The 72,089-nt window shown below is 40.4% G+C and overlaps 1 protein-coding gene across 1 annotated transcript; it reads right to left on the reverse strand.

Moving 5' to 3' along the window:
* Window positions 1–1,628: 1,628 nt before the first annotated feature.
* TRIM8 (tripartite motif containing 8) lies at window positions 1,629–58,965 on the reverse strand. Its single transcript, XM_072130714.1, has 8 exons — window positions 58,555–58,965; window positions 58,006–58,078; window positions 56,530–57,170; window positions 15,690–15,785; window positions 9,405–9,638; window positions 6,217–6,248; window positions 5,024–5,139; window positions 1,629–3,796 (listed from the first exon to the last, which is right to left on the reverse strand). Exons 3-8 carry the CDS (start codon window positions 57,097–57,099, stop codon window positions 3,189–3,191), a joined length of 1,656 nt encoding a protein of 551 aa, XP_071986815.1. The 5' UTR covers window positions 57,100–57,170; window positions 58,006–58,078; window positions 58,555–58,965; the 3' UTR covers window positions 1,629–3,188.
* Window positions 58,966–72,089: the final 13,124 nt, after the last annotated feature.

Raw genomic sequence — 72,089 nt, forward strand, 5'->3', positions numbered from 1 at the left:
TTCTGTTTCGCATAAGATGTAGGCTTTGTCAAGGTATCGAGTATAAAATCAGCACAGAGTCTTTCTCCTGAAATAGCAATGACGTAAAGCACACCCACCACATGTGCAGAGAAAAAACAAGTAAATGGACACACACAACTCTACTTCAAATACACTTATTGGAGACATAAGCTGCAGGGTTTGGATTTTTTATTTAATTTAATTTCTAAACTGTATTCCAAAAAGCACTTGGGTTTAAATAAGAAACAACTGGGGTGGATGAACCCACTTCAAAGAAGCCTACATATAGCGGAAAGGGATAAAGGGAACAAAAAGGTGTTTAAACCCTAATCAAACTCGCAGTTAAAAGCAAGTCTTTCTATCATGAGACTAAAGTCTGTGCTTAAAAGGAAATCTACCATCAGGATGAAGGATTGTAAATCAAGCACACTGACATACTGGTGTTTGCCCCCTCTGGCACGATCTGCCCTTGTTTTTAAGAAAAAAGGCTTTAAAAATTATACAAATGAGCCTAAGGGGCCCCATTAACACCTAAACCCCTCAGGCTAATATGTAGAATTGTAAAAGCATTTTTTTAAAAAAATCAGCGTATAAAAAGAAAGAGGAAGTGCAGACCCTGCCGGGTAGGCACAAATCAGTATGTCAGTGTGCTTGGTTTACAATCCGTCATCCAGGTGGTAATGTTCTTTAATAACAGATCAGACATAAAACATACATTTAGTCCTTTGTTTCGTGTCGCAGAAACGTTTAGAGATGTCAAAGACCGTATTACCCACACCACAGTATTTGATTGTGAATATGATAATTGAGCCCTGTTGGGGTGTGGAGTGGTTACAGTTTGTTCTAGGGGTTGTCCTAATTGCTATGGTGGACACATGCTTATTTGAACCCATGGGGTTGGCTTTATCCTTAGATCTGATGAAGGATTTACTAACTCTACCTTAAGTAATATCAGATCTACTGAAGTTTAAATTGCCCCTCGCCTATAACTTGCTACTCCATTTAGATCCCAGGTAGTGGTTGCCACTTGGGAACCTGAACATGCAATGTTACTTCTTGTACAAAGACCTGGCTATAACCACTTACCAACACAACACAGCAGTGACCTCAGATTGGAGTGCTTCTGGTAAAAGTTCTTGGGTTGTGATGGGTCCTCTTGGGTTGTGATGGGTCCTCAATGAATCTTTGTCTAGCCACAAGTACATAAGAGGAACATTGATGGTCTATGTGGCGGAAATAAATCGGTAACTACAGAAAGGTTTGAAGGACACCACCGGTAGGATGCAACTTTTACTTGTAAACTGAACAACACGGTCCTAGTATATATGGTAACACCATTGAGCAGATTTTCCTAAAGTAGGAAAATTATAGAGGAAGTAACAGATGAAGTCAACCTTGGATGATGGACTCTAGGGCCAGGGCAAGGCTTTGGTCAAAAAGTTTTCCGATTTAGGAGATACACACAGTTTCATAGTGAGACAGAATTGTCTTACCCCAATCCACACATGGCCCATGCACCAATGTGGCACTTTTTTGGCACAATCACATCAGCCAATAGAGGTTAAATCAATCCTCGTGAAGAGTGTAATTATTTTTTTTTTTTAACGGGATGACAAAAATACAACATATAGTTTATAAAAAGAATTTTTTATTTAATTTTTGTTTTACCAAGTAAGCGGGACTGCTGCTTTAAGAGGAGTGTGGTAGACGTTTACCACCAGATCCAACACTGACATAGAAAAAAAAGGCAAGAAAACACAGGAGCATACCGCACATCAGTTGGTTGTCATGCAGTACTTGTTATATCCATTGCTCTGATGTCCAATTGGTGCCCATTTTTTTTTCAAGTGCCTTCCCAAACAAACCTTTTGCCATTAAAGTCCCTTAGCAACATACAGTACAAAGTCTTATTGCTGTAATATTACAATATGGCATTAAATGATTCAGTAATTAATGCTGCAGAAACAAAAAAAAGAGGAAAAAAGTGCTTGGACCTTATACTGTACATACATACATTTAGTATTTTTTTGTTCTTTTTTTTTCTATAGATTTTGATTGTGGCACTCCAGATATTATTTTGTCTGTAAAGCAAAAAAAAATGCCCCATTTCCTTTTGAAGTGAAAGATGTTGAATTGCACTTTTTAATGTGTTTTTGGAATGTTAACCCAAAAAAAAATATATAAAAAAATGTAAGAAATGACTTTTTAAGCTAAAAGACCAGTTACCATGTTGGGCCTTACATATGCATGTATGTATTTATATACTGTCTATAACTATAACCTTGGTCCATGGAGACTGAATAGAGGAAGAATTAGGTTTTTTTAATTTTTTTTCCAATTTTGTTTGAATTACATAGGATCAAAGATTTAAAAACAAAAAAATTACCCTGTATTTCTTCTTACCAGTACTTTATATACAAAATTTAACATTTTTTTTCCCTGTCCCTGCATTTTTTATTTTTATTTCCAACATAAAAAAAATATAGAAATAATTCTTATCTGATAGGTTAAAGTTCAAGTAATGGTGCAGAAGAGAGATTAGAATGTTCTAGATTAGAATGCGGTGTTCATAGCTCCACTCTAGTAGAATGTCCGTCTCTTTACTGCCTGATAGAAGACCTTCGTAGGAGCTGGCAGATTCCCTCCCTGCAAACATAACTTTATCGTTCCCTTTTTTGTGTACTTTGCACTTTTCAGATAATTGTGTATTTACAGGTTTCTAAAAACATACAATAAAAAACAGTGTCTATGATAAGTGGCCTTTTAACTTAAAACTCCTATCACAAGAACTGGTCATTTCTAAAGCAACGTAGTCAACTAAACTGATACGAAACGAAGGGGAAGAAAAACACACACGCACACAAAAGAAAACCTTAACAATGTTTTGTATCAAACAATGAAACGTCAGCGGAAGCTTTAAAGCGCTGAAAAACGAAACAAAAAAATTATATCTAAAATTTAAAAAAAAAACGGAAATAACTAATTGATTGATATTCTAAATAGGGGGTGGCATATACCGTTGTCCAGAATTGTAAGAAGTAAAGCAAAAGTATAAAACAATCCGGTATTAACCGTATTCAGAAGTGAAGAGGTGATCCACCACTAAACAAGGTTAAGGTTGTTCTGTTCCGAGTGTTGGGGGTTATTTTAACATATGCATATTTAACAAGGCTAGCTTGCTGTAAAAGTTAACTGGTGACGTAGTGCTTTGTGGCGGGCTGCCCATAGACCCTATAGAAATCTTGACGCCCATGTTGCTGGGTAGCATCAATCCATTCTCTGACAGCGAGTCCTGGAAGAGACTGTGTTACTGAGGGGGTGGGTGGAAGAGGATGAGAGTATTCTTGGGAAGAGACTGTCCATGGAAAGTGGCCAGACCTAGGATATGGTTGGTGCCCACTATGGTTGGACACTGAGGAGCAATAACAGTTGTCCACAGAGCACACCAGGATCTTGCGCCCTCCATACTGGGAGAGGACAGATTGCTGAGATGACGAACTGTTGGGGTAGTGGGAGGGGTTGAAGACAGAATTGGAGTGGACCGGCTGTGGGCCACTAGGAAGTCCTACAATATGCTGGGTAGAGCTACAAGGCACCATAGGTTGTGCCGACTGACCCTCACCAGTGGAAGATCCCTGGCTTATGTACTGGCCACTAACAGTCCCGGGGGCTGAATCAAGAAAACTACTTTCAGGAAATGCAGCTGAATGTTTACGCTTCTCTCCCCCTGAACTGCTTACATTGCAAGAATACATAGGAATGCTCTGCAGGAATGGCACAGGTGTGCTGAACGGGCCTAGAGGAAGAGAGAGACGAGAAATCGATTTTACTACAAATAAAACACACTGCTAAATTTACAATTTTACAATAATATGATTTAGAATTGGGCAAGGAAATGCTATAATTTGACACGGCAATATCTTGATTTGTAAAGCACTACTTACTGTATAAAAATGTAAATGAAAGCTAAGTTCACTGTAGCGATGGCAGACTTTTTCCATCAGTATAAACCATGGACACTTACTTATCCAGGTGCTGTAACTGTAGTAATTTTTTTATATTTGTTATTCATTGCCTCCTACCTTCTAAAACCAACTTTTAAAATTATGCTAATGAGCCAAAAAGGCTACTGGACCGTTCCAAGAGCCCCTCTGAAGCAATTTCCTCTCCCACTGTATGTTGGAACTTCTTGTGCTGCAGTGAGATTACATCAGGCAGGGGAGAGGGGAGTGCAGAGCAGGTGCAGAAGGGGACGGTGAGGCACTGTAACAGCCTGTGAATGTGCAGCAAGGAGGCACTCTGGGAACCACTCCAGTAGCCATTCAGGCTGATTAGCATCATTTTAAAGGTTTATTTTAGAAGGAAGGAGGCCATGGATGAAAAATACAAAAATATAAAAAGTCATAAAAAAGTGTCCTTAATTTATCATGCTTGATTTTGATGAAAGATTTCCTTTAAAGGTGTCCATTGTCTTATTCTGTAATGTAAAAAGTCAAGCACCACTAGTGGTGCTGTGAACTTAGGGTTGAAACCGAAGGCTTAAACTGAAATATCTAATCTGGGGCTCTGTGTGTACTCTATGCTAAAGAGAATGGGGCAGTGATGCCCTGGAATAGGTGATCACATGATCACCCCATGTCCTGAGCAATGGCGAGCTTTTGGTCTAGATCAGCAGACACCAATCGCCCCTGTAAGTATTTTTTTAACTAATTGTTACTTAATGGAATATTATACATAGGATAAAAACATGCTAAAAATATGAATACAATTGGGGTGGGTGGAACCCCATTGCAAAGCAAAGCTAAAAATAGCAGGCTTGTTGACCCAAGGCTATATGCAAACACTGCCTTAATATAAAATGAAACTGCTTTTGGTACATTATTTTGGTGTCAATATGCAAATTAAAAAAAAAAGTCCTAAAACTTTGTCTTTAATGAAAAATGAAAAGTTTGGGGGAACAAATCTTTACAAAATTTGTTTTTATTTGATGGGCCCGAAAAAATCAAGTATTCTGGGAATTTACCTTCTAGCATTTTTCTTAGTTGTTTCTCCTTCTTTGAAATTTCTGTCAGGAAGAGCTTAGAGTTCAGATGTCCGATTTTGGGGGGTGGAAGGCTTCCTCCAGTACAGGTCTGAGTCCTGTAATCACAGAAAATGAAGTGTCCGTTTTATCAATGTTTGGTTATGTCCAAGCTATTGACATGCGGCTCCAGGCCTCCCCTGCCTCCGAGCCTTAGTCCATAGCACAGATTACTACACGATAACGCAATGTTTCACCCTGCGGAATATATTTATGGAGAACCGTAATAATAACTCATGGCTGGATGGCTGGATGCTATGGGCAACATTATTGAATTTCTTTGGATTTCTGTCCCCATTTTACAAAACTAGGACCAGACTAATCGTATTATAGAGAGAAAAATAAAGTAACTTAGGTGTTATAATAGATAAGAATTCACAGTAAAAAAAAGCAAGCTCCTTGTACAGTCCCCTGGCCACAATATGTAAATGAAATGCTAAACATTGTTCTCTTGTCAAAGGACCAGGTTGATCCGTGTATGATTCTTCTAAATTCCATTTTAAAGGGGATGTCCAGCAACATTCAAAGTTGTTAGCAAGATTAATAAAACACAGAGATGGTGAGGAAGCTTTCCACAGCAATAGCTTCACTTTCAAGATGAAGAGAGGGGCTGAAATTTGTGTCTATGTCCACAGACTGGCAGAACTAATAAAGGGGTTGTACAGGATTATGTTTTTATTTTCATAATAGGCTCCGCCTGACAATGAAATCTAGAAGTTTTTTATGATCCATGTGGGTCTGCCTGTTGAAACGTTGGTTGCTGGTTACTCTTTAAAACCAAAAGATATTACAATACTTGCTCCCGTTTACTTTTTCTAGTAATACCTAATAATACTCTATTCTCCCCCTCGCAAAACAGAATAAGTAGGATGCAGAAATTAAATTTTTTTTTCATTTTGTAGATTTTTCCAACCCATGATCTACAATCCACTAAACAATCATTCAGACTGCAACTATGCGACACACAAGTCATTATCTAAGATTACATAAACCCAGACATCGCCAATGAAAGTCACTCTCCAAACCCTCCCTTGATGTTCCTAATCTCCCAGACTAAACAAACCTCTTTACCTAGGAGACTACCAGTAAACAACATATGTAGTGTAAAGCGGCAATGCCTGAAATTTTAATCTTACCTGTCCATCAAGATTTTCACGGACTTTGTATTCTAGGAAAAACAAAATCAGGTTAGTAAGTAAGTATGTACGGTCTAATTCGTGAGACAACTGTCTCTTCGGATGTCTTATGAACAATGGTATGATATGTTTTTTTCAGTTCCTCCTCATCTCTCTCATCAATAGAAACAAACACTTCAGCAATTTTAATCTAATCTATTGACATGATTGGGTCTTATGTATTACCAGACTTTGTAAGGTAGACTGATAGGGCGCTGGACGGATTTCATGGACCAAGCACAGTTTCGGGACGGCCCAAACTTTAGGTTTGGGTCCATGGTTCAGGTGCAACCTCACGTGACCTGGACATGTTGCCATATTGGCGGCAGAGCAACCAATCCGGCAGATTGATACCTCTAGTTACTAGCCATGGTTGTGATTGGCCAAGGGGGACAGATTGCATGAACCTAAATGCAGGCCCTAAATTTGGTGATTTGATTTTATAATGGAAACCTTTTAAATGTCTACTGCATGCTTTAGGGTCTGCATGGGATTAAAAAACATGGCTGTTTTTTTTTTTCTAAAAACTGCGCCCAGGTCCATAGGTTGATTGCGGTATTGAAAAGCATCTTTAGTCACTTTAATACGATTGTCCACTTTTAGTAAATAATTGATATGGTTTTTATATTGAAAAGTTACACAAAGTAATATTGGAAAATTGTATATCAATTCTTTTTTGGTTTTATAGATCTCTGCTTGCTTTTATTAAAAGGGGAGCTTCATTGTTTACTTCCTGTGGATAGAAATCTGTCCTGGTCATGTGATGTCACACCGGTGCGCCGCTTGTTATATCATACAGCTATATAATGCGCTCTGTGATATAACGAGTAGTGCACCTGTGTGACATCACATGACCAGGCACCGGTTGAGGAATTGATACACAAAGTATATGGGAAAATTGTATAACTTTTCATCACAAAAACAATATCAATTACTAGCTTAAAGTGAACCACCCCTTTAGGATGCCACTGAGGGAAAGGTGAGACTACTTTTATTTTGCTATAAAAATAACAAGCCACTATTTAAGGTAATTACATCAGATTGGTGGCCAAATCCATGAAAATTGTCGATGAGACTATTGCTTATCTAATAAAGATTCGGGGGTGGGGGATAACCTCTACAGTTTTGTAGTAGTTTCTAGAGACAAATTGTCTCTGATATCCATTTAACCTCTTGATGCATAGGAGTTATACAATTTTTTTTTCTTCCAATACAATTTTCATAAAGAAAAAAAAAACTATGGGAAAATGAACTTTAAATAGCTCATTGTTCCTTAGGGGCCCATTAACTGTAGTTGAAATGATTGCTTGTCATAGCAATTTTACTAATGCTGAATGATAATAAATTGTAATAACTATTTTATATTATTGCTCTCATTTCAAAAAAAGTAAAATATAATAAAATTATTTTCTTCTTCATAAAAATTTGTGGATTACAGCCAAAATTAATAAAACTTTTAATCATCTTGGTTAAATGACTGCTAATAAAAGGTGCTTCTAACTTTTTTCCTGAGAATTTAATAACAATATCTGATCTGTTCTTACATTAAGAAGTGGTTTTTCCAAGTAATTAGTGGGCATTAAGGAGCCTGTTGGCATGTACAATGTGTTCTTGTAATACTGCTTCCGAACAACAAATAATGTAGCGTTTGCCAATGCTGGGATAGTAAATACTTCAACCAAGGGCACACAGGAGTCAGACTGCCCCACCAAAACGTTTAAAGGGGTTTAATAATCTAGTAAATATATTTTACAAATCGCATAATGGTTCTCAGCAATACAGAGGGTGAAATTGCATACAGAAGCACAGTTGTAAGGTGATATATCAGGACCAGAACAAGAGAAAGTGATATACAAGAATACAACTAATATAGATGGATCCAATAAATATCTATACAAAATACTAAATTTCAATGACCGCAAGCAGAGTTCAGGAAAATAATTGGTAAAAGAAATGCTATAACTTTTCCTTACATCATCATAATGATAATAATAATAAAAATAATAATTCATTCAGTATGTTTTGGAGTGTGGGAGGAAACTTACGCAAACACGGAGAGAACATACAAACTCTTTGCAGATGTTGACCTGGGTGGGATTCAAATCCAGGACCCCAACGCTGCAAGGCAGAAGTGCTACTCACTCAGCCACCGTGCATCATGGTTAATCGTAATTAACACTAAGACTAGAGATGAGTAAATCTATTGGTAAGTTCGTAGATTTAGTCTTAATCTTCCATTTATCAGGTATCAAAGCAAATCTGATTTTTTTTTTCTGATTCACGATGGACAAATCGATTAAAATGGGGGGCTGGCTAATATGGTCATTCATCCCAAAGCTTAGTGAAGGAAAAATGAAAACAGCCGTAAAAATTTTATAAAATGAAATGTGAACTTTTTATTTAAAAAAAAAAAAAGGTGTTTTAGTGGACTAGAGTGGGTAATATCAAAGTTCCAGGACAGTTGGAGCAACATCTATTTGGACCGAATAGATACGGAAAAAAATTCAATCTTTTGAAAAATTTGGAGAAGCTCCAGGAAAGCCAGCCCCCTTCCCAACCCCCCCTGAGAAGGAAAAGCCATGATAAAATGCCCCCCTATATTTTCAAAAGTTTGTTTCATTCACTTGTACTATTGACATCAACATTTGTTGAAAGGTTAGTGACCATTTAAAAAGGACCGGACAGCAATTATGACACATCAATTATATGTGTATACTTGAATTATTGACGTTTATTGACAATTCTGACACTTTATTTTTTCCAACAATGCATTGTGTTACTTTTTGGATTAATTGACAACTGGGTACTCCCATTCCCCTTCATAGCTGGTTACTGGCAGCACTGTTTGGACAATATAAGAGGACAGGGACGCAGAATTAATGATGTGTCCTTACATTCGCATCTGCCCTAGGTTCTAGGTCCTGAGAATAGGCCATAGATCATTACTTGTCTAGTTGTTTGCAATGTTCTGTGCTAGTCATTTGCCTTACAATCTCCACATACAAATCTAGGCTAGGCCACTGAAGCAATTGACCAACATCTTACAAGATCTTCTGGAAAATCTGCTGCTACAGGGTACATAGCAAAAATGGGATCCTCCATTGTGGGGAATGACACTCAACGGCCTCTAAATTAGAGGTGAAACTCACCTTCATAAAATTAATGTCCTCGGTCTTGTCGAACATGACCTGCACGGAGCTCAGGAGCTTTTTGGCTTCTTGCATCCGTTCGTTCAGCTGCAGAACCTGGGCTGCATTCTCATTACAGAACTTGGCTTGAGCCTTATCCAAAATATCCATTGTTTTTCTCATGTCTTCATCCAGAATCTGGTGCAATCTCTCGTACTGCTGCCGAACCTCATCCTTCAGCTGGTTCACCTTTTCCTTGGGGGAAGAAAGACCAAAACCAACAGATTCATTATGAGAACAGAGTACCCACTAGTATAAGTCTGTTTTGTTATATGAGGTTATGACTTAGACTGCAGCTGCACATTATTGAAGTCTACAGAACTCAATGGGATGTGTCATTTTGGACTTGGCTGTAACACTAGTGCCAGGCCTAGGGGTTATCGGACCATGAGGTCCGATAACTTCACATAGCTGTAAGTGCAACAGCCGATTCTTACTCTGTGTGTTTGCTTAAATTACCTAATCCTTACCTAAAATCTACTGTATTTGTGTTAGGAAAATTCAGTAGTATGTTTCTTTTAAAATTACCATAGAAAAACCATCCACCATCGGAAAGATTTTACTTTGGGACAAAACATTTGAAAAGTTAAAACCCACGGTTGCCTTAGACCTCAATTAAGCCTACAGTAGCCTTAGGCTTTAATACATAGAGTTGGGTTTATGAAGCCTATATACTAAGTATTAAACAAAAATTGATAATGGATACTAACGTTTATGTCCACATGAATAATGTAATTAACTGCCTGTAGATAAGGACATTTAAAACAAAATAACTTTATTGGTATTCTATTAAAAATAACCACACAACGGGAGTGACAGGGCTATCTGTAAAAAGAATAGTCCGACTGCAATACAGGCTGGGTAAGGAAATTCCTGGGGGCCACAGGAGATGCCCAAGGGTGCCGTGTACACAGGACGTGTTATCGCATTATTTGAGTACAGTGTATTGTTCTCCAGCACTCTTATAATATGTGTCAGAAATTTCCATTAAACCCAATAGAAGTGCACACCAGTGATCTCTCCATATAAGGTTCATTAGAGAGTTTATTCACTAGTACATGTCATTTGTCAAATATCTGCCTAACGCGTTTCCCCACTGATGTACATACAGCGGTTCATCAGAGGTTAATTTTAGACAATGGATGAAAGAGATGAAGCATCAGAATTGCAGGAATCTACAATCTGATCGGAATTCACCTCCTTTCAATTGGTGTACACTGAATGATGTAGGAGGTCTCCCCTCTATCAGCTGGCAATCAATCAACTGACCGCTGTCCAAATTTCGCTGTAAATCGGACTAGCGTTACCTCAGATTGACTAATGTCTACAGCCAGCTATTATAGAGGATCACCCTCTAGTGTCACAGAGCTTTCGCCCCTCACTATTCTTATGAAGTTTCAATTCCTAGCTATTAGACAGCAAAGGACGTGCCTCCTATCTTACTGCACACACACACGCCGGCATTGGTAACAGCCGCGTGTGTCGCTAGCATTCAAGACTCTTTAAAGCTTAAGCACCGCCCCTAAGGTGTGTGCAAAGAGGGGGCGGAGTCCCCGAGCTGTATGGGCAAATACATGACGCGCCGGAACCATCAGCTTACAGAGAGACTCTATTGGCCCATACAGCTCGGGGACTCCGCCCCCTCTTTGCACACACCTTAGGGGCGGTGCTTAAGCTTTAAAGAGTCTTGAATGCTAGCGACACACGCGGCTGTTACCAATGCCGGCGTGTGTGTGTGCAGTAAGATAGGAGGCACGTCCTTTGCTGTCTAATAGCTAGGAATTGAAACTTCATAAGAATAGTGAGGGGCGAAAGCTCTGTGACACTAGAGGGTGATCCTCTATAATAGCTGGCTGTAGACATTAGTCAATCTGAGGTAACGCTAGTTCGATTTACAGCGAAATTTGGACAGCGGTCAGTTGATTGATTGCCAGCTGATAGAGGGGAGACCTCCTACATCATTCAGTGTACACCAATTGAAAGGAGGTGAATTCCGATCAGATTGTAGATTCCTGCAATTCTGATGCTTCATCTCTTTCATCCATTGTCTAAAATTAACCTCTGATGAACCGCTGTATGTACATCAGTGGGGAAACGCGTTAGGCAGATATTTGACAAATGACATGTACTAGTGAATAAACTCTCTAATGAACCTTATATGGAGAGATCACTGGTGTTCATTTCTATTGGGTTTAATGGAAATTTCTGACATATATTATAAGAGTGCTGGAGAACAATACACTGTACTCAAATAATGCGATAACACGTCCTGTGTACACGGCACCCTTGGGCATCTCCTGTGGCCCCCAGGAATTTCCTTACCCAGCCTGTATTGCAGTCGGACTATTCTTTTTACAGATAGCCCTGTCACTCCCGTTGTGTGGTTATTTTTAATAGAATACCAATAAAGTTATTTTGTTTTAAATGTCCTTATCTACAGGCAGCTATATACTAAGTATATAAATAGCCTACAGTCTATGAATTCCGACTTTTAAGAGTCATGAAAAGTTAAGGTCCGTTTATAATTTCCATTTATAAGGTCTTTTGATAATAAACCAAATAAGTATTGATAAGGACACTACACTCGTACAATTGTTCACCCTTGGAAAAGAAGAAAGAAACCCATTTTATGAAAAATAATCTCCCGTGTAAAAACACAATCTACTAGAAAAGACATGTATGGGGTCCAAACAATCTCATGAACGATCTTTCATCTCGATGCAGTTCATAAAGACTTCAGTGAAAGCAAATCAAGTTGAAAAATTGACCCATAGTTCTGAACTACTAAGATCCCTTTCACACTTGAGTTTTTCACGCGTGTTTTCTGCGTGTGCTTTCGACACGCAGAACTTGCATTGCTCTTTGACCCATTGTAATCAATGGGTCTTTTCACACTTGCATTTTTCACACGCACGTTTTTTTTAACGCCCCATACAAGTCTATGGAGATGCATGAAAAACGCATTGCACTCTGAGACACACGCAAGTGCAATGCAAGTGCAATGCGACACTCTCCACCTCCTATCCTATTTCCGAATTCACACTAAATCTTACACCACATAACCCAATTTCCATATTACGATACTATTGTCTGACTTTTTATGGATTTTTATGGTAACCCTAATGTTATGTTTTGCAGGATATAACTTCACCTTCACAGCAAATACTTTCTGGTCTCCCCGCCAGCCCTTCCAGTCACCTCATTGAGCCTGTGACAGCTTAAATTAATTGCCTTTCCAAAATTCGCATTCATTTAAATAGTAAAATTGCTGATGCCCCTTTTCTGTTCCTAGAGATAATAGTCTGCTGCTCTAAACTGCTGTCAAATTACAGATGATAATGAAGGATGATGATCTAAACAATGAAAATAATAAGGGTATTGCTCAAATAAAAGGATAAGAAATGGAGGGTTTGACTCTGAATTGTGGACTTTTATGTTGTTCCGCAGTCTGGTCATTGCGGGCAAGAGCCAAAAGCAATCACTTAAATGCACTGTGTCACATCTGGATTTATGGTGGCAAATGTTCTGCAATATGTATAAAATCAGAAATATAAGTTACAGCAACAAAAAATTCTTTATTAGAGATTCACTATAAAATAGACTGATTTTATCCATAAAATATTAGATTTTTTCATCTGGTCGCAATCAATAATCTTACTGGAGATTTTGTATATTTTAAAATGGAATCCAAGCAATAAAATTAATCATATATCTTTGTCTCTGAAACTGGAAGTTTTTTATCTACAAGATGGATGAGATTGATTTAAAAAATACCGATTATTTGGAGTTTTATCGATGACAAATCTTATTTTCATAGTCCTGGTCCACGGGGATTTATTTTGCAGTCTTGTTTGAATTAGGGGTTGGGCAATCAGTGGGAGAGTCCAGTGGGTGGGGCTTAAGGTTCCCCAGTTAAACAGCTATAATTTAGAAACTGAAAATGTAGCATAACTTTCAAAACTACATTCACCGGCCACTTTATTAGGTACACCTGTCCAACTGTTCGTTAACACTTAATTTCTAATCAGCCAATCACATGGCGGCAACTCAGTGCATTTAGGCATGTAGACATGGTCAAGACAATCTCCTGCAGTTCAAACCGAGCATCAGTATGGGGAAGAAAGGTGATTTGAGTGCCTTTTAACGTGGCATGGTTGTTGGTGCCAGAAGGGCTGGTCTGAATATTTCAGAAACTGCTGATCTACTGGGATTTTCACGCACAACCATCTCTAGGGTTTACAGAGAATGGTCCGAAAAAGAAAAAACATCCAGTGAGCGGCAGTTCTGTGGGCGGAAATGCCTTGTTGATGCCAGAGGTCAGAGGAGAATGGGCAGACTGGTTCGAGCTGATAGAAAGGCAACAGTGACTTAAATCGCCACCCGTTACAACCAAGGTAGGCAGAAGAGCATCTCTGAACGCACAGTACGTCGAACTTTGAGGCAGATGGGCTACAGCAGCAGAAGACCACACCGGGTGCCACTCCTTTCAGCTAAGAACAGGAAACTGAGGCTACAATTTGCACAAGCTCATCGAAATTGAACAGTAGAAGATTGGAAAAACGTTGCCTGGTCTGATGAGTCTCGATTTCTGCTGCGACATTCGGATGGTAGGGTCAGAATTTGGCGTCAACAACATGAAAGCATGGATCCATCCTGCCTTGTATCAACGGTTCATGCTAGTGGTGGTGGTGTCATGGTGTGGGGAATATTTTCTTGGCACTCTTTGGGCCCCTTGGTACCAATTGAGCATCGTTGCAAAGCCACAGCCTACCTGAGTATTGTTGCTGACAATGTCCATCCCTTTATGACCACAATGTACACAACATCTGATGACTACTTTCAGCAGGATAATGCGCCATATCATAAAGCTGGATTCATCTCAGACTGGTTTCTTGAACATGACAATGAGTTCACTGTACTCAAATGGCCTCCACAGTCACCAGATCTCAATCCAATAGAGCATCTTTGGGATGTGGTGGAACGGGAGATTCGCATCATGGATGTGCAGCTGACAAATCTGCGGCAACTGTGTGATGCCATCATGTCAATATGGACCAAAATCTCTGAGGAATGCTTCCAGCACCTTGTTGAATCTATGCCATGAAGAATTGAGGCAGTTCTGAAGGCAAAAGGGGGTCCAACCCGTTACTAGCATGGTGTACCTAATAAAGTGGCCGGTGAGTGTATATGTGTAACGTCTGTGCCAAGACGTTCCTCTGTTTGCGGATGGCAGATTAGGAGGCGCTAATTTCTGTTTTGTATTTTCTGTGTGTGAACTGTAGCTTGGGAGTCTGCTGTTTTGGGTTGACTGAGCCATACCCTACTTTCTGCAGTTCAGCACTGTCCAGCAAAAGGTTACTAGTCTGATGCTGGAGGCGTATCCAGGATCTGCCTTATATAGCTTTGTTTCTCGCTTGTGCTATTATTATTCTATTGCTTTATCTGGTTATTTGATCTCAGCTTTTGTACTACAAACTTAACCTCTTGGAGCTAAATTCTGTACTGTACCTGCTGTCTTGTTGTGACCCGGACCTCTGACCTTGCTTTCTTTGTTGTTTGTCAGTCTTGTTTCTTGTCTGCACTGTGGCCTAGGGAGGGACCAGCGCCCAGTTACTGCCCACTCCTTAGGATGGCAACCAGTAAGTAGGCAGATGACAGTTTGGGGGACTATGATTGCGGCTCACCATCTTGTCTGTCTTTCCCTGTGCTCCAAGCCACCTCCTCCTTAGAATATGATTATCATGAAATCTTAAATTACTAGTTTCCATTGCCAAATACCCAATTTTCACCTCTCCTGACCATTTCCCAGCACCACTCATCTCATCACAGCCAATAATAACTTTGTCTGATCCATTTTTATGGACCCCTTCAAGTCAATGGGTGATTCGAGTCTCCAACTTTTTCATGGCTCTCACATATCGCACAGCTAACACTGTAAATTGTAAGAATAAGCCCTGAGGCTATGCCCGCACCACCTTCTGAGGATCCCGAGCCGTTATCTGCAGTTCTATCACAGGAAGAATGTGGTGCGTAGCACCAGCAATTTTGCTTTAAAAATTATCAAAACCCCAAGAGACCTTTACAATTCCCTATTAGATTTGTCATATGAAGTACCCAACTAGCATAATAGTTCCTAATGCATAAGCCGATCACTGAGCTTTCGCACTACCAACAAAATTTTAATAACCTTTTCCAATCGTACTGTATAAATGTGCATTTATAGAGAACCTTCAAAATTGCACTCACCTCCACTAATCTCTTGTCGGACTCCAGTTTGTACAACTGATCCTCTATATCCTGTTCTCGCTCCTCCAGGCGATCTTGCTGTTTCATTAGCATTTTCTATAAATCAAAAGATGACAAATATTAATTAATTAAAAATAAAAAGTAGAGGCTGTTATGAGATTTTAAATGCAGAGCAAAAAAAAATTTCAATCATTCGCATGCAACAGTTTTACCGCATAACAACAGTTAAGCTCCTGCTTTCTATAGATGTGGCTTACATGAAACCAATGCCCAAGAGGGTGAGTCAAAAGACTTAAAATGTCGTTATGCCACAAGCTGAGTAGCCAAAAACAAAGCCCCCACTATGGAAAGGTTCAATGCACGAGAAAAGTGTTGTAAAATAGAGGATGATTTGTTCAAATTTACCAGAAAGGACCCTATGACTGGCTGCCCAACATACTGAGAAACTGGTAAAGAAAAACCAAACAATTGTATTATTCTTATCCCAGAAAATAGCTCACATAAAGCAGTAAGCATAAAGACTTCATCTTGTCACATGACCATACATCTTTTTCTCTATGGCTGTCCATGGGTGGTACCATTAAAAATCTTCTATGATATCAGTTGATATCAGTGATATCAGTCGAAAGCTGCTATAAAATGTAATTCTTACTATGGCAAAGTTGGCAAAGATATTGATATAGCAAAAGGATGGGCGTATAAATAGAGATGAGCGAACCTGAACTTCCCATTTAGGATTGGGGTTCGGATGCGCACCGTCCGGCCTGGACATATTGCCAGATCGGCTGCTTAACAGCCAATTCAGCATATTAACACCTCTAGCAACTAGCCATGGCTTTGATTGGCCAGTGGTGTGTCTCCCTGGCCAATCACAACCATGGCTGGTAGCTAGAAGCGTTAATTTTTCGGACTGGCTGTTCGGCAGACAATCCAGGAATATGTCCGGGTCGTGCATGGTGCACCGGAACGGGAAGTTCTGGTCCGCTCTTCTCTATATATAGCCAAAACATTGTTATAAAGAAGCCGAATAGACATAAGTCAAAGTGAGGACGCCAAATAGACATAACATAGTCAGTCAGGGCTTCTGAAACTGATGGGGTTGCTCAACTTTTCTCTTATATGAATTGGGGATTGATTATTTCTAAAAATCAAATTTACTTGCCTAAACTTTCAAACATTAGCTCTTTGCCAAGATGGCATCAGTTGAAGGAGTAGCTAAATTATGGAAGTGCTATACACTTCCAGATTCCTAGACTCCATTTTCCTGAAGATACCAGAACAGCGACCCCTGATACAGCTACTGTAATGATAATGTGTACTGTGCTTCTTATAGTGTTTGCACTTTCATTAACTAAAAAAAGAAGAGACTACTTTAAGAAGAGATTTTTTTTTAATTTTAGGCTGTCATCGGGCTGTCATCGGGCCAGAAATAGTCTTCAAGACATCCTTAAAAAGTATTCTTTCAGTGGCAATCCATTTAAGGCCTACCTACACAACGTATCAAAGAACCCTCTATGACTCAGTAATCTTCTTTAATAACAAAATAAACATCTTGTTTCCAAACGCCGACCACAGCCAGGCAAGAAAGACTAACAAAGCCTCAATAGAGGAATATGGATATCTTATTGTAAAGTTCTTCATTCAAATTTTGTTGTAGGACATGGATACTGCTATTGATATAATGATCCCGCTTTCATTTTTACGTGTTTTAAGTCATGGATGGTCTCAGTCCTGGCTCAGGTACAGCTTCTGCCAAAGCCTAAGTCTAAGTCAGGGTACAGCTCTCACAACTGATTCTGCAATAACATTCCTAAGGTTAACATTTCATGGCCCTCCAACCTACACGGGATGTCACTCCCGCAGAGTCTCCGAGATTCCGTATTAATGTGAATCTTGTCTGGGATTTGGGGGCTACAGTATGAAAAAAACTGCAACCACTTTTCTAAGGTGACCTCCTACATTTGGTTCCTAATGCTTAAGTTGGGTAACAGTAGTGTTTCATTGCTTAAAGTTTTCTTCCAAAAACTGAGCCACATGTTGGGATTAGCCTCATGTTGCAACTAAAGAAGAGGAAGATGAGCTGAAGTAGCATGTAGGACATGAAAATTACTGCAGAGCTGCTGGAAGAGAGTAGGAATTTTTTTGTATTCCTGTCAATACTTCTAAAGACTGATTCATATGAATGCATTGAACTTTAGGGATGGCCTAAGTCCTGGGAAGTGAAGACCTTCATTTCCCACCAACAACAATGTTGTAAACCGCTTTTCCAACCAGGCAATGTGACCACTGGACAGAGGTGTTCAGGGGTGGACCCTACCATTCTATGGTAAATCTAAAAAAGCTAAGGCTCCTCCCTTGTCACTTCCAAAATCTCATCTAAAAATGCATTGGACTTTAGGGATGACCCAAGTTCTGGGAAGTGAAGACCTTGTTCGTTTCCCACCAACAACACTGTTGTACATCGCTTTTACAACCAGGCCATGTGACAGAAGTGTAAAGGGTTGGACCCTACCATTCTATGGTAAATCTAAAAAAGCTAAGGCTCTTCCCTTCTTACTTTCAAGATTTAATCTGAGATCATCTCCCAAAAACAAAATTTCCTTCAATGTTAAAAACTTTTTAGGTATTTTTTGTAGGAACTCAAAGCAGTACTGTAAATGCAAAATGTGAAAGTTTCCTTTTAAACCTAAATGAGAACCAGACAAACAAAGAAATACTCCAGGAGCCATGTTGCCCTGTCTCCGGATTCTAGGGAAGATGTGATCCAATTAACAGAAAATTATGCAGAATAATTAAAGGCCAGCAATAAGTTTTCAGGACACAGGCCACCTGGATTCTATGGTTTCACTCAGCCCCAAGTAACCTAATATTTCCTCAAACTGAATTATTCTTCAGTATATTAGGAAAGAGCTCAGAATAAGCAAATGAGAAACGTCTTAGCAAGGGCACTGATAGGGTTATTGGAAAAATAAAGTAACCTCAAGGCATTGGAGTAACTATATTATTCTGCACATAACTGACTAATAATAAAACAGTGAATACATCCACCCACTGAATGCCCAGCATAGCACAATGTAAGTATTGTATGTAGGAGGGGGAAATCGACAGAAATCAAACGATATACCCAGTACTAAATAAGTAATATAATTAGTAGGTGGGTGCGTCATGACATTTAAAATATGCCTGAAATAACACGGTCAATACATAAGTACCCTGAGAACTAGTGAGCACTGTATGTTCTCCTACTAAATCTATAGATATATTTATCTCTACACAGTACAGTTATATCATTATCCAATAAAATTTGTGTATCAATTCCTCACGGTTTTCTAGATCTTGGCTTGCTGTCATTAAACATGAAGCTTCACTGTTTACTTCCTGCGTATAAACACTGGTTCCTGGTCATGTGATGTCACACAGGTGCACCGCTCCTTATATCCCTGGTCATGTGATGTCACACAGGTGCACGGCTTCTTATATCCCTGGTCATGTGATGTCACACAGGTGCATGGCTTCTTATATCCCTGGTCATGTGATGTCACACAAGTGCACGGCTCGTTATATACCTGGTCATGTGTTGTCACACAGGTGCACGGCTCGTTATATATCCCTGGTCATGTGATGTCTCACAGGTACACGGCCCGTTATATCCCCGGTCATGTGATGTCACAGAGCTGCATAGCTCGCTATCTCACAGAAAGTAGAGCTGTGAATTATAACGAGCCGTGCACCTCTGTGACATCACATGTCCAGGGACAAGTTTTTATCCACAGGAGGTAAATAATGATCTTACCAAACATGTGTTGATGGTGATCCACTTTCTCCCCAATTGCAAATGTTACGGATATTATAAATTTTATATGTTGGATTTTTTAAATACCCAATCTTTTTTATCATACGGGAGACATATGACACACAGGTATCAGGCAGCAGCTTACTTGTCTCTTCCTATTCCAAACACATGCATTCCTGGCTGAGTGTGCATGTGTCTGCAGCAAAGTTAGCATTCGCTGATGACCATATAGCGTGTATCACCTCACTCATTGCTATATATTGTATATCAAGACTACCACCCACAACAGGGGCTAATACCTTGATCCTCTACTGGGGCCAGTGAATAACCCCAGCCTCACAGCAAAAATACAGGCCAAGCCCGTGGGCGACCCTGAGGAACATGTGGAGGTATAGATTAAGACAAATGGGACAAAACAGATTTCTTCTTTTCTGATAATATTTATGGTCTAGAAGTTGTAATAAAGAAAGAAAATCTGTATTTTCTGTAATATTTTTGATACGGTATGCTGGGATTATGTTATCCTACTAAACTTGGGGTATTCTATGTTATAAATGACACTTTGCATTGAAACTATATTACAGCTGGAAATCTCGTACTACCTTTCCAATTAAAAAAATAAAAATGATATTCACAGAGGAACCCCCACATTATTTTATTAAATGAGTCGACTGGAAGGATGGTTGTCGTAGCAACATATCCCTTATTAATAGATGCATAGTTATTTGTAACTGGAAGATCCGAGGACTGGCATCATTAAAAACCAAGCACAGGTAAGGGATTTAATTTATAGAACTCATTATCTTTTCCAAACGAGTCACAAAAGAGTCAATTATGACTGATATTTGATGGTTTGATCTGTGTCCCTGGAATATCCAAGTGCTTATATAGGTGGTCCCCAACTTAAGGACACCCGACTTACAGACTACCTCTAGTTATAGACAGACCTCTCTGCCCCCTGTAACTTCTGGTGAAGTCTCTGGATGCTTTACTATAGTCCCAGGCTGCAATGATCAGCTGTAAGGTGTCTGTAATGAAGCTTTATTGATAATCCTTGATCCCATTGCAGCTAAAATTTAAAATCCAATTGTCACTGGGGCAAAATTTTTTTTTTTTGTCTGGAGCTACAATTATAAAATATACAGTTTCTATTTACATACAAATTCAACTTAAGAACAAATCAATGGACCTTATCTTGTACGTAACCCGGGGACTGCCTGTACAGTACTTGTGGTGTACAAGCTGACAAGGATTCTAGTACTAAGCCACAATGATCAAATCTGTCTCATATAAAACTAGGCCTTGTCGCCCATAGCAATCAAGCAGAGCTCCGCTTTAATTTCATGAAAGCTGCTCTGTGATTGGTTGTAAACCAGTCCCATTTTAGGGTGGCACGGTGGCTGAGTGAGTAGCACTTCTGCCTTGCAGCGCTCGGGTACTGGGTTTGAATCCCACCCAGGTCAACATCTGCAAAGAGTTTGTAAGTTCTCTTCGTGTTTGCGTGGGTTTCCTCTGGTCCTCCGGTTTCCTCCCACACTCCAAAACATACTGTTGTTTAGATTGTGAGCCCCATGGGGACATGGACCAATTTGACATGCTTTGTGCAGCACTACGTAATCTGTGTGCGCTATATAAATAAAGAATTATTATTTTTTACTAGACAGATTTGATAAATGCGGCCACACACTGCTATATATTTGGCAGAAAAAGATTCTGACGTTTACCACAGGATTATAAATCACTGAAACAACTCAGACACTGGGTTATTTTCATTTCATAGGCCAGGTTTGCATTCTGCTTTTTTGTGAACTTGAAAATAGTTTTCGCTACACTTTAAAAATAAAAAATTTTATGTGAACTCCAGCATGATCCAATGTGAATTCAGAATTGATAAAGCTGGGACACATGCTCTTTAGATCCAGGCATCATGACTGTGGTAATATTCTTATATTTGTTATCCATATAATAATAATAATAATAATAATAATCTTTATTTATATAGCGCCATCAAATTCCGTAGCGCTTTACAAATCATAGGGGACACATACAACTATATTACATTACAAAGAACAAACAGTCATATGGAACAATAGGAGTGATGGCCCTGCTCACAAGAGCTTACAGACTATGAGGATGAGGGGGTGACACAAGAGGTTGTAAAATGGTCCAGCCATTCTTTATAAGGGAACAATATAAAATAATTTAATAAATAATTTACTAAACAACGATGTTGCTGCTTGAACCAGCCATCAGCCGCCATCTTATTTACAGGGTCCAAGGTGAAAAAGACTGCAGAGAAGCCTGGAGCTTGGTATATATCCATGGCCTCCTTCCTTCTTAAATCAACTTTTAAAATTAGGGTAAGGGCTCCGGGGTTGTTCAAGGGGCCCATTCGTGCTGCAGCTTCACTGGCTGCAATGAGATTACATCAGGTACATGGAGGGGGAAAGTGCTGAGGGAGCAGGGTAACAGGTTGTGAAGTTCCAGTACAAATGGGTCCCTCTAACACCCCCAAAGCCTTTCCGGCTCATTAGCATTATTTTAAAACTAGATTTTAGAAGGAAGGAGGACATAATTAAGAAAATATAAGAAGATTATCAAAGTCACGATACCTGGATCTATGAGTAAATGTCCCTGGTTTATCATGATGGATTTTGATGGTAGATTTCTTTAAAAGACATTCAGTAGTAAAATCATATTCAGAATTTAAATATAAAGGGTTTATCCAAGATTGGTCATACATATGACATCTGATATTGAAAATGTTTTCTAAGAATTCTGGAATGGGCACTGGGACAGGGGTAGAAAAAAAAAACAAAAGCAAATTTACCCTACTCAACCCCCAATTCCTGCTTCGCTACAGTGGGTTTTTTTTTGTTTTTTGCCCTGCACTTGGCTATAAGTTCCAAGGGGTCAAGAGACCCCCTTTAGTCAATGAGTGACCACTTAGGACCACAGGGCATCATTTCCTCTCTTGTTCCTATGTCTGAGTTTCACAGTTGCTTGCGATTCCATATGGACCCATCCAAAATGGCCTACAAAATGGCAACATTTTCTCTCCTTCTAGAGGAGAATATGGCAGAAATGCAATACAAGGTATTAGTCGTAGGCACGCATTGTGTGGAGTAGTCTCTGTAACAGCTATGTGCACACCGTTCTGCCAGCAGCATAAGGCCTTCAGATAAAAATTTAAAAAAATTAAAAAAAAAAAAAAAAAAGGTCAGCGGGGCAGCCAAAGGGAATTTTACGTTTTCCTGGCAAGTTATTAGTGGAATGCTCCAGCGGCAGCTCCCCAGCCCATTCTCTAGCGTGGCTCCAAGGTGGAGCTTCTGTGTTTGCCTAAAAGCTATTCTATGATTTCATGCTTCACAGTATGCGTACAATTACTCCAAGGCACAAAGCACATACTCTTCTATACGACCTGAGATTTTCTCCAAACTGCACAATGCAAATAAGGGCCCTCCTGTCAGAGAACCGGGCAATATCCACTCACCGATTCATCAAATACGTTGTAACAGCTCAGTATTTCAATAAATAATTCAGCGGAATATCTTTGCATTAATATTCAATTGCATATTTAAGATACTATAGAATATTTAATAGAATCAATCATATACATGGAGGGCACAATATTCTCATAATAGAAAGTGATGCTTTATTACTTTTTGTCTAATAAAATATGAATTTATGTATTAGAGGGATGAGTAATGGAACGTTCGAAACCTCAGATTACAAGCAACGTAACGCGAAGGAGCCACAGCGAGATATATATAATTGTGCAGTAAAATATTCACTTTAATGGCCATCTCCACTGTGCTAATGGGATACACACAGTTTAATTAATGTCACATATCTATGCGAAATCTAAGGTTTAGCTCTTGTAGTGTCCCATTAGTTCATTCTGTCAAGTGTGTGAGGTCAAGTTGCTAAGCAACCGCTGACTTTCCGTCTGGGTGACTACTATTTTAATCCGCGCTTCAAGAGGACGGTCTGCAGTTTAAGTCTTGTTCACAAAAAGTCGGATAAAACAACAAACATGGTGCTCTATCAAGATGAAACAAAGTACAAAATACAGAATTGTGTTGCTGCTGTGGCCCTGATCAACTTTTTAATTAAAATATTTTCACCCAACCAAAAAGATTATAGATGAATTAGCTCATTATAGACAAAGGAACTTTTAAATGCATATGAAAAGTTCCACCCCCTTGGCTATTATGGGGACAAAGACACATTCCAGACAAAATGAGAAACCACAGCTTAGCTAGATGGAAGCAATTCACATTTAAAGGAAATCTACCCTCAAAATCTATCATGGTAAACCAGGGACACAGTCCAGGCATTGTGACTGTGGTAATCATCTTATATTTGTTAAACATGGCCTCCTTCCTTCTAAAATAAATGTAAAATTTATGCTAATGAGGCGGAAGGACTCCTAGGGTGCTACCAGAGCCCCTCTGTGCTGTAGCTTAACAGGCTGTTTACAGTACCTCCCCTGCTCCCTCAGCACTTGCCTCTTCTACTAAATTATGTAAACTGACATAGTGGGAGGGGGAAGTGTGCCTGCACAGCATAACAGCCTGTGAAGCTACAAAATTGAGGGGCTCTCAATGGTTGAAAGACCCCCAGAGCCCTTTTTGGCTCATTAGCATAACTTTAAAAGTTGATTTTAGAATGAAGGCAACCATGGATAAAAAAATATAAGTAGGTGGTTTTGACAAAAAAGCAGGCAACATATTGGAAAGGGGCACATTCAGAATTTTGCACATGGATACAAGGGAGCTTGTGCAGCGGCGTATGACGGAGCAGCCGGATACATCAAGAAGCTCCAGCCTCAAGATGTACATCAAGATGGAAATACCCAACGACTCATATAAAGCGCCACAGTGTTAAGCCTCTCTCTATACTGTAGTGACATAACAGAACATACAGCGCTGTGTTCTGACCAAGAAGAGAAGGAGAACAGCACAGGAAATGGGCCAAATAATTCTCCACCCTGTTATGAGATCCTCAACTCCCCTCACACAAGGAATGAGATGCCAAATAGAAACAAACTCTAAATCATGTCGCAAAAGTAATGAATGTCGGCCATTGCCCGCAATAAACTGTTAAGAAGATAAGAGCCTGTTGTTAAGGAGGGTAAGATATGAAAGTTCTGGCGCTGCCAGGACTGGGTACAGCCTGATCCCTCTACTGTTCTCCTTTCATTTTGCTAAATATGAAAAACAATTCTGAGTGTAAAGAGGATTTATCAAATTTCCGACTCTTTAATGAATCCACAATTCTGGTGCGTTGTGCTGCTCCTCCTAGTACATTGTGGTGCATTGTGCTTATTCCTCCTAGAATCTTGCAGCATGTATTTTAACCCGTATTTATATGTCCCCATAGACTTCTAAGGGTATACGGAACTGAAATACGTGAGAAAATAGGACATGCTTTATATTTTTAAACAGCTCGTATACAGGGGGAGATTTTCTCACAGGCTAAATGCAGTACAAGGTGCATTCTCTGCACTGGCCCGGGAAATGCATATTACACTAAAGCAAACAAATGTACTGTACATGACCGCGTAGGCTGCTGGAATAGAAAGCACAGCGTGGATGTTAGCAGTTTAAGCACACTCATCGGGGGCTACCAAAGTGATCACACTCCCCCTTCCTGTACAAAGAGGCAAGGCCAGGGAGTGCCAGAGCCACAGCTCATGTCCCCGCTTTGACGTGTTCCCTTTCAACTTGCCAAAAGAGCACATCTGACTTTCTAATCAGCCCCAGAATTGTCTTGCAGACACCTCAGCTGGCCTCTCATCTATAGCCTGTCTCTTCTGCTATTCCACAAGAGAAACATTCCTCTGTGGGGAGGGTGAAAGCGCCAGACCCGACAAGCCGAGCTTCTCCCATACACAGGATTCATAGATTAAAAGTCATTTTTGCTCAGATCAAACCGATCACTTAACAAAGCAGGTGAAATGCTTGAGAAAAGCTGGAGATGCTATAGATGCTACGGTTTAACATAAAACTTAAATGATTAAAGGAAAGTGAGGTTTATATAGGGAGGATTTCTTTCCAAAAAAATATCTCTGTATATCAAATAGAGTTAAAAAACTACAATGGGACCAGGGTCAGTTTTGGACAAAGTGGGGCCCTGGGCAAAACTTAAAGTGGGGCCCCAAAATAAAACTATAAATATGAGATAAATAACTAGACAGATAGATGATAGATATAAAGACAGGAGACAGATAAGCATTTTCAAGGGGTAGTAAAGGAGCAATACATCCTCTGCCCACAAAAGTCCATATGCATGGGGCACCTTTAGTACAGGGTGTCCTCGGCAAATGACCACTTGGCGACCCCCAACGCCGTCCCTGCATAAACCCTCAGTCTTATAAATCATCGGACCATGTTATTGGTTTGTTATTTTGTCTGTAAGGACAGCTGCGTACATTAATCCACACACACAACAAACATGTACAAGTCCACCAGAAGCCAGAACAACGCTCTTCTCTAGTAAATAATAGACTATGGATACATTTAGCTTGCACGCCAGTGGTTTTCCCAACACCCATAGCCAATGGCTATAGAAAATATGGTATGAATTCAGACAAACAAACTATAAGTTTAGATCCAAGTGTCACATCTGTCAAATACTTTGTTATTATTTTTATAACAAATTATTAAAGGCCTACAAAATAAATTTAAATGCCTATATTTAAGGTTTTTGGTAAAATCCATTGACTATTAAAAACAGGTTTTTTGAATGATAGATAGTAAGGACATTCAGATTGTAGTTTCACAACTAGTCACCACCTTTCTGATTCAAATGAATAGGGGCTTACCTGACGTAACCCTACACAACCCCTACAGAGAACAGAGCTGTGCTTCCAGCTCCATTCTGTGTTCTGGCACCAGCTGTTACTGTGAGCTTAGGATAGGTCACCAATACTCATGACAGGTTAGTAAATTCATCTAAATTCAGGAGTCTCTTAGGATAATCAGTAGAAACCAAGTGAAATTATCTAGATGCAAATTGTGAATGGAGGGAGGAATAGGGAATTATTCTCTACTTTATTCTGAGAATTCCTTTAAAATAAACTGAGAGTCGGCTCCAGGTTTCAGTGTGCTCCAGGGTGACAGAGCCTTAATAGGCCTGTTTGCAGTGAATTAAAAATTCAGAAACTAATAAAAATAAAATACTACTAAAAATAAAAATATTTACCAAGTTTATCAAACCAAACAGCCCCATCATAGTTATTTTATATGCAGTCTCCTCATAGTTATTTTATATGCAGTCTCCTCATAGTTATTTTATATAAGCCCCCCTCACACCATATGGATTTATTAGATACAGCCCGTCACTCCCATGGATTCCTTATTTCCAGCCTTATGTGGGCCCACCCCCCAGCAGCTCTGGACCCCTGAACTTGCCCAGGTATGACCAGTGCTGGAGCCGGACCGGACCTGACGCCCACCATACATTGTATATGGAATTGGTTATACGTCAGTGATGACAGGTGCTGCTAAATCATAATTCCCGGAACCTTGGAGCAGCTGTTGTCTGAGTCAGGATCCCGAGTGTTTTTGCATAGCAACATATCAGCACTACTTACGCAAATGGAATACAATGTCAAGCTCTGGTGAACTCCAGTTACTAGATTTGGTAGGTTTTTGACCCAGCATCATACATGCCATTGTTTAATGTCCAAACAAAACGTTAGTGAGTGATAAATACTAGTTTTAGCTTTAGCCATAAATAGCTTACCTCCAGGCACTTATGAGTCACAGCTCCGGGGCTAATCCCATATGAGAGTGATGGATTATCATCATCGTTTGAAAATGTCCAGTCAGAGATATCTTATGCAATGTCTATGTATATTCAAGATGAACATCAGAATAAGTATGTGTCCACATAAAACAAATATACTGTGGATATTGTGTGGCGGAATTGTGAGTGCAAATTTGCAGCATTGAGGCAAAGTGGAGGAGACTTCAACAAATCTAATCCACAGTAAATTGACTTCCAGAATGGATGCCAATGTTTTCTGACAAGATATTGTTTTAAAGCAAGCTGGTCACCCAAATATCTCAGCTAGGAATAATGGAATAGGATCAATTTGGTTGGCTTTTGGAACTATGGCCATGATTAAGAGGGACAGCTAGGGACATCTGCACTGAGGTGAAATTCTTGGACCGGCACAAGATGATCCAGGGCGAAAGCATTTGCCAAAATGGTTTCATTAATCAACAACGATACTCGGAGGTCAAAGACTATCAGATAACGTAATAGTTCCGACCATAAACGATGCGACCCACTGGGCAGCCTCCAGGAAACCAAAGTCTTTAAGTTTCAGATTTGCTCCCCTATAACCCAAAGGAACAGATTTTGTAACTATTGTGTCCAAGTGTCCTCGCCTTTCACCATAAAATGTAAAAACTGGAACTGTGACATTCGGATACATAACCACAAATACATATGTTCACCCAGATAAAATGTGTTGGAAATTTGATAAAACACCAACATATATAATATACATTGAAGGCAATAGACCTGTATGGCAGCTGTAGTGGTTCAGTGCTCTACAGACCTAAAAGGCAGATTACACCACAGAGCCGGCTCAGCGGTCGAAAGGATCTAGGGCAGTCTATTATAACCAATGCTTTTAATAACAATTCCAATGCCACGTGATCCTAGAACAGCTGCGAAACAGACAAACATTGTGGATTGTGATCAAATATCTGCAAACATGCAGAAACCACTCTGCAACAATAGACAAAACAATATTATTACTAATTCACTAATGCAAGGCTAAGAATTGGGTCATATATTCATAAAATAAAGTCCTGACCTTGGGATTGTTAAAGTCAGAGACGGACATAACATTGCAGCTGCCCTAAAGTAGCCTCATACTGCCTAATATATTGTAAGTGCATCATTATACAGTGGGATAGTATTGTTTTTGCACAAGGACTCTCTGCTGTCAGTTTCCAACAAACCAGAAACCATTTCCAAAAAAAAATCCCTTGTAAAAGCCTTACATTTTTCCCCTTTTATCAAGCTGATAAAATTCCACTTCTCATTAAGCTTCCCATAAATAGGTTGTGAAATGTTCCAAGTGATGGCGTATTATTGATCAAAGGCTAACTCCTTTTTTTTTTAACAAATTGCGCATAACTTTTACTAGTGATCTATATGATTCTGTTATATCTACTGAGCAGTGACAACCACTAACAGCTATTTAGCAATAAATGCCAGATGGGGACGGAAATGAACAAGCCTCTGGTCACATTAGGACGATGACTATGCAGGATCCATTAGTAAATGGATTGCAATGAATCCTGATGACTAAACAGACTGTATTATTTTTGCCTTAAAAAAAGGTAACTAATGTTTAAGAAGGACCAGCTATGAACAGAACCATTCACAGAATGGCTAGTGGTATAAAATTCAAAAAAATTTCCAAATTAAGATAAAGGTTAAGCCAAAGTAATACAACAACATTTCCCGTTATCGGGAAGTCGACACTTCCACCACACAGCGACATCCATCACCCCATGTGTTTCCTCCTTCAGTCTATGGGAAGGGTGTGGGAATTGACATTGGATACAGAGGGATACAGGTACTTCCATTTCTTCCCTTTGGCTTCCTTAGGATCCTGCTCCCGAAATAGACACCAATGAGGAGGGCATTGCCAGGAAGTCAATGCCAGTAGACACAATCATTGGTATTGCGTTTTCTGTACGTGGGCACAGAAATGTCCTCAAGAATTAAACGACCAAGTAGCACATTTTAGAAATGTACAAAATAAGATCTTTTTTTGACAAAACTGGAACCACCGAGCATAATCAAAGCTTGGTGGCTGAATGGTCATATGTAATATTAAGGCATGGTTTTGTTTAATTCTAGTTCCTGTCTTCCATTTGCCCTTTTCATCTATTGGGGCCTGCAGGCACATATTGGTAGCAGAGACTTTGTGCAGGTTCCCCCACTGAAGGATCCTGCCAAGTTTGCTATTAATCTTGCGGCATCTGTTGGCTTGGCAGTTCACAGCTCTGTCTATCCCAATCCGGCAGAAGACTCATTTCACAAATGCCAAGCTCAATCAGACTCTCTGTCCACCAGTGCCGTGGGTAGATGCGGCAGGCAACAGGAAGGCAAGGTTTTTCATTTTTGGTCATACTGCAAAGAAACATGAGCTTGTGTACAAGTGTCATGGGAGGCAACGGGACACTGAGCATCTGAAGGAGACAACTGGCGTGTGCGTGGCAACTTTGATATTTGTGCGATGGACTGATTAAATCCAAACTGATCCTGGAAAAAGATTTTCAAATCCTATTTATCAGTGAAGCAAGAGAGAAGAGGCTTATATTGTGAAGGTGGAGCAAATGTCAAAGCTAATCACGTTTTATGGGAAAGAAGTCTTGCAATGAGCGGTGAATAATGAAACACAATGGCTACGGCTTAAACCGAGACGCAAACACAATGCAGAAGAAAATTTGGACGTGGACTTCAAAAAAAAGAATACAGATTTGTTCAATTATGGAACTACAACACACGAGACATAAATGCATTGAGCAAACAGAAATTCTTCATAATATCAGTTCTGTAGCTTCCATAAAAATTCAGCTTTCTTAGCTATCTAAGGGTCGACACGGGACTACAAAAACATAGTCATACCTGTCCTCTAAATCTCCTATGTCTTCCTATGTGGGATCAATTTTTGTTTTGTTTTGAAACAGACCCAATTATTTACTGGGTTAGTTGGTTCGATGTAAACAAGCCAAGAATCTGATTCATGCTAAAATAGTACAAAATACCTTGGGTGAGGGTTGGATTCATTGGATTGGACATATCCCATGGTCTCTTGTAACTTCCAGGGCCCAATACTAAAGTACTGGACTGGTGTGGATACCGGGAGATGGGGCAGGGCAAGTATATGTTCTTTTTATTTTCTCACCCTGGCCCCCTAAAGGGTTTTTCATATTAATGGAAAACCACTTTAAAGGACATTTACCATAAGAATCCAGCATAAGAAACCATGGGGAATTTACTCATAGATACAGGCACTGTGGTAAACTTCATATATTTGTTATCCATGACCTCCTTCCTTCTAAAATCAACTTTCGCAATTATGCTAATGAGTCAAAAGGGCTCTGGACTGGTCTCTTGGAACTTCTCCCTCCCTCTGCCCGCTATTATCTTACACAGTGGGAGAAGGAGACGTGTTCTATATAGTGTAGTAGTCTGTAGCAAGGAGGGGCTCTGGAAATGCCCCCTAGAGTCCTTCTGGCTCATCAGCCTAATTCTAAAAGTTGATTTTAGAAGGAAGGAAGCAAGAAATAACAAATATAAGAAAATTACCACAGTCACAGTGCATGGATCTAGGAGTAAGTGTCCCTGGTCTATCATGATGGATTTTGATGGAAGAACCAGAAAGGAAAATTGGCTGCCAGTACTATATTATGGCCTTAGCCTCCAAAAAATCCTCAGTAAACTCTCAGATCTACCATAGGTTTTTCTTAAGATATAATTTAAGCTAAAAAATGACCAGTTTTCTCCTTTTTGGAGCCTATAATTTGCATAAAACAATGTGAACTACTCAATCCCTTTTCCATTTTACTATGACCTTTGAAATCTACATCAGCATTGCGTCCAAATAGCCTGCCATGCAAATCAAAGGTATATTAACCTTCAGTCAACAAAATTCATGTAAATGCATAGAACAAGTATAAAAGGCAGAAAATGCTGGTGTCATGGCAAGAAGAAAAGGGGGCGTCTTCAATTTTTTTTGCCTTTCTGTAAGTGATTTCAGCTGGCACCTAAAACTGCTTGGATAAAGCGATTTTATTTTTCTCATTTCATTTTATTTTGATTGGCTGTTGAGAATTCCAAAGGAATAGATTGTAATCTTCATGAATCCCATCGTTAAAGGAGCCTGAAGAGAGTTTTCAATGTAGCAGCTGTTCGGTAACATTGCCAACTGCATCTGTCTACAGTAAGCAAAATGGAGGAGGGTTGTATGTGAGAGCCAGCAATACACTGGGGCACTTTGTGTTACAGTTTTGTTTCTAAATGCAAAGAGAAACTGCAACAAGACATTCAGAATGAGGATTCTTCGCCTTGTCATCTTGGTTGTGGTACTGAATTCAAGCTGGGGCCCACCGGAGGATCCTCCGATGCTTTGGTGGGCAAGTCCGACACTGGTTTGGACAATCATCACTATAATTCATAACATGTACATTGTAATGTATCTAAACCTCTGAATTAGGCAGAGTTACAATACCAGACAGCGATCCATAGGCAAGAGTGGTTCTGTTTCTTACAAGATGGCAGCTATGTTTCGGTATCCTTGTACAACCTTGGTACGTCTACTTCAACAAAGATCTCAGATAAAGGTTTAACATATATAGCAAATTTTATTACAGCTTTAATTTGTCCTTTAATTTACCCTCATGACAAAACGGAAGACAGCCCAGTCAGCGATTAAAAAAAAGCAGACCAGTCATTCATGCACAGCATAGAAAAACATCAACACCGTCATGTCCTTGATATAGGCTTTTATTATTAACCTTGAGAATGTTGTGTAACAAAACAAGGGCCATCTTACAGAGTCAGCACTCACCGCAATTCAATGATTCCACGTACTTGTGAAATGATATACAATCTGCAAACTCAAGCAAATTTATAAAAGTAACTTGTAGCTCCAAGTTTAGACCACTTGTTAAAGGGGTCTTCTAGGCTTGACATATAGATCACCTATCCATAGGATAGATCAGTGGTAGTAGAATCCTGAATCTAATTGATTTAAAGAAGGTGGGTGACAAACAATATGACCACCATTGCTGCGGGTTGTCACCAAGCCCTTAAGTTCTGGGTTTAAATCCAACCGTGGACTATTTCAATGTGGAAAATGTATGTTTTTGTTTTTTTGGGGGGGGGGAGTATTCCAGTTTCCTTCAAAAATCATACTAATAGTTTACTAACAGCCCCTAATGTGAAGAAATAAGACTGTAAGCTTCAACCCCTGGGCTTGGGTATGATTACTTTGAAGAACAGATCTTAAAGGGGTTGTCAACATTTAGCAAATAATTTATGTTGTTGGTGTAATGACAAGTTATACAATCCTCCTGACCATTTTCTATATAAATCCTTAATTTCATTCACCAGGAAATTAATTACTTGCTGTCGTACAACAGGAAGTGTCATTGTTTACTTCCTGTGCATAAAAAGCGGGTCATGTGATGTCACACCACCAGGAACCATTTTGTATCTGCAGGAAGTAAACAATGAAACTTCCTGTTGAAAGACAGCAAGCAGAGATTCGGAAAACTGTGAGGAATTGATACACAAAGGATATTGCAAAATTGGATAACTTTACATTACACAAACAATATCAATCATTTGCTGAAGTGAAGAAGCTCTATGTAAAACATCTGTATTAAACTTCTAAAGTTTTATAGAATTTGAGTAATTAAGAAGTTGCAATTCCTTCCTCCCTCCACCACACTTTGTTTTGGTTCCCCATTAACATCACCCTGTTCACACATGTCAGTACGGTGGACGTCCGTGTGGGGTATGCTGCAAAAGTTGTGCGCTCCTGAAAAGAACAATGACATCCTGTCCCCTGTGCCGGAGCTTTCAGGAAACAGCAGTTCTTTTATGATGTCACAAGGAATTACTCAGCAGCTGAGAAACTTCCTAATATTCTGCTTCTCCATGCCGGCCTGCAGTAACCATGGTGACGACAGTGTGGCCTATATTTATTAGCAATAGCCATAGGGGGGTCAGGTTTTAGGCAGCTGCACTCTAAGGAAAGGGAATACAGGAAGGGCCGGGTATAAATACATTTTTTATATTTTCTGTGTGCATTTTTAGCTCACTAAAACAGCTCTTAGCTGTGGCTAATCTATGTATTATCATTCCCTTTTTAGCACCCCTAAAATTGTTCAATTACTTGGGATCACAATGTAGAGATCACCTGGGGTTCTTCTGGCCCACATATGCTAAATCATGAAAGCAGAATTAGGTTGTGTATAGCTATTTTATATTAAGGGGAACAATTGTAGATGTAGAACCACAATGCAAAAGGTAGGAACATTTTAGAACCTGGAGGCCCAAATAAGTAAAACATTTTCACACATTTAGGTAGTCTAACACACAGAACAGATACAAGTCTTTCCAGCGACTAGACAGATGTGAGGTATAGTATAGTATGGAAAGTCTTGCCTGTTCTCGGTGTTCCACCACTCCTGGTTTTGGCTCAAAATAACTGAAGGAAATAACTGAAGAGCTAGCAGAGATGTGAACTGGGCCTTACTGACTTTACATCTTTGTAATGCCTGAAACAAGGGGTTCAATTGACATAAAGTAGGTAAAAGGCAGTAATATTGTGTGAACGGCACCGTGGTATATGTCAGCAGGGCCGGCGCAAACACTGGGCAAGTGCCGGGACCCAGTGCTGCTGGAGGACCCACATAAGGCTGGACATAAGGAATCCATGGGGGGGATGGGGGCTGTATCTAATGAATCCATGTGGTGTGAGAGGGGCTTATATAAAATAAGCATGAGGGGGCTGTTTGGGATGATAAACTTGGTGAATATTTTAGGGAACAGGAGACTGTTTTAGTTTCTGAATTTAAAATTTTGCCATGTGAGTTCACTGCAAAGGGGCCTACTGAGGCTGTCACCCAGGGGCCTACTGAAACCTGGAGCCAACACTGTATGTTGGTGCAATATAAACAAAGAGCAATGATAAAAATCAAGGTCATACCGGGTTGGCTCAGTAACACAGACAGTAATAAGTATCAAAGTGGAGAACACGGTTTAGAAGTAAATGAAATAACACAGACTGAGCCCTTCCCTTCTCTAGGAATCCCTGATAACACCTTGAAGGGATAACAAAATCGGAGTGAACAAGGATGTTTTATTTCTTACTATTTATTAGTTGTTAGCCAGCTAGCTTAGGAGGGAGAGGATCTTGGCAGAGGCAAATATACCCAGCCCTTGATGTTCTCACTCTTTAGCCCTCAGCAGTTTTCCAATCTTTTTTATAGGATACTGGAATTAGTTGCTCCATGCTTAGGAGGGGGTAAACTAGCATGTCTTGTAGACCCAGCGTTCTACATTATGAGATATGATCCATCTTCTTACATACACTAGATACGTCAGTACATGCATCTACCGTAACTAAAAGTGAGGCAAAACAAGTGATAACAAAAAGGTTGCAAAATGTAATAAAAAGTAAAGACGATTGAAAAAAGACAAATGTCCATCAAGTTCAACCAAGGAAGGCAAGGGGTTGGATGAGGAAGGAATTTAGGGGAAACAATCGTATATAACATAACCATTCATATTATTTAGGTGTAAAAAAAAGGCATCTAGGCCCTTCTTGAAGCTCTCTGCTGTCCCCGCTGTGACCAGCGCCTGAGGCAGGCTATTCCACGGATTGACAGTTCTCATAGTAAAAAAGCCCTGTCGCCTCTGGTGATTAAACCTTGTTTTCTCCAGATTGAGACAGTGCCCCCTTGTCTTTTGATTTGATTTAATCTGGAACAACGTTTTAAGACTCGGAGATATGGAATAACTAGTGACTTTCCTAGGGCCTGATGAAGACTACCTACTCATGGAGTTGGGCAGTCTCAAGCGAAAAACAATAAACTTGTGGTACATGTGTAATCAGTATGTAAGGTGTAGGAAAAAAGACTCCTCGAATCACAAACATGGGCAAGGGACTAATTTTAGCTCAGGCAGTCAGCCCACACATTGAACCATGGATACCACAGCCATGTGTTGAGCCCCTTGAAAAGATGTCAAGTCCATGGCCAGACACATCATGTGCATCGCCTTGCATGAAGAGTAACTCCAACCTTGTTGGCATCCTCAATGAGAAATTGCTGTGTGATCAAGCTGCAGAGTTACTAAAGCTAATATATCAAGCCCTGATCTTTTACTATATAGAAGCCGCATAGGAGAGGCTTTTGGACGCCATCAATACTTTTGGTCATGCCAATAAGTGAAGCTACCACTAATTATGCTGACATATATCTAAACCTGGCTATGCATAATCCTTGGCAGGACATATTAATGCACACTGTTGCATTACTATCATGCAAATTATAAGGGGTTTTCCAAAAAATTGGCAAAAACAGCGCCACACCTGACTATGGTTTGTGCCGTTACTGCAGCTCAGCTGCAAAGAAATGAATGGATCTAGTTGTGGAGATGTTTGTGGGGAAAAAAACAGCCATGTTTTCCCAATCTTGGACAACCACTGAAATCACAGAGCTGTACAAGACGTTTGGGCAGTAAATGAACAAATTACCAATGAGAAGTTCAGTTACATTGGACCAATGGAATAAACTATTGAAAGAATCCTTCTTGAATGATAAGAAGAGGAGCCACAAAAGAGAATATCTTCGTGGCGGTCTAGCCTTTGGACAACCTTCAGTATCCAAAAATTATTTTATCATCATTTTTACAGTTTACAGCTCCCCAAAAACATAGTGACTCAGAACTTCTAACTCGCCACCAGATATTAAATTTATAATAAGTGGATTATTAGGTCCATTCTTTAGCTTTACCTTTCTGTGAACCTTAGAGGACTGTGTTGTTGGCGTAATGATTTTTAGTAACACATCATAGAAAATAGAAATGTAATGTTCTGGTAGAAGGAGAGTGACATGGGAATAATAAAAAATGTAAAATCTGACTCACAAGGCTTGCGTGAGAACCTTGACTGAAAAGCCTATATAGAAAGAGATCTTAAAGTCTTGTGACAGAGAAAGTAAAACGACTGGACAACAAATCTTATCATAAAAATTATATCTACAATCTGTCTCCTGAGTTCTGTCTGCTCTATAACACACTGCTTGTAGAAAGGACACTACGTACAATTTTCTTAACTGCTCCTGCTCTATAACATGCTGCCTCTAAATAGGACTATGTACAATCTGCTCAGCCCCTCCTGCTTTATAAGATCTTACCTGTAGATAGGACACTATACAATCTGCTCAGCTCCTCCTGCTCTATAACATGTTTCCTGCAGAACGGCTACTATGTAGAATCTACTCAGCTCCTCCTGCTCTATAACATGTTGCCAGCAGAACGGCTACTATGTAGAATCTACTCAGCTTCTCCTGCTCTATAACATGATGCCTGCAGATAGGATACTATGTAGAATCTGCTCAGCTACTCCTGCTCTATAACATGCTGCCTGCAAAAAGGCTACAATGTAGAATCTGCTCAGCTCCTTCTGCTATATAACATGCAGCCTGCAGTAATGCTACTATGTATAATGTGCATCCAGTCAAAAGGATTCTATAAAATCTGGAGTTCTCCATTGTCAATTTTGTTTGTTAGCAAACTGCAATATAATGTGCTTCTAGGCAAGTAATCAAAAAGAATCATTAAACGTGATCAACCCCTCGCTCCACTAGAAAATTTATCAGAGCAGTCATTATTCTTCACCGATTTACAATGTGCATGTATTCATTTACTAGAAACATGGATTTTCCACCCTTCAACTTAATGAAATGTCAGAAAGAGAACAATAATCAACAATATTAAAAATTTGGCAACATTTTAAAAGTTCTTTAAACCAGGCAGAGAATTTTTCTTAGGAAAAACCTCTAAAAAAACAACAAAAAAAAAATTGTACGTTTTAGTTAACCCTGTTCCACAGCCCCTTCATGCAGTCGTACAAGGAAAACCATGTTGCTATTATTAAGAACTTCCAAGCTAACAACTGCACTATATAGCTCACAAGTACTCAAATTGTAGAGGTAAAATGGAGAAAATGTGCAATCACACTTTACTCACCCAATGAGTCATCTCAACCAACCACCATCAGAATGGGAAAAACTGCAAGGATGATGCCTCAAGGGGATTACAAGTACATAACATCATGTTGATTTGCATAGAAGTTTAACACAAGAAACCCTTTGGGGAAATGGAACTGAACTGCATTTTCCTTAAATTACGGAAGCAAAGAAAAAAAAAATCTATCCAAAAGTTGTATCCAGTAGAGAAAAGGTGTGAAAGAAATAACATGGCGTCATATGGACACGTGAAGAGAACGGAGAGCATATCAAATGTTGCACTTGCTCAGAGTATAATGATATATAAGGGTGTAAAAAGACATTTTTCCCCATAAACTGTGATATCCTTGTTCTCAAGAAAGACATCTAGGCCTCTCATTAACATGTACAAAGTATCCGCAATAACATCCTGAGTTCCATAGTCTCACTGCTCTTATAGTAAAAAATCCCTATCTATTGTGATCCCTATCTAGGCGTAGAGGATGTCCCCCGTCTATGGAGATGTAGAACCTCCTCTCCTCTGGGTGTAGAGGATGCCTCCTATTAATGGTGATGGTAGAACCTCCTCTCCTCTAGGCGTAGAGGATGTCCCCCGTCTATGGAGATGTAGAATCGCCTCTCCTCTAGGTGTAGAGGATGTCCCTGTCTATGGTGATGCTAGAACCTCCTCTCCTCTAGGTGTAGAGGATGCCCCTTGTCTATGGTGATGGTAGAACCGCCTCTCCTCTAGGTCTAGAGGATGCCCCTTGTCTATGGTGATGGTAGAATCTCCTCTCCTCTAGGTGTAGAGGATGCCCCTTGTCTATGGTGATGGTAGAATCTCCTCTCCTCTAGGTGTAGAGGATGCCTCCTGTCTATGGTGATGGTAGACCAACCTCTCCTCCAGGTGTAGAGAATGCCTCCTGTATTTGGTGATGGTAGATCCTCCTCTTCTGTAGGTGTAGAGGATGCCCGCTGTCTATGGTGATGGTAGACCAACCTCTCCTCTAGGTGAAGAGGATGTCCACTATATATGGCAACGGCTGGACCATTTCTCCTCTAGGTGTAGAGGATGCCCCCTGTCTATGATGATGGTAGAACTACCTCTCCACTAGGTGTAGAGGATGCCCCCTATATATGGCAATGGTAGGACCACTTCTCCTTTAGGTGTAGAGGATACCCCCTGTCTATGGTGATGGTACAACCTCCCCTCCTCTAGGGGTAGAGCCGCTTCCCTTCTAAGTGTAAAGGATGCCCCTTCTTTGGTGATGGTAGAACCTCCTCTCCTCTAGGTGTAGATGATGTCCCCTGTCTATGGCGATGGTAGAATCTCCTCTCCTCTAGGTGTAGAGGATGTCCCCTGTCTTTGGTGATGGTAGAACCTCCTCTCCTCTAGGAGTAGAGGATGCCCCATTGTACTGGCCACAGGTCTATGTATAAAAAGATCTTTAGAGAGAACTCCATACTGCCAATACAGGTATTTGTACATTGTAATGAGGTCTCCCCTCAGCCGTGTTTTTTCTAAGATGAATAAACCCAATGTTAGTAATCTGCCATTGTATTCTAGTCCCCCAATTCCCCTAATAATCTTGGTTGCTCTGCACCCGTTTCAATTCTACTATGTCCTTTTTATACACCGGTGCCCAAAACTGTACACAATATTCCATATGTGGTCTGACCAGTGATTTATATGAGGGCAAAACTATGGCTTTATCATGACACTCTATTCCTATATTGATACTTTCCATAATTTTATTTGCTTTATTAGCAGCTGCCAGGCTCTGGTTACTAAAATTAACTTTACTATCCAACAATACCCCCAAATGTTTTTTCTGCTGAAGTTCTGCTAACTAATTTCCTATTAAGAACATAATTGTATTTTTGTTTCCATGGGCCAAATGCAAAACATTATATTTATCTACATTAAACCTCATCAACCATTTCTCTGCCCAATCCTCCAGCTTCCACAAATCCCTCTGTAATGTTATACTCGGCTCAGTATTAATTGCTTTACAGAGCTTAGTATCATCTGCAAATATTGAAAATCCTAATGATCATGTTGTAACCAAGAGAACATAAGATTTCAGAGAACCGAATAACATGAACACATTAGCTGCATTTACAGTGGACCATAAAACTGCACAAAGAATAGTCTTTACATGGACCTTGACTATAAAATATTCACATTTGCGCCTATTTTTGATTAGTCTCTGTTCAATAGTCCAACATTCACCTGCTGTTCATGAGCTTACAGAACACAGGACAACTCTTCCCACCATTTTCACCCAAGCTAAACATGTTCAGATGTGGTTCGGGATAGAAAGCTTTTTTTGAAGGTCATGTATTGTTCCCCGTCGTATATGGGCAGAGCCGTGCTACCGACCCTCTGCTGGAAGTCGAAGGACAACTCAATCATAGCGTACAGTATAACGGCAGAGGGTCGTGAGACATCACAAACTATAATAAGAGAAACCATGGAGAGAAGGATTGAACTACTGTATTATTTAGACATGAATGGCCCTCAAGAGCTCAAATAAAGTTAAGATTGTATCCACCTTCTTGCCACTAGTGCATTATAATATAGTTGGTTAGGCCTATGAACACCCAAACTAGTCTAACTACCTACTCTGTTACTACCCTGTAGAGAAAATGAGGAAGGTGACCGTCAGCCCTGGAATCTCCACACAGCTCTCAACACACAATTTTACAAGCGCCATTCCAGGATTTTTGAAGGTCCTATAAAGGTCCTTAAACTTTAGAACTGATGGCAGACCAACTCTTCCTTCCAAACAAACTTGGTTCTGGTGCCATACGTAGGCAGTAAATGTCAAACCTTTACAAAAATTTGTCTTGTGGGGGCCCACAATTTTCCTACAGCTCAGGGTCCACCTTTGTCTTAATCTGCCCCTGTTTCTTACATACAGATAATATGCTAAAATGTCTTATAATCTATAATCAAGATCCATCATGATAAACCAGGGACACTTATTCATAGCTCCACGCACCGTAACTGTGGTTATATTCTTATATTTGTTATCCATTGCCTCCTTCCTTCAAAAATCAACTGTTAAAATGATGCTAATGAGCTTGGAGGAATCTGGGGGTGTTACCAGAGCCCCTTCATGCAGTAGCTTTATAGGCTGTTACACTGAGCATGAGTACTTCCTCCCTTACGCTGTGTAAAATTACATTGGACAGAGGGTGAAGTGCTGAAAGAGCATGTGGGAGCAGAGACAATGTAATTTGGAGCCTGTGGAGCTGCAGCACGTGTTCTGTTAACGCCCCAATTAGCATAATCATAAAAGTTGATTTTAGAAGAAAGGAGGCCATGGATAACAAATACAAAAAGATAACCACAGTCAAAGTGCCTGGGTCTATGAGCAAATGTCCCTGGTTTATCATGATGGATTTTGATGGTAGATTTCCTTTAAAGAATCATTTACATATCCTGAACACTGGTATAACTGGATTTTGCATGTATTTCCCTATAAGGGACTCTAATAGAAATGTGGATTACAACAATGGAGAACATGACCCTAATTAAAAAAAACAAAAATCACATTCTCCTTCTCTAGACATAAAATGATTAAATCCCAATCCCCGCAGCCTAAAAACATTTAATATTTGTTATTATTATTCAGGGCAGCTACAAAATAAATTAAAAAGCTCTGATTATTAACTAAAAGATTTTTTTATTTTAAAAGTTTGTTTTTCAGACGTCCATCAAACCATCTTTTGTTTGGTATTTAAGCCCCTGAAACGGGCAAAAAAAAAAAAGTTCCAATGAAATCGCCTGTATAAAAGCAATGATGGTTTCAAAGCGAAGCTAAATTAACTTTCTCCATCAAAACACTGTGCTGGCATTGGAGAACAAAGGGATATGAACAGAGAAAGAATCCCTTTGTCTGAATTTCACAGCATTTGGCTGTTCCAGCAGCTCCTAGAACAGCTTTTTTTTCCCTATAAATTGTACACCTATCCTTCCATGAATAATCTGCAGTGTGCGGGATCTCAGGAATGCATATACAGCCGAATAATGAAGAGGAGAGGTCATTTAGAGACCATGGCTGAAAGAGTTTAATATTTTATGCCAGAGGAGGGTCATAGCGAGCCCACGTCCCTCTTCAACATACAAAGGTCACCGGTTGCTACTCAGGAACAGGCATCACTCTAGAGGCCAAATTAAGGGTACACTCCAAATCTACCATCTGCAAAAGAATGGGGCAGGCAGGGAAAATAAAAGGATTAGCTGCTATTCAGCTTACTTACAAACATATTATAGGCTTTTAACCTCCATCGATGAAGTAGTGGGGGGGGGGGGGCAACATACACAAAAACACAAAAGCACAATACAAATTCTATCCAATGAAGAAGGCCATTATGTGCGACATACATCGAGGTCAGAAAGATTCTGCCTAGGAGATGCTATATTTATGAACTGGTGGCCTTGGCAGTGCAATGGCTGAATATAATGAACATTGTTGCCAGAGGGATTTGGATAATATTATGTACATGGACTGACTAATAGGTGATCGTGGACTGAATCCTATAGAACATATTAGTGTAATCCAACGTAATTAGATAAGATGGAGAGGGAATTAAATATTCCATAATAATTTTTCCGAACAATATGTAGGGTAATGCATCCCCTATTCTCATGGGGGTGTGTGAGGTGTAACTATGTTATACGGATTAAGGCGACGTGCACACAGATATTGTAGACGTGTGCTAGATGTTGTTTCCATGGCTAGCGCACGTCCCCGTGTCGTTCTATGGGCTCATACCCACGGTTCGATTCTTCACAGCCTGGTTTGTGCGCTGATAGCCTGAGCTGCACATTATAGAGCAGTTCCTATCCCTGTTTATAACATCATCAGTGCTGGAGTAGACCCCTAATTTTGATAAGCTGGGAAATGGGTCAAATGTCTGTTGTGCAGCATGAGGTGTGCACGTGGCCTAAGAACCATGAGGATGATTGCAATATGGCTACATGCATACAGACTGTAAGCTCTAGTGTCACCCCCTTCCTCCTCATAGACTGTAAGCTCTAGTGTCACCCCCTTCATCCTCATAGACTGTAAGCTCTAGTGTCACCCCCTTCATCCTCATAGACTGTAAGCTCTAGTGTCACCCCCTTCATCCTCATAGACTGTAAGCTCTAGTGTCACCCCCTCATCCTCATAGACTGTAAGCTCTTGTGTCACCCCTTCATCTTCATAGACTGTAAGCTCTTGTGTCTCCCCTCATCCTCTACAGACTGTAAGCTCTTGTCACCCCCTCATCCTCATAGACTGTAAGCTCTTGTGTCACCACCTCATCCTCATAGACTGTAAGCTCTTGTGTCACCCCTCATCCTCATAGACTATAACTTCTTATGTCCCCCCTTCATCCCCATAGACTATAAGCTCGTGTCACTCCCTCATCCTCATAGACTGTAAGCTCATGTCACCCCTTCATCCTCCTAGATTGTAAGCTCTTGTGTCACCCCCTCATCCTCATAGACTGTAAGCTCTTGTGTCACACTCTCATCCTCATAGACTGTAAGCTCGTGTCACCCCCTCATCCTCCATAGACTGTAAGCTCTTGTGTCCCCTCTCATCCTCATAGACTGTAAGCTCTTGTGTGACCCTCTCATGCTCATAGACGGTAAGCTCTTGTGTCACCCTCTCATCCTCATAGACTGTAAGCTCTTGTGTCACCCTCTCATCCTCATAGACTGTAAGCTCTTGTGTCACCCCCTCATCCTCATAGACTGTAAGCTCTTGTGTCACCCCCTCATCCTCATAGACTGTAAGCTCTTGCGAGCAGGGCCCTCACTCCCATTCAGAAGGGAATTTAGCCTAACCTAGCGTAATGATCAATGTTAAAATCCTGTACAACCTCTTTAATCTTGTAGTGCATGTAGGGATGGATTTATAAAGGATAAAACATATATGCTGGTGGCCTTAAAACTTCTCCCCTGGAAATTGTGTAGTGCTATTTATATAAGCACTTTGGAGTAGCCATAGCCCTCAGTATATACCATACAGCCTGCTGCACACAGCTTTGTCATGTGCATGCGGACTATATGATTATTCATCTTCTTATCTTCAGACATCTTTTGAGATAGGGCAGAACTTTAGGGAGGGATATCCTTGGGATCCTCTGAATGGATAGCAGTCATCAAGCACTACTGCGTGTGTGGTCCCTTTAACCCCTTAACGACTTGGCCTTTTTTAGTTTTTTCACTTCCATTTTTCACACCCCACCTTCAAAAATCTATAACTTTTTTATTTTTCCACATAAAGACCTCTGTTATGGCTTATTTTCTGCGTAACAAATTGCACTTCGTAGTGACGGTATTTAATGTTCCATGGCGCGTACTGGGAAGCGGGAAAAAAATTCCAAATGCAGTGAAAATGGTGAAAAAACACATTTGCAACGTTTTCTTGTGGGCTTGGATTTTACAGCTTTCACTGTGTGCCCCAAATGACAGGTCTACTTTATTCTTTGGGTTGCTACGATCACAGGGATACCACATTTGTACAGGTTTTATAATGTTTTCATACATTTAAAAAAATTAAAACCTCCTGTACAAAAATTTTTTTTTTGATTTTGTCATCTTCTGGCGCTAATAACTTTTTCATACTTTGGTGTACAAAGCTGTGGGTGGTGTCATTTTTTGCGACTTTTGATGGCATTTTCATTGCTATCATTGTTAGGACTGTGCTACCTTTTGATCACTTTTTATGAATTTTTTTATATTTTCCAAAATGGCAAAAAAATGTCATTTTTGACTTTGGACGCTATTTTCCGTTACGGGATTAAACGCAGTGAAAAACCGTTATTATATTTTGATAGATTGGACATTTTCGGACGCGGTGATACCTAATGTGTTTATGATTTTTACTGTTTATTAATATTAATATCAGTTCTAGGGAAAGGGGGGTGATTTGAATTTTTAGGTTTTTTTAATATAATTTTTTTTTTAAAAACTTTTTTTTACTTTTACTTTAACTATTTTTCAGACTCCCTAGGGTACTTTAACCCTAGGTTGTCTGATCGATCCTACCATATACTGCTATACTGCAATATGGCAGTATATGGGGATTTTACTCCTCATTCATTACAATGTGCTGATAGCACATTGTAATGAATAGGTTAAAACGAGACAGCTTCGGGCCTTCGTGAGGCCCGATGCTGTCATGGCAACGGATTACCGCTCCCCGTGACGTCATCGGGGAGCGAAGATCCGCGCCAAGATGGCGGCGCCCATGCGGCGCCATCTTTTTGAAGCCTCCGGCAGCATTGCCGGAGGTGATCGCGGTGAAAGCACCCGCGATCGGTGCTAGCACCGATCGCGGGTGTTACCGGTAAGCCTTTGCTGCAATATGCAGCAAAGACTTACCGGCTATGGAGAGGGCTCGGCCCGCGAGCCCTCTCCATGCACCGGGACCCGGCGCGCGCCGTACTAGTACGGCGCGCGTCGGGAAGGGGTTAAAAAGAGCCTCAGGCAGCATTAAGAAATTGGAAGTTTTGCTTAGTGCCAACTAATGATGGTCCCAGATTATCTCCAGAAATCTCTCAATGACATGCTAATAAGCAGCTCTTTTTAAAACAAAAAAATTCTATGAATCCAGAAAACCCCTTTCATATCTCTGAGCCGTCATCTGTTTATAGTAATATAAAGTAATCAACAAAATCTGTAAGTTTTAATGAATAAATGTACCAATTCTGGAATACGGCATGTTTTCTATGGACCCTGCATAGCGCTGTTCCTCTGTTATTTCTCTATGAAATGAATGAAAAAAATGTACAACTTTAGTAACCATTCCCTTTGTCAAAGCGGTGCCGCAGGGACGCGTCACAGATGACCATTAAGCTATAAAACACAGAATTTGCATCCAACTGATTTAGATAATACTGAAGGGAAGAGTTTTTTCCATTGTAAAAACCAGCAACTCACTCAAGTATATAAAACCTATACTACGTATCTATTGCAGATTATATGCACTTTAATAAAAGCTAAGCAATTAAAAAAAAGTATTAGAATCTGAAATGGAATTTTCAAATATTCTCTATGTATAATGTGATACTTGATCTATGTATCGCTGTACAGGTAACTAACTTCTCATACTGTTTCCTGGTGTTCAAAGAACACCCCTCCCCCATTCTCTGTGTGCAATGGTCCATTCTATGCAGTCAGCTGCCAAGAGATGCCCTGTGTGCAGTGGAACAGACCACAGCATGCTGATAATAGGGGGAGGGGGGCTTGGAATATACTTTTTTCCCCCTTTGCTATTCTAACAGTAATAAATAGATCATTATAACATATTACATGTATATTATTTCTGGCAAAATGACACAGTGCTGTGAAAATATGATCCATACATGAAATAAATAAGTAGGTGCAGTATATTTCCTAACAGATAGATGTGTGACCCTTTTGTCTACAGAATGTTCTAAATCTACATAAGACTAAGCTGCAGAGCCAGGTTTCCGGTAGCAACAGCAGATGCAAAGTGCTTCAATTACAGCAGAACTAAATTTATCTTTCTACTATTTAAGCATCCCCCCTCCCAGCTCACACCTACTCATGTCTTTGTGTACAGTCACGTGGCAAGAAATTCAGATTCATTATACAGTGCAGAGACATGTATTGCGGCTATATAGAATTTGGAATGTTGCAACGTTGTTGCAGATTTGTCATGTTACTCGATTGGTCACGTTATGGTATTTTTGTCATTTGAAAGTGCATTTTCATCTGCAAATCATAGGATTAAAAAATAAGACATCCTAGGGGTGAAGGTTTGCTGAAACACATTCATTCATGGTTTAAAAAAGAAAAAAGCCAAAAAATTATTGATTTCTATCACGTCTTTCGCATACATTTGCATTAAAAAGTTACAGGTCGCGATCCCCCTGCAATATTCAATAGGCTGAACTGAGGATTTATTTCTAGAGCTTGGGGTGAGATTTAAATATTATATTGCACAGGGTTAATATCCAAAAATTTCACTACAATATCAAACAGTATATCCCCAACTTAAATGACCAGGTCTAGTTCCCCCTTTTATATCCACAATGATTCCAATAGGATAAACCAGACACCAAGATCTTAAAAAGTAAAACTGTGCGGACAACGGAGAATTCTTTTTTTCCTGTTATATTATTTCATAAACATAAAAGGAAAGGATATCAAAACACACAGAGGTATCAAAACATACACAGGTCAATTAGGCAAAGGTCGTTAGGACCTCCGTTACTATATTCCGTTTCTAAAACGATAATAACGGAAACCTAATGGATCCGTTAAAACCTGTATTGATTTTGATTGGCTCTTAATGGGCTCCGTTAGCATCTGGATTCTAGATAGAAAAATTAGCGCTGCACCTCCTGCCCAATTTTTTGCTCAGATAATGGAAGTGGTGCAAACGGATACTAATGGAAGCCATGCAATGTCCACAGAAAAGAATGGACTTTTTAATGGATCCGTTAGATTTCTGTTATTGTCGTATTTAGCGACAGATAATAACTGAGGTCTAAACACAGGTGTGAACAGGGTCTTAAGCCAATTAACCTCCACCTCCGTAGCTAAACGGGGTGCAGAGGTTAGGTGTCACACCCAGGCTGTAATACCTAAGGGTATGAGACACTGGTATTATAAATGACACATGGTAGGTGGGGGAGGTCACATGATAGAATTTACATTGTGGGCTTGAATTCTCAAGTTCCACAACCTCCCTACTAAAATAAATTACTTAAAATACCTCTGTGCCGCATCTACTGAAGGCACAGCAGGGGGTCAGTACAGGTTTCCCATATTGGTATGTACACAAAGTACCTACTACAACATCTGCAACACCCTTTAACCCCTGTGGCACTCCAGCACGAAAAAAACACCCCAAAAAATGATATTTCATCATTTAAAAAAGACACAAATACAGCAACATTTCAACATTATGTAGAAATGTGTTCACCATACTGCACAACAGGAAGAGCTCTGGTAAACAAGGCTACGAAGAGGGTGGGAGCTATAACATAGTGCGTTCTATTTTTTTAGGTTTAGGTTTTACTCCTTTAAACTACTATTCCCCTTAGGCAGTGAATGCAGGGAAAGTATTCCCTTTTTATGTGAATTCTCACTCGTTTACCTATAAAAAATCTCCTCCAAAGTCAGGTAAATATGACTCTTCTTACCATTATCACATAAGATGAGTCAAGTGGTTGCAGAGGTAGCGTCACATCAGAAGCCCATGTTTCTGGTTCTGCAGTATCTCTGTCTAATCTTTCTGATCCAATCAAGTTACTGGTTCTGAGCTACAGAACTGGGCATACAGGAGGAACTGGATCTTTATCTAAAGTTTCTCCTGGTGAGATCTGAAAGGGGATATTCTTATCTTGAAAATGACACAAAAACATGTGTCTAGGTCCTATAGAAACAAAGATAGGGGGCTTGTAAAGTGACACTCCTCCTGCAACCCCTAAACTTGACTCCTCTAAGGGGACATTTTTTATAAGTAAACGGGTGAGATTTCAGATACAAAAAACAGGAATTCTAGGATAAATTCTAATCATTAATGACTGCACTATTAATAATAAATACATTTAATAATGATTATGATATGATACATACATTTTTATATTCAGCAGCCCACAATAAAAAAGGAAAATCTCGTGTCCAGAAAACAAAAGCATTCATTAAAAAAAAAAAGGATAAAACTAATAATTTGCCCATTTTCTGGTTTTCAAAACAAACAAACAATCTCAATAACACAAGTAAATGGAAAGATTCCTGTGGCTCGCCTCGTGCCCTAGTCTTTGTGTATACTCCATCTTTAATATAGCTTTTATTCTTTACCAAAATCTCAAAGCTAAGGCTGTTCTGAAATTACATGAAAATTCAATTAAAGCCATAAATTATTCTTATTACAGTCTAGTATTAGACTGGGGGCAGCAGAAATATTACTAATTGAAAACATAACTCAAAACTACAGCAAATAACATACACTGGGAAGGGAGCCACAGAGGGGAAGCTTGTGTAATACAGGAGGGTCAGTCGCTGTTCCTTCTATAGTGCATGCAATATCTGTAGGGATCACTGACCCCAGAACTATTCCACATACTCCGTATTATTACAGCTGGATGTACGTGAAGATATGTTCTTCTATACACACTACTGGTAAGTCTATACCTACAATCCAAACCTCAGTTCCCAGATATGTGTCTGGTTCAAACTCCACTATTTATCTCTTCAAGTGCTGATCCCGCTCCCAGAAATGGATTAAGATTGCCATGGGCCTGGGTTGTATGAATATTATAGCCCCTACAAGTCTGGAATCACTTCCTACATATGGTACAAGAATCCGCTTCTTGGGGAATGGAGGACATGATCCTTCTACCTGCTTTCGATCTTGCAGTTTTAGGACCTTTGGAAGACCTTCAAAGGTCCTGAAATGACTCTTGTGTACATGTGTATTGAGAGCAGGAACAGATGTACAAGGATTTCATGGGTAAAGGTCCTACTCATTATAAAAACGGTGGGTGGCCATGGGTCCCCTAGAAGCCTTGGGCCCTGGGCTACCGTCCAAACCGCCTATGTAATAATCCACAACTGCCTGCTCCCATCTACAAGCTTGGTGTTAGAATTTTAGAAAGCTGCTAGCATTTTTGTGCAGCACCTTAATAAGGTGTATATTATTTTACTATATCATAACAAAGGCTCTTTTTGAATAATGTAAATGTTCAAAAATGTTCAAAAATGTTCTTTGAAATAAGAAATGTATTTCATTTGACCTGTGCGAAGCTAAAAACTTACAGCAGGTCCTATTCCTGCCTTGGGCTCTCTTATAGAAGTATATGGGACCACCAACAGTACTGGCGTCATCTGTGCGTCGTCCGTATTTGTGAAGCAATTGGTAGGTGTCATGATTTCAAAAAAAAAATTATGCCTGCTGATCCCTTTAAGTGCTGTATTCACAGTCCGTCTTCCATTTACACATAAAATACAGCTAAACTGTAGCACAAGAACACTATGGGCCGTCTTGGCTGCAGAAAACATTCAGACAAAGACTGGATTGTTGCTGGTGCTTTCCACCGATAAGACACTGACACAACCCTGACCATATCCTTTGTTTAGACAGGGTTAACCGAGACACAGCTGTACAGTGTAGGTTGTTTTGCTCGGAGAGAAGAATTTCGATTGCTTGATCTGCAAGGCCTCATCTAAGCTCTGCTTCTGCTTCCTTCCATCTCACAAAATGAAATTTCCTGTGTTACAAGCCCCATGTATAAGTCAGCCGACATGGACCGAACTCTGCAAGGATGCGTGTTCCCGAGCAATAGATCAAATAAATCGCAAATATATATATTAATTAGACTGTAAGTACAGGTGTGAACACAGATCAATCACACGAGGAGGGGTTCACATACTTGATAATGGGACCTCATAGGGAAAGTTTGTTACTTTTTGACTAAGTTAAGCGGGGCCTAGTTAATGTGTGAATATCTAGCCTGGCTTCTCCAACTACTTAATGAATGAAGACTATTAACCACAGGAAAAAGCAACTGAAGGAAGAGCATAATCGTAAAACTGGAAATAATAGCAAAATCGAGTGAAAGCCTGCCGGCTCCTAGGCCTCATACACTGCACCTGTTTTACAATGTTATACTGCAAGTGCTGAATTATTAACCTAGCGTAAAAGTTCTTCCTGTAAAAGACATCTGCTAGCGGAGGCAAAATGTCAGAGATAGATAACAATTTCACAGAGGTCCAATACTAGTTGTGTATATTATACTACAGGCAGAATGTTATAGAGCAGGGGGGGCTGAGCAGATTGTACATAGTGTCCTATATACAGGCAGCATGTTATAGAGCAGAAGGAGCTAAGCAGATTGCACATAAAGTCTTATCTGTAGAAAGCTTTTATAAAACAGGAGGTGCAGAGCAGGTTATATAGTGCCCAACTGAAGATTGTAAATAATGTCATATCTGCAGGTAGCATGATATAGAGCAGGAGCAGCTGAGCATATTAAACAAAGTGTCCTGAATCTGTTTAGCTCCTCTTACTCTATAGCATGCCGTCTTCATATAGGACACTATGTATAATCTACTCAGCTCCTCCTGCTCAATGACATGCTACTATAGTTCACTTTACTCTATTAATATAGAATAAGAATGACTTTTAAATACGGAAATAGACATTTTAGGTCTTCAACTTCTTGCTCATAGACTACATATAAAAGTAGAGTCATCGATCAGCCTAATGAGGTTCTGTTCCATTAATAACAGATATTTTGTAACCCACATGTAAAACGTAGAACATATTTATTAGTTTCATTCATGTTACACGTATGGCGCCTTCCACGCTATGGGGGTTGTAGAGAATGCTAATGGAAATCTCCAATCAAATATCTCCACAGGGTACAAAGCTCTCCTGGTTTTTAGGAAATAAAGAAACAGACAGCAGGCTGAGAAGTCTGTCCTTGGAGCTACAGGACCCGAGCTGTATACTTCAGCACAAAGGAGCCGTAGCCTAACGGCTTCAAAGTGAAGTTCAATCAGCACAATGAAGGTGGAGGTTGCCCGGAAATGTCCATCTTAAGATTTTCTTCCACCCTTCATAATTGGACACTGGCGGAATATCAATGGACAATGTCTGTTCTCTCAACGGGATACGGAATACACAAAGATGTAATCTAGTTATATTGCAAGCCCATTCTACTCTTCAAGTGCAAAGCAAAAAATAGGGTCTAATGACATTATGGACTCATTCTTTCCCACCCAGGTCTTACCACCTTTCTTGGTAGGTGAGGAATTAAATGTACGGAAAAAAAAACGCTTTCAGGATTTTCCACAAGCACATTATTACCGCTCTTTTGATTGAGCTTATAGGAAGGATTTAGTAACTGCTACACTTGCCACTTCCTGTTGGAAACAACAATTGGGCCATTTGTTTCATTGTTTCATTTTATTGGTTGCTTCTAATTGGCTGTAGACGTACCAGAATATCATGGGATATCATTGAGGTATGGCTACTATGGGTGAATTGGGGTCTATGGCCATTGGACGTCACGTCACCCTTCACATAGTTACCCTGCACGTGAATCATGTTTCCAGTACAATTTTGTCATTCCATGGGGAGACAGCGACTCCTAGCATCGTAGGTGACTGATGCCAAAACTCCCAGTGCCATTTTATAAGTGCATGTTATCCATTGATCGGCTGTTTCGGACTGCAGATGCTACCGTCATTAAGGTGAATGAGAGAGTCGCCCCCAAGAAATATGGCTGTCATGTGGATATTTTAGAGATTGAATACTTCTATGTGTATGTGACCTAAAGTCGTTGCATAATCTTTGGTTGTTCACCTTTAAAAGGGTTGTACCAAATTTGCAAGTCATTTACAAGCTGATCGTTGATGGTCAGATGGTTGGGATCTCAACAACGGAACAAATTCTCCCTATGGGAGGTGGCGCCAGGTAAATCATGGGTCATGCCGCTCAATTCAGTAGCATGGGACTTCCAGAAATTGCTGAGAACATCACACAACTATCTCCCACTTTCTAAGTGAGTACAAGAAAGGTATCTGAGCTCATAAAAGCTAAAGCAAGGAGTTCTGCGACTATGTACGGTAAAAGTACAAGACCACATGCATTCATACAAGTCATGATACTCCATGCTTCAAATATCCCTTATAAGACACACAATAGCTGCTACAGAACCTCTTTCGAAAAACAGGCAGGAAACACTGCAACGTCTGGCAATCAGTAACATCCTGCAAAAATGTTCTGTAACAGACTGCTTCTGCAGGAAGAGATAAGCAGTGACTGTGTAGCGCCACTTATCTCTGTAGAATCCGCAGGTTCTGACATTAGAGAAATGAAACAGTTCAACCAAAATGCTCCCATCGCCCAAAGTATAAGGAGGCCTGCACTGTGTTATAGGTATTCTATGAAATCACCTGACAAATGAGAATAGGGCATTATTCTTAACGTTTAACAGATTTTCGGAAGGTCGTATTATATAGTTTAGTGTGCTTGTTTGTACATTCATAACAATATATTTAGTCTTCAACTAAAAGTACCGGTACTGGGAATTTTCTTCTTGGGTCACTTTTCTTTTGAGATGGTAATATAGTCCAAAATGGCAAAAATAGTCCAAGATGGTATAAGTCTAAAAGATTGGAGGTCAATACATAAGGCCAAAAGATTGGAGGTTAACACCTATGGCTAAAAGATTGGAGGTTGACCAGGCTAGAAAACCTATTTCCACGTTCTTCTAGGGCAGTGATGGAAAACCTTTTAGACGCTGAGTGCTTAAACTACAACATAAAACCCACATTTTTTTTCACAAAGTGCCGATGTGACAATTTAAGCAGTAACTTATTACTCACTACTCTGTCACATGTTTAAATTGTATAGGCACCTGAGGACACCAATACAGTAGAAAGAAGAAGAAGACGTTTTGAAGTTTTGACCCTTCTTTCTAGGGTCCTGGGCTGCCTGGGTCTGCAAGAGGCCTTGAGTCCTGTCTGGCAAACTCTGCGCTGGGGTGATGGCATGGGTGCCCATACAGAGGGCTCTGAGTGCCACCTCTGGCACCCGTGCCATAGGTTCGCCACCACTGCTCTAGGGAATTCAGAGGTTTAGGATATGTTTACATGGCGGTTTCTATGTTGGATTTTGAGTGGGTCGCTGTCCTCAAATCTGTTCCAAAACCAGCCCCTTCTTATTTGTGGTTCTTCATTATACAATGGGGGTCACTCACAATGGATTTAGTGGGAGCGAAATTCCAGGCAGATTTAGGAATGGCATATCTTGTCTAGAGTGAAAACGTGTTACAAAATCTTGGTGTGGAGGGCGTGACCACATGCTAAAGAGGACCTATCAGGTTGATTTGGCACCCTAAACCAACTACAAGTCCGTATGGACCTGTGGTTTAGGATCCCAAATCAAACTATATATCATCTTTGCATGGCCTCAGTAATACCTAGATGTGAGTCTGATGAGGCTCATTGGACTCACATTTGTAGATCTCGTGCCAATGCCTCCTCTCATGTTGCGGTAAGTGATGCTGAAACAAATCCCACAAGCACCATACCAACGGCACTTGCACAGTGAAGCAAAGGTGGACTACGCTGGCTTCACTAGCCACAACGTGCAGGTGCCAGGAGGTTCGGACCCAGGTAATTGTAAATGTTTGGTATTTTTTATTTGACCGTGTAGGGGGCCATTTGGGACACTAAATCACTGGTCCAAAAAAACACTCGGTGGCTTAGAGTCAAAAATCGCCCTGACTGCTTCCCTTTAATTTGGGTGTGTAATACCTTTGAGTGCGCAGCAAAGGAGATGCACTCTTACACTGATTGTTGGTATGGGGTTTCAATTGAGGTAAAATTTGAGATCAATGGGCAAGAGCAAAAAAATCCTCACTAAACATGACAATGCAATGTAACAAATCTGTAACAATCTGCTCTACCTAAAAATACATAAAAGCAACTAATTGAAAGAACAGAATGGTCTTTTGTTCCTTCTACACTGAGAATAACAGCTGGGTGGGAATAGAAAAAAATCCAAAAGACAAATGTCTTCCAACACTTAAATTCACAGGTCGTTCATCCAGAGTTGTATACGGGACAGAGCCAAATTCATATCTGAAATGAAACATCGACTTGAGAAAAAAAAGTAAAGCTTTTCTAAGAAGTGAAAAAAAAACATTCCTGGAACTGGAATATCCCTTCTGAGAAAGGATAGCTGGGAGACTTCACAGGATGTATCAAGGTATGGGAAAAATCATTTCTTCCCTAAGTCTGTGGAATTTCTAGGCAAATAGGAATACATCATTCATATTACTAAGATGGACCTGGGAAATCGCTAGGGTTCTCAGCAGAGTCGCCATCACTGCGAGGAGAGTCAACACCACATTTCCATAGTCAAATACCATGAAAGCCTTGTGTACCCAACTGTGTTATCCATTAATGGCATGGTAGGCGTCCATATACCATGTTACTGATTAATTGTCCTTTATGTACAATGCAGAAGGAGCACATGCTACACTGTACAAAAAAAATGATTAATCTGTAACATATCAGCACTAAGTTACTGAAAGTCAATATTCCCTTTAAATAAATAAATAAATAAAAGGTGAAACTGTGCAGCTTTTATGGAATATACATTTCTCTGGAGGCCCCAGTTTCATTGCTGGATCTCCAGTGGTTGGACCAGAAGTGCTGATGTTATTGAACTTGTGGCTCAGCCAATGGCTGGCCTCATCAGTCATGTGAAAATAAAGTGCATGTGACCTGTAAAGACAGGAAATGACTGCTGCATGAAGACCCGGAGCACTGATGGGTAGGACTGGAGCACTGGTACTGGAATCAGGGGCTTCTAGAGAGGAAAGAGATGTTCTTTTCTGGTTGAATATTGATTAAATGCAGTTGTTAGCAGTATATATACGGTTTGGGCGGTAGGCGGGAGTCAAGCTCTCTTGGGGCCCATGGACACCAAAACCAACCATTTAATTCTATACTGAGAAGGATCTTCACCCATGAAATCCTCATTCATCCATTCCTGATCTTAATACACATGTACACAAGAGCCGTTTAAGGACCTTTGAAGGTCATCCATAAATTACAGAAATTTGGGGATTATAATATTCATACAGCCCAGGGCCCATGGCAGTCTAAATCCACCCATGCGGATGGACCTGTAAAAGGGAACTAGACTGGCACTAACTTAAGTCCTTCTGAGAAGGTTTGGACTTAACCAATCAGATCCCCGGGTTTTATGGTCAGCAGGAAATGACAGATGCCGAAGCACAAAGTGAATGAAGACTCCGAAATTTAACACTAGATTGACAAACAGATGGCAACCAATTCCAAACACAAGAAGCCTGAAGAATACAGGCTAGAGGAAAAAAAATTGTAATACAGTACTGATACTGATGTCTATATTAACTAGGCCGCCAGGATCCATTTGCATTCAGCTGGCATGGCAACCGGTCACTTAGGCAATGTTTTCTTTTCCAGGAGCCTAGTGCCATAGAAAGGGGACATATTCATTTCAGGAGCCTAAAAGAACACTGTAAAAATAGTCAAGTTTTTACTTATCTACTTTCTTGTTTTGTGGACCTAGCTATCTCAACAGGACTGATAAAGTACTAGAACTGAAAAGTGTAAAAAGCTCTGTGTGACAGGGTGATGGTGACATAAAGAAAAAACATTACCCGACTGATAAACTTGCCACTTTTCCTTCCCTAAAGCCTGTTGCCCATGAGCTTGCTGGATTTTTTCGGCCCGGGAAATCCTGGAAGCACATAAAGCGCTTTTCTCGGACAGATACACAATACTCCAGAACACTTCTAGAATCCATAGGACTGTGGTATGTTCTAATGCATGTACTTAAATATCCTAAAGAAAGCCAACAAGAAGAGAATACAGTGCCCTACAGAGGCACCTCGCAATGGCACAGTGGGTGTCCAAAGCTCCGTAATATGAACCTGCTGGGACTCCGTACGTTACCAGCCTATCCAAATGAATTTCTATTTGTAACTCTACGTAAGGTCACCACAGGGATCGGATTACAAATAGGGAGAAATGTCAGAATTCATAAAATTCAGATCATTCTTGATTTAGGTCCTTCGAATTTACCATTGCTGTACAAAGAATCAAGAGCAAATAGACGCAACCTGCGAATGACCCTACTTCCCAGCATGCACCGAGCTGCAGCTCCACAATAGACAGCAGATCCATAGAAGTAGAAGGTTTACGAAGAAGGACAAGACCAAAAATTGATTATATGGATATCACTAACTGATGAAACATTGTACCATTGTATGGTCAAATATCTGTAAATAAATCACATCCCTTTTGGTGTTCCTAGCTTACCTCTTGCGTGTGGACATGGTGGCCATACAACCCTCTATTTACTAACTGTGCTGTCATAGGCCCTGGTGAGAGTGCGTTTCCTAGATGTTCCTTATGACGCACTATGCAACATCTCTCTATCCAGTGCTATAAATCAAAAAGGTGAAGACTTGATGGAACCTGACCAGCCCAAGTTTAAGCAATAAATCTGACCTATACTACGAGGTAGTTTCCATTTTGATTACTTAATGAAGTACGGTTCATGTTACCATACTGGTGTCCAGCCATGGGTTAGGTCAAACAGGAAATGTGACCCAAGATTGCGGTACGGAACAATAGAGTTGCCTGGCTATTACTTTCCTAAAAGCCCACACATATACAGAACATGGCACAAAACAGTTGAGTCAATATGGTACTTACTCTGATCTCGTTTCTCCGAATCTCCACATCGCACACTGAATGTCCTTGGTGGGCACCACTATAGTAGCAGCAGAACTGGCACACCGCCACTTGTTCGGCTTCACAGTGGTACAGTCGGTAAGCATTATGTTGTGGACAACTCCAGGCCCTAACATCTTCAGCCTCTACTAGGAGGTGTCCCCTAGCGGTGGAAGGCTGTTGTAGGTGAGTCTGCACATGGGACTGGCAACATGGCGCTTCGCATCTCAAGCAAATCTTCTGGGCCGGCAGTGGTGGCCCCCTTCTACAGAATACACAGTGCAGGATAGATGGTGGCTTGTCCACGTTAAGGGAATTAAATTTTTCCACAATATTGGTGAGTTTAAGGTTCTTTTCGAGGTTAGGCTTTTGGTTATAGGCCTGGTTACACTCCGGGCACCTCACTAGGCCTGTCTCTTTGGCCCAGGCCTCGCTTATGCAACCTCTGCAAAAATTGTGCTTACACGGAAGCTGAACGGGTTCAATAAACACATGCAGACATATAGGACATATAAGCTCTTCTTCAAAACAGTTTTTCCAATTCTCCGCCATCTCCAGCTTGGCAGTGTATCAGGTATCACAATTTAACAGAATCAAGTGGATACGGCCAACCAGATTTTCGCCTGCGTGGATAAGTTGGGAACAAAAATAATAAATCTATTTCCTTAAATCAGAAGTCATGAAGAAAACGGAAGATAAAAAAAAAATACTAAATTGAAAAGTATTTATGTTCTAGTATTCCGTATTATGGGAATCGTTCAGAAACATTCTCCTATGTAATGAAAAGTCGATGTAACACAGGCTAGATTGAAAAACTAGGAAGCTTTCCTTGAAATGAACCGAGCAACCAAATTCTTGAGGTTGTTTCCATAGAGAGTGATCCTGGATGGGGGCTCTGAAAGAGACAGTTCAGTCTCACAGCTCAAATTCCAGCCTACAGCGAGAAAAAAAAAACCCTCCCACCTCTTCCTTGTTTCACAAATAAGAAGAAAAAAAAGGCTTCTGCGTTCTATGCCGAAGGCAGAAAAAAATGTACAAAAATTAAAAATATTAAGTATCCAGACTATAAATTTAGCCGGTATTTTATTGGGGAGCTCTAGTTGGAAAAAAAATTCGAATAAAAACGGAGCAAAATAAAAAGAATTGGATTGTGATCAGTGGATTAGGCTTTGCATGCCTTGATCAAACTGAAAAGGAATTTCTCAAGAGCTAATCACTGCCCTCCCCCTTCAGTCTCCCTCCTCCTGACATGAAAGCTATTTCTGATTTTACATCCAATCTGCAAGGGCAGTGACAGTGGGGCCAATGAGGGAGACAGTCACAGAGAATTAACACATATACTTCACCCTTACCATGAATATTCAAGTGATCTTGTTTCCAAACTTGGGGAAAAAAAACACCTACCACGAAAAGAAAAAAAAAAACACAGGAGGAAATGCTACGTATCGAAATGAATACCTTAATCCAGACGCCCCCTTCCTATGCCCCTTCAAGGAAACTTCAAGCAGCCAGATCTTTTTTGCATTTTTCACTAGATCGAAAAAAAAATAAATCGGATCCCTTCAGCCATCTTGTTTCTTAAATCCCTTTAATAACATATATCTATACCCCCCTTGTCCCAATAATGTAAAAAGTATCTATTTTTTTTTCCTCTTGGATTTCTACACTCCTCCTCCTCCCCTCTTTCTCTTATTATAAAAAAAATAGAAGCCTTTTCAACTGCAAATCAAGTGAACGCCGCTTGTCAAAAATGTCAGCGGAGACAGTATAAAAGGAGGCGAGATCATAAGCAAAAATATATTTCGTAGTATAAAATATTTACGTTAGGCTGAAGCATTGCCAACATTACAAAAAAAATGCACAACGCCCTTCCTGATTCATGTAGAGGATCGATAGGGGAGCAGTAGAAATTTAGCTTCTTTTTTTTTTCCAGCAGGTTATCGGGTTAGGATTTTTCCAGGGGAAAAAAGATAAATTTATAAAAACAACAAAAAAATTAATATTTACTAAATTCTTCAGTCTTTAGGGTCCTTGTTATGGAAAGAGAGCAGAGCAGAGCAGCATCTGGATTATTCCTGCATCCAATGGAAAGCAGTCAGCAGTCCCAGTTATTGTCAGCCCCTTGTTGGATTTGGAAAGGGAATCCACATCTGCTGCTTCTTTGCTATTTAAATGCCCCCAGTCCGGTTATATACAGAGCCCCCCAGCCAGTACTGTACATGCATGCACCTCTTCTGCGTCCAGGGGAGGATTGCAGCTTCCTGGTAACAATCGCTGAATTCTGCACACCCCTCTGAGATGCCAGGGATCTGTGGATGAGCCCCCCAGGCCAGGGGCTGATAAGATCCAGAGGAGGGGATCGAACCCGTGTCACCGCCTCAGCCTGTCTGTAGAGAGAGCAGAGCAGCAGACTGCTCCCCCGGAGCCCCGCCCACCGCAGCTGCCTGCGTCACAGCTCTTTCTCTCCTCAGCACGGCTCAGCAGCGCCCTCTATCTTTACTTTCAGTTCTGCCAAAGCAGCTCAGGGTTTTTTTTCCCTTTAATTTAACCCATTAATTACTCTCTGACCCTTTTGTGTTTCTGTGTTTCCGTTTTTTTTAACTCCTCGCCTTACAAAAAAGGCAGCATTTTATTATTTGTACGCAGGGTCAGACTGGGGTGCCAAGGGTCCACCAGTGAAATGAATTCCTGGGGCCCACCAGCTGCTTCATGAATACGTGCGAGCCACCCTATGTATATTTTCAGTGAATTTCTAAACGTACTACAAATGCAAGGTGTGAATGCAGCCTGTGGCCATGTTCACACATTGCGTTTTTGAACGCTTTGGGAAGACTATCCGTTCCTCTTTCATTTGAATGCATGTCTTTTTGCCATTCAGCACACACAAAAAAATGTAATTTGTGAACGCAGCCTCAGGCTTCCTGCACACTACACTTGTGCAGTTCTTGGGATGCAAACAATGGTCCCAGGGGCGTAACTGGCTGGGCCCCGTAGCAGATTTCTGCATGGGGCCCCCTTCCACTTAAAAAAAATACATAAATGTGTGCCCGCCCCGCTATAACCTGGCAGGCACACATCAGCGCGCTGGAGAGGAGGAAAGGTGATCGCGGCTCACACCTCCCCTCTCCATACGTTCTTGTGAATGTACCCCTACACGGACATATTTATACAAGTACACAAATTTATATACTGATACATACACACCTTTATATACTTATATACACATAAAGTTCTACACGTGTATAGTCGCACCCATATACATACAAGTTTACACACACATTTATGCACTCATATACATTTATACACTAATAAAGAGTGTATACAAACTCATACAGTATATACACACACAATAAATACAGCATTTGCATATATGCATATATACACAATATACACAGTATAAACACATATACACATATACATATACACAGTATATACATATATACACATATACACAGTATATGCATATATACAATAATACACAATATATACACAGCATATCCACATATACACAGCATATACACATATACACAATATACACAGTATATACACATATACACAGTATATGCATATATACACTTATACACAGTATATACACATTTACACATTATATACATATATACACATATACACAGTATATACACATATACACAGTATATGCATGTATACAATAATACACAATATATACACAGCATATACACATATACACAATATACACAGTATATACACTTATACACAGTATATGCATATATACACAATATACACAGTATATACACTTATACACAGTATATTAATAAACACAGAATATACATATATACACAATATACACAGTATATGCATATATACACAATATACACAGTATATACACAGTATATGCACTTATACACAGTATATGCATATATATACATTATATACAGTATATACACAGTATATGCATATATACACAATATACACAGTATATTAATATACACAGAATATACATATATACACAATATACATATATACACAGTATATACATATATACACAGTATATACACATATACATAGTATATACACAATATACACAGAATTTACATATATACAGTAAAGTTGTTCCTAAAAGATCTGACCCCTTACCAAATAAGAGGTCGGATCCACATATCTCCTGCGCTGGCAGTCGGGTTTATAGATGAGGGGGTTCCGCACTCCTCCACCACGCCCCTCTGTTTCACGGCGCTGTCAGCGCGGACCTGTAAGAAAGGCCGGCAGCGTTGCATATATTGCACAATCGCTGCTGGTTCTCCGCGGTGTATATAATATATATATATCTCATTCGGCCGGCTCTGGCCGGTGACAGGACCACAGACATGCGCTACGTCCACAGGAATTCATTATACACAGATATGGCCGCACTGAACTGACAGCGGCTGCGGACGTGTCATGCTTATTGACAGCACTGGCTGGAGAGCCGGCAGAGATTGCACAATATATGTTAATATTAATATTCTGTGCAGTGTACTAGAAAGCTGGAGAAAAATTACAAATGTGTTATAAATGACAAAAAAGCTGCATTATTTTTTATTACAGGCTGCGGTTTACAACTTTCACACACTTCTTACTTTTTTAAACTTTGATGTACGGAGTAGGACACGCTGACGTTTCCAGTGATATCAGTTTGTGAAGTGAAGAATCTTTTCATCGCTTTTTATTCAAATGTTTCATGAATCTGCAATTTGGACAACATGACGGGCGGGGTAGGTTCGTTGGTAATCCTGAAGCTGGGGTCACACGTAACGTGGGGTATGCTGGTAATACTGAGGCTGAGGTCACACGTAATGCGGGGTATGCTGGTAATACTGAGGCTGAGGTCACACGTAACGCGGGGTATGCTGGTAATACTGAGGCTGCGCTCACACGCAACGCACGGTATACTGATAATTCTGAGGCTGTGGTCACACGTAACGCGGGGTATGCTGGTAATACTGAGGCTGCGGTCACACGTAATGCAGGGTATACTGATAATACTGAGGCTGCGGTCACACATAACGTGGGGTATGCTGGTAATACTGAGGCTGCGGTCACACATAACGCGGGGTATGCTGGTAATACTGAGGCTGCGGTCACACATAACGCGGGGTATGCTGGTAATACTGAGGCTGCGGTCACTCGTAACGCGGGGTATGCTGGTAATACTGAGGCTGCAGTCACACGTAACATGGTGTATGCTGGTCATACTGAGGCTGCGCTCACACACAACGCGGGGTATGCTGGTAACATGGAGGCTGCTGGTAATACTGAGGCTGGGGTCCTACGTAATTCTGGGTATGCTGGTAATACTGAGGCTGAGGTCACACGTAACACGGGGTAAGCTGGTAATACTGAGGCTGGGGTCACACGTGATTCTGGGTATGCTGGCAATACTGAGGCTGGGGTCACACATAATTCTGGGTATGCTGGTAATACTGAGGCTGAGGTCACACGTAACATGGGGTATGCTGGTAATACTGAGGCTGCGGTCACACATAATTCTGGGTATGCTGGTAATACTGATGCTGAGGTCACACGTAACACGGGGTATGTTGGTAATACTGAGGCTGCGGTCACATGTAATGCGGGGTATGCTGGTAATACTGAGGCTGAGGTCACACGTAACGCGGGGTATGCTGGTAATACTGAGGCTGCGGTCACATGTAACGCGGGGTATGCTGGTAATACTGAGGCTGAGGTCACACGTAACGCGGGGTATGCTGGTAATACTGAGGCTGCGGTCACATGTAACGCAGGGTATGCTGGCAATACTGAGGCTGCGGTCACATGTAACGCGGGGTATGCTGGTAATACTGAGGCTGCGGTCACATGTAACACGGGGTATACTGGTAATACTGAGGCTGCGGTCACACATAACAAGGGGTATGCTGGTAATACTGAGGCTGCACTCACACGTAACGCAGGGTATGCTGGTAATACTGAGGCTGCACTCACACGTAACGCGGGGTATGCTGGTAATATTGAGGCTGCGGTCACACGTAACGCGGGGTATGCTGGTAATATTGAGGCTGCGGTCACACGTAACGCGGGGTATGCTGGTAATACTGAGGCTGTGGTCACATGTAACACGGGGTATACTGGTAATACTGAGGCTGCGGTCACACATAACGAGGGGTATGCTGGTAATACTGAGGCTGCACTCACACGTAACGCGGGGTATGCTGGTAATACTGAGGCTGCACTCACACGTAACGCGTGGTATGCTGGTAATATTGAGGCTGCGGTCACACGTAACGCGGGGTATGCTGGTAATATTGAGGCTGCGGTCACACGTAACGCGGGGTATGCTGGTAATATTGAGGCTGCGGTCACATGTAACGCTATTCAGTGATATTGATGAAAGAACGCATTTGTTTAAAGCATTGATTTGGACATTTATTTATCACAGGAAATAATAGTTTTTATATTTTGATGCAGCGATACCCAACTTGTTTTAGTACTAGGTAAACTGGGTGATTTGGCATTTTAGGGGGTTTTGTTTATTAAGTTTTTGTTTTTGAAGCAAAAATAGTTTTAGACCCCCCCAAAGATACTTGAAGCCAAGGGGTCTGAATGCTGATACAATATACTGCTATATAACTATATTGGCAATTCAGGGGATGTGTATTAGACCCTGCCACCAATATGGCCTATTACAGATCCTTCTGTGAAAAACATGGGAACCTCATAACAACCGATTGGCACCCCCTGATGACATAATGGGGAGGGTGACAATCAAACCCAAGATGGCGGATCCCACACACTAAGTGCGGAGGTCACGTTTTACCGAGACACTTAAACAGTGAACACCGGCAAACGGTGCCATCATAATACAGCAGACCCCACCCCCGTGAGCCCTCTCCAAACACCCTTTACGGTGCTACGTAGTAATGTTAGGGCACTAGAGATGAGCAAGCACTAAAATGCTCGAGTGCTCGTTACTCGAGTCAAACTATTCCCGATGCTTGAGTGCTCGTATCGAATAACGAACTCCATTGAAGTCAATGGGAGACTCGAGCATTTTTCAAGGGGACCAAGGCTCTGCAATAAAATGTGTCATTTTATTGAGAAATAAGGAAGTCATGACCCGTGTTAAACATCTGCAATGTGTTCTTCACACACCGTTCACCACTAATGTCTTCTGATAAGTTAGCAGATGTACGGAAACATCTGCAATGTGTTCTTCACTGTGTTCTTCACTTAAATGATTCTGTGTTCTCTGTGTTCACTGTGTTCTTCACTGTTCTTCACTGTGTTTCCTTAAGTAAAAGCTCGTTCTCAAGCAGGCGAAATACTCGTCCGAGCAACGAGCCATTTCGAGTACGTTAATACTCGAACGAGCATCAAGCTCGGACGAGTATACTAGCTCATCTCTATAGGGCACTCATTATAAGGGGTTAAAGGAGCAGAAAAGTTTATTTAGTCTGCAGCAATTTCCTGTAGCAAATAGTTCAACAAACAAAACTAAACTTAATTCCAGAAAGAAACCTTTCTGCTTATCGTTCATTTCCCAAAAATAGATGAAGCCTAGTTGTAGTCAGGGATGTAACATTCATAAGATAAACCTAGACGGTGACTATAAGAACTGTTGTACAGGGGCGCTGGAATCTTCAAATGAATGAAAACTTTTTTTTTTTTTTATAATTCCTTTTTATTAACAGACAGCAAAACAGGTTACAGAAACAAGAATTTCACCAGATGGTGACATGTCAATTACAAAAGATTGCAAGGTCTCAAAGCTATCAAATATGAATGAAAACTTTTAAATAAATCATTCTGATTCTGGGAAAGCTGGGTGACACACCTGTACATACTGCCTTGATCCACTGCATGATCGGATTATAAAAGTAAATGGACTCACAAGGTGCCTATATAGCTGCATCACAATAGACATAAATTGAGATCTGCTGCATTACTGAAAAAATTTTTAATTGCAGGTCGCAACAAAACTTCATTCACTCTGCCCATGCTTTGCCCATACTGTAATCTGTGCCAGTCTGAACTATGTAAACTTTTATGGTATTCATACAGGCCAGGAACCATGACATTCTGAATCCACTCCTGGTCCTGTATACTGAAATGAATTGCAGAGATAGTAAATATTCTTTAATACATTGTGTTACGCCAAGGACGTTCAATGTGGGTATAACACAGGGAAATAAAGGAAATCTACTATCCAGATCAATCATAGACCTAGGCACCGTGACTGTGGACTGTTACAATGCGGACAATGCAGGTTACTCCGGCTGAGGGAGCAGGGAGACATGAGACAATAACAGCCTGTAAAGCTGAAGCATGGAGGGGCTTTGTTAACGTCCCCCCCCCCCCCTTTCCCCGAGCCCTTCTAGCTCATTAGCATTTTATTTAACTGATTTCATTAGCATAATTAAAATTTTAGAAGGATGGACGGCCATACATAACAAATATAAGAAGATTGCCACCGTTTATCATGCTTAGTTCTGATGGTAGGTTTCATTTAAGAGGTTTTTACCATTAAAAACGCATATTCTGGAAAATACTTATCCCTCATGAAAGGACAAGACAATTGTGATCTGGGAGGCCTTGGGTGGTGATAACCCCATTGTAAAACAATCCTATATTTATAGAAGGAACAAAATTGGCTGTAGAAAAGCAAATTGGTGGGGTCTCAGCAGTTGAATCAAGAGAACGGACCATGACCATATTGACCCGAATGTAGGGAAGCTCACCGATCACTAGAATCGTTCAGATTGTTAGGAGATAGGGGATAACCATCAAACTTGGTACAACCCCTTTAAGAAGGGTCATTGCATAAGGCTGTGTTCACACATCTGCCCCAGATCCCTTTATATTTTACAGAAAGAGCAGAAACTCTGGCAGCACTACTTTTTCTGTAAAATAACAGAAATCGAAAGGACTGTTTAATACGTCATGGGGTTCCTTTGGGTGCTCCTGGTGTGGTGCACCGAGTTGTGGTTACTGTATATAAAGGCACAGATGTGAAAAGAGCCTAATATTATGTGCCTGCTGCTATTATAATAGCTGTTCAAACATATGCAGGTTGTTGCTTAGCAACAGACCCAGCTACCAGCGGTGACACAGCCGAATCTCCAAGGCCGTATTCCTTCATGTGCAGGAGAAGGATTTGCAGCTCATATTTATACATGACAAGACAACTTTTTAGACCCAGCATCAGAAAGGAGACTTAAGCTTTGACTAAATAGACAGTGAATTGTAATGAAATTTGTAAGAAATGGAGGCAATGCTTACAGCACCCAATCAAATCCAGTCTCTCATTATTCAAGAGCAGTTTCAAAAATATAAGTAGTCATCTGATTGGTTGATACTACTTTTCTGAGTTTATGCAGAGGTTTTATTACTGTCAGTGACTACGACTACGACTGGATTTACACTGCCGCTGCCCACCGTACCGTAGCACGGCGGGCACACGGCATTGCGTGGGGAGAGGAGGATGAGGTGAGCGCTGCTCACCCGGGCCCCTCTCCACAGTGATGTATGGCGCACGGCGCCGTATGCCGTGAAAAGATAGGGCATGCCGTGCACCCATTGCCGTCTATGGGGGACGTATATCGGCCGTATATACGTCCCCCATGCGGCAGTGTGAATGTAGCCTACTATTGTATATTTTATGGGTGGTCTCCTGCAATAAACAGGCAACACGTGGAATCTGAAAATAAAGGAAGGTAAAAGAGGGCAATGATAACACAGCCCAGAAGATGTTAAAATACCTCTTACCATCTGTAAAAATGACATGGAAACCCAGTAATGTTTCCTGTTATAACCTTCCATATACATTCCTTAGCAGGTGCCAAGAATAACTACCATCCTCATTGTCCATGCAAAATTAAAGGTGACTTGTATTCATTTAGTTAACTGTGTTAATTTTTTGAAAAAAACTTGAGGATTTATACCAGATAGATAAAGGCAGTGAAGTAATACTACATTGATACCGCAATATCACAATGCAGATAATTTACATAGTGAAGTCACAGTACAGGAATAATATACACAGTGATGTCACAGTACAGACATTATACATACAGTGATGTCACAGTGCAAGGATAGTACACAAAGTGATGTCACATTAATGGGATAATGCAAACAATGATGTCAAAGAACATACAAGATAGGGTCTGTAGGTTCGTTCTTAAGTTGAATTTGTATGTAAGTCGGAACTGTATATTTTATAATTGTAACCCCAACCAAATTTTTTTCAGTCTCTGTGACAATTGGATTTTAAAAATGTTGGATTATGGTAAGAACCAGGATTAACAATAAATTTTAACCACTGACATATTTAATAATCGTTATAGCTGTTTATTGTAGCCTGGGACTAAAGTAGAGTGAATTACCTACATCCAGAGGTCCGTTTGTAACTAGGGGTCGTCTGTAAGTCGGGTATTTTTAAGTAGGGGACCGTCTATACAAAGATAATACATAATAATACAGATAATAGTACAAGTGATAATACACACAGCAATGCCACAGAACAGGTATAATACGCAAAGCCATGTGTCACAGTACAGGCATTATACCCACAGTGATGTCACAGTACAGGCATTATACCCACAGTGATGTCACAGTACAGGGATAATACCCACAGTGATGTCACAGTACAGGCATTATACCCACAGTGATGTCACAGTACAGGGATAATACACACAGTGATGTCACAGTACAGGGATAATACACACAGTGATGTCACAGTACAGGGATAATACACACAGTGATGTCACAGTATACAGAAAAAACACAGTCATAACACAATGTCACAGTATGAAGTAAAAGCCATAATGATGGCATAGCACAGCAGTGCACAGTGAGACAATAAACATAAAGGTGATACAACTGTAAGACATAATAAATGATGACCTCTATAAAAGCTATTCCCATACGTGTCATGTGGAAGTGCAATCTCAGTAACCTTGTAGTACAGCAGGATTCTTAGAATTATGGTAAACATTGTGGTAGAATCGTAAGCTTAGCTTGAATTTAGTGAAAAGAAGTTTAAAGGGGTATTCCAGGAATCAGCATAATTCATATACAAGTGGGCACTCAAAATATATAGTTGTTATTTAAAATTTTGCTCCCCTTAGCAGAAAATGCTGATGACATACACTGTAATGAAGAATTAAAATGCTACCGGCCCTTTAATCAGTCCGTTAATTTCCTCCGCGCGGTCCGTCGCTGAAAAGAAGATGGCCGCTGGTCACATGTCCACATCACATGTCCTGCACCTGCCTGGGCAGGTCATGTGATCACCACTATGTTTGTCTGTAGTCGGTTGGTTGCAGTGCATCCAGTATGGTCAGTGTTGTGGTGATGGCAGTTACACATCATTACTATGGTAACAGAGCAAGAAAACCTGTTACAGCAGAGCATAAGTGGGAGGAGGAGGAGTTACTGAGAACTAAAGGATCATGGAACTTGTAGTTTCCAGTGGCGGCCATCTTAGTGATAACTCCACCTACTTTAGAGAGGCCATAAATTTTGTAAATCATAAAATCATATTATTTTAGCTCCGTTTTGTGACTAATGACATTGAGTATTGTTGTATTCATTTATTTATATCATCAAGGGTTTTTGTGTCAGACGTTCATATTCCCGGAATACCCCTTTAAATTACCGTATTTCTATGTTGAGTTATTCCATTTGAAATAAGGAAAATCTACTGTAAAAAGTCTGTAATTAGGAATTCAAAAACACAAACATATATGTTCATGTCCCCAAGACTTATCATGAGAGACAGTAAGCTTCCTGTTTTTAATCTCACTAAAGAACATCTCTGCAGGAAGTCACCCAGACTGGTAATGGAGAGGAATAGTTTGCTCTCAACTTGTGTTCCAGCGCTTAATTTTTGGCTGTATTTATATATCCTTTTTGCTCTCAAGATGAACATTTTTTTTGGAGTTACCATTTCTGTCACCTGTTTAGACCAAGAGCCATATTAATCATATCCAAGCCACAAATTCCAGACCTCCATTAGGATTGATGGGACAGATAGTGATACTCTCTGCAGTTCTGAAGGTCATGTCCTTGGTGCAGGGGGGGAAAAAACTGGTAGAAATAACAAAGATAATGTTGGCATCTGGAGGACAGATTCGATTATATCTATATGTACATCTCAGATTGGTAATGGATAACCTAAAATTAAGATTTTTTTTGTATATAATGGACAAGGACAACTTCATTTTTTTTCTATTCTTTTGGTTTTTTTCATGGATTTTCTGGCCTTAGTTGTTGGGCAGTGTTATCTATTAAAAGGTTCCAGACAAATCACATTTCTCACGTTTGGTGACTTCAGTCATGTAACACTAGGGATGGAGTGCTTCTGTGCAACAATGAATAAATCTCTATGAATCTGTCCCTTGTAAGGGTACATTCAGACAGCCGTATGCCGGTGACCCCTGCTCCCTCCATAGAAAAAAGCGCTGCACGGCCGCAGAAACGGGAAAGATAAAGCATGCTCTATCTTTTCCCCGTGTACGGCACGGCCGCTGGGCCGCTATTTACGTTTATGGGGACGTATATGCAGCCGCATATACTTTCCCCCCCCCCCCCCCCAGACCCCCATGTGAATGAGGCCTAAGTAAGAGTTCTCCTTACAGAGACTTTGCCAATTAAGGATGCCTTGCAGGTGTGTGGAGACTTATAGTTATTGATGCTCCACTAGGGGATTCTGGAAAGTATGTAAACAAGTTTTCCAGGATAGTACAAAGAAAACCACACCTCTTTTGCTACCTTGTATCTGTCCCTGGAATACCGAAAAAAAGCAGTTGAAGAAGCCAGGGGGGAAAAAAAATCAATAAAATAGATGTAAAGCACAGTGTGCGATAAATATTGTACAAATTACAGCAAATTTTTGAACATCTCACTTGACTAAATGCCCTCCATTTATGTTTTGTAAATTGTTTCATGCATTAGAAGAGGAATAAAGGGGATTCTGACTCTGTCAACTCATGTATGGCAAAAATCGTCAGAGAAAGCAACATTTCTAAGTCTGATACACACAGTCTGTTAAAATAATGGCCATGGGCTGTGATCCATTGCAAAGTATCGCATTTGGTGCAACCATGTACTGACCATTCAAAAAACAGTTACATGGACATGAGCTAATAAAATAATTATGACTCTAAAATGGAGGAAACACCAAAGTCGTAGTCATGACACACCCCCTCAGGCCCCACCCTGGTCGTAATAAAGTGCGTCTCCTACATGTACATTAACATTGTTTGCTTCTGTGCACTAATATTTACTGATGACTCTTTGAAACATTGGGGCAGATTTACTTACCCGGATTTTGGCGCAATCACGCCGGCTTTCATGCGACACAAATCGGGGGGTGGGCCATGGGACGCTCCGACGGATTCGGGCAAACCGCAGGATTTAACTTAAAAATTGTCTTGCTAGCCATGCACTTACATGCACTGGGATGAAGATGGTAAACTCCGGTGGACCTGATCGGGGAAGCGACACATTCAGCAAGTTGGGCGCACAATCTTCTTGAATTGCAGCAATGCTGTCGGACAATGCACTTTCAGGATATCCTCCAGGCCGGGTAAGTAAATCTGCCCCAATGTTCCGTGCACATATACAGGTCTATCATGGATCCATGTGGAGGGTGTAGAAAAGGTCCTATTCCTGTCCATGATTGTGACTTGAGCGTCTCCATCAAAGTCTATAAGAATGTGTGGTCCATATTTGAGTATCAGATGCTAGGTAACACAATCATCATGTAACCTTGGAAGGGGTTGGGACCAGCTAGCAATGTCATTTGTCATCTCTCTGGGAGATTTTTGCAGATGCTTAAAAATGAATGACAGTCTGAACATTTTTGCGGATATATAGCTCTGCAATGGTGACTCGTGACATACAGACTACAAACACAAACTACGGATCTGTTGCTGGTGGTCCAAGAACATCTTATGAAGCCTTAAACTGGAGTTTGATTTTTAGTTCTGACATATACCACAATATACACTAAAAAGGAATTTATGAAAAGGGATTCCCCTAGCCGTTCTATACCAACATCACTAGTAAATCTGTATCCCAAAGTAGGCAAAGAATTACATCCATCCGTAATAGATTTAAAATGTGAGTTCCTGTTATTTGATGCTTTTACCCAGTGAAATCAGCAAATCTGTGTATTATACTTGCCAACACTTTAGATGACCACAGAGGGAATTGTAAATCAATTTTCCAAGCATTTAAATTAAAATTTAGTGGAAAAAATGTCTCCTATGTCACCAAGTGACAGCAGCCAGACTATCAATTCCAATATTCTGCCACTCTCAGTACCCGCTGGTAAATTCATTAGAAAACTGTGATCCCCAAGCAGATATCCAAATTCATAGTAAAATGGTAAAAATAATATATTGAATACAGTAGATGCTTGTGAAGTTATAATACACCAGAGAGAACCCTGGATCAGGTGTTGTTTTGGATTGCACACAAAAATCTGCGTGCTGCTCTGTATGTATGATCTCAGATCCAAATTGGATCCAAATTATCAAAACCAGTGCAGTCTGTACTATGTGCAGTTTTCCTGTGGAGTGTGAAGAGTGCATAAGAATCATCAAAAGTGTCTCCCAATCTTCATAAATCTGATGCCCCTCTGGAAGTGGGCACCATTTTTTTGGTGCACTTTGTTCATGCTGAAGAATTGTGGGGCATGTCAGTAATAAATGTGGCACAGACTCCGATTAAGCACTAACTCAGCCCCATCAGAATAACAATGTGAGATCACATCGTTCTTATTACCCAATGGGGTTTCAGTGACCTATCCTCAATAGGGTTGGCCACTTTACCTAATGTGTAGGGATGCAGGGTATTAGGTAATTTTCCAGTACGCATCTATTAATAGTTCTGTACTGATTTCTTGATATGTAAAGTGAAGTCTCCTGTCTGTTACCTCATCAGCCAGACTTTCCTGACCATAAAATGGCCGCAGATGGAGGGTCATGTGATCTCTAACCGTCCATGAACAATCGCAAGTAAGAGATCACATGGCTCTCCATTTTATGGTCAGGAAGCTCTGGCTGATGAGGTAAAAGACAGGAGGCTTCACTTTATAGATCAAGAACCTGGTGCAGAACTATAAATAGATGTATATTGGTCAATTACCAAATATCCTTCCCCCCACACTTACACACATCACAAAAAACATGATGTAAAGTGGACAACCCCTTTAACCTATGGCCATGGCATAGATTCCTTGTACATAGCCTGCTTGACCCCTCCATAATCTTTAGTAAGTAGATTATGATCCCCATAGGACCACCAACCTTTTAGAGTATCCTACAACCTATATGCTGTGAACATCTAGGAATCCTAATGGAATAAGCAGCCATAGTAAATGGTGTAGCTAATTGTAATCGCACTAAGAGTCTAAGAATTCACAAGTATTCAAAGAATGAAACTACAACCAATAATACCCATTAGGCTGAATTTGCATGTGTCATTCTTTCATTGAAGTGTAAAAGTGAAAAATGGTTCATCACATGTTGAACACATTGGCACTGGAATAAGGGTCTGTTCAC

The sequence above is a fragment of the Engystomops pustulosus genome, chromosome 11 (assembly GCF_040894005.1).
Source record: "Engystomops pustulosus chromosome 11, aEngPut4.maternal, whole genome shotgun sequence".
In the NCBI taxonomy this organism is placed as follows: Eukaryota; Metazoa; Chordata; class Amphibia; order Anura; family Leptodactylidae; genus Engystomops; species Engystomops pustulosus.

Excerpts from the sequence above, each read along its gene's own strand:
- TRIM8 (XM_072130714.1), bottom strand. The coding sequence starts at position 57,099 with ATGGCGGAGAATTGGAAAAACTGTTTTGAAGAAGAGCTTATATGTCCT. Across the intron at positions 15,786-56,529 it reads TTCGGAGAAACGAGATCAGA|AAAATGCTAATGAAACAGCA; the intron begins GTAAGTACCATA and ends TTTGATTTATAG. Across the intron at positions 5,140-6,216 it reads GTGAAAATCTTGATGGACAG|GACTCAGACCTGTACTGGAG; the intron begins GTAAGATTAAAA and ends CTGTGATTACAG.